The 66,686-nt window shown below is 39.9% G+C and overlaps 2 protein-coding genes and 1 non-coding gene across 3 annotated transcripts; all 3 read right to left on the bottom strand.

The window, feature by feature from the left end:
- Positions 1 to 15,487: 15,487 nt before the first annotated feature.
- On the bottom strand, positions 15,488 to 15,793 carry LOC149011454 (signal recognition particle RNA). Its single transcript, XR_016174920.1, has one exon.
- A 136-nt stretch (positions 15,794 to 15,929) lies between these two features.
- Positions 15,930 to 18,966, bottom strand: LOC149011453 (uncharacterized). The gene is made up of 5 exons (XM_089162665.1): positions 18,862 to 18,966; positions 18,536 to 18,643; positions 17,812 to 17,979; positions 16,163 to 16,252; positions 15,930 to 16,001 (listed from the first exon to the last, which is right to left on the bottom strand). Exons 1-5 carry the CDS (start codon positions 18,964 to 18,966, stop codon positions 15,930 to 15,932), a joined length of 543 nt encoding a protein of 180 aa, XP_089018791.1.
- A 44,493-nt stretch (positions 18,967 to 63,459) lies between these two features.
- LOC149011452 (uncharacterized) lies at positions 63,460 to 64,107 on the bottom strand. Its single transcript, XM_089162664.1, has one exon. The coding sequence runs from the start codon at positions 64,105 to 64,107 to the stop codon at positions 63,460 to 63,462; it is 648 nt and encodes a 215-aa protein (XP_089018790.1).
- Between the last annotated feature and the right edge of the window lie 2,579 nt (positions 64,108 to 66,686).

The raw sequence follows: 66,686 nt of genomic DNA, 5'->3' as shown, positions 1-66,686 counted from the left end.
ATTTGGGATTGGGGAGTGTCCTATTGACGCTTCTGTCCTTGGACATTAGAGGGAATAGTATGGGATGTTCTCCGAAGATGCCCATCGACACTTTCTCGGGTTATTGGATGACATACATAGGACTTATCTAGTGGTGTTTGGCTAGGATGTCTCTGGTGTGTTAGATTTGAATTGGAAGGGTATTAAGACTGAACGACCCGTGGTAGCAGTGGGGATTTGTGGGCACTCAAGACCGGTGAAATGATCCTTGAGAGGTCACGAATCACATTGTGGGAGCCATTTATTGGTAGGGTTGCAAATGGCTAGACTTGGGCTCACGGGCACTTAAAACCGGTGAAATGATCCAGGAGGGGACGCGAGAGCTTCCCGTCTACTATTTGTTGATAACCAATAGGGTTGATGAGTTTGGTGAGTAATATCCGTGACTCTAGTGTAAAGGATACCGGAAAGGATCTCAAGATATCTTAAATGGTTGAGGAAGAATGGAAGTATCCGGATCTGAGTTGACATGACTGAGTAGATGACTTGCATTGGGCTAGGCTTTACCGTGACATATGCCAATACTTATATCAAATGGTGATGTGAGAGAATGGTGACTAAATCCCCATCCAAGGAATGTCCGAGACGGATGCAGGACCCATTACCAACCGGCTGCCCAAGATATCTTAAATGGTTGAGGGAACTCAAGATATCTTAAATGGTTGAGGGTGTGAGCGGACCTACCCAAAGAAGTATGGTGCTATGACTTAAAGCATGTCTACCTTAGAGACTAGCATTCATAGAGTTAGAATCATACTTGCATCATGTGTTTCATATCATACTGCATCATGTTATGGCTTGTATCATATGGCTTATGTTTTATGGAATAACTGCCTTGCTGAGTTCTTTTGAACTTACTCCTTTTGCAACACATTCTATTAGACTTTTTTGCAGGTACTACTACTGTTGACTATAATGGCCAAACACTCTGAAGACCAAGTTGGTGACTCACACAATACTGATTATGGCGACTAAGTTGATGAAGACTATCAGTACGAGATTGGTACTTATCTGAAGCAGTCCGGCTTTTACACTTGTGTGATAGCGATGGGATATCGTTCTATTCTCTTTCGACCTTTTATTTGATTCGTTGAGACTATAGTTTAGTTGTTCCCCTTTTTATTTTGGGAACCGGTTGTAACCTTTACTTTTATTCGATCTACCTTCCGCTGTTATTGTGAAGTGGGGTTCCCCCTTCATTCTGCTTTTTGACTATGTATTTTATTGGTATCTTTTCCGCACTCTAATGTTCTTTTGTGATCCTTCTGAGGTTCTTTCTTGACTTTTATTATTAAAGTAATTGAATACAAATATTTGTTCTTGCTTTTGATTATATTATTGTGCTAAGTGGCTATGATTGTTCCTAAACTTGATAGGCGGGACTTTGGATCACTCCCTTGAGTAATCCATATAGAGTATACCCTAGGTGGACTTTAGGGTGGATGTGACACCGGGTGTCGTGAGGAGTCATGAGAGCATCCGCCCCAATAATATGTGGATGACCATAGGGTTAGGGAGTGGAGTCCAACAGTGATATCCAGTCCGTGAGGGTTCTCATTCCTAAGTTGTGAATGATACATAACCAAGTTGATTGGTGCCATAGGGGAAGTATCTGGACTTCATGTAGTGTGTTACCAGTATGACTTGCATTGGATTAGTAACCCCGACATGCGCCAGTACTCTTTGCCAATGGTCGTGGTAAGAGAGTGTTGACTTAATCCCCAACCATGGATTGTCTAGTGTGGACTTTACCCCTTTACCCAGGATCCCAACAGAGGTAACTAGTCCATGAGGGATCAGAGTGACTAGACCTACCCAGAGGAGGGCTGGTGTTATATCTTAAAGCATGTCAACTGTCTAGAGACTTGCATAGTTAGATCTTAGTAGCATTCATACTTTTGCATATCATTCATATCATATATGCATTGCTGATTGTGTTGACATATGGATGAGAAACGTGTTATCCTTACTGAGTTTGTCATAACTCATTCCTTTTCTTTTGTATGTTATACTAACTTTGCAGATGGTTTCACAACGTCCGAAGTCGGAGATAATCCGCATGACTGAACATTCTCGTATGAAGACGATGTAGCACCGTTAGTGGGAGATGGAGATAGCGTGCACGAAGTGTCCTGCGGATGCTTGGCGTGCGCTTATAGCACCCATTGATGGCAGAGGGAGACAGATTGCCAGACATTTTGCTGACTGTCTGGAAAGAACTGGAGAACCCCCTTTCTTGACAAGCATGAACAATTTATCTTAGCTTTAACAAAAGAATTTGAAATGAAACTTATTTAGTTTATTTTGATTGCTTCCTCTGAACTCATTATTCTTTTAGAAACATTGATTATTTCTTTGATTATTTTATTGGAGTATTTGGACTCCTGTAATCATTTTTATTAATTATTGAACTTGCTCTTGCTCTTGATTATCTATACTTGCATTTATTATTATTGATGGGCAAGACCGTGGATCCTGTGACGGATTGCACCCACGGGTTGTCGGGTAGGTAACCGAGACCAGCAGGTGGGTGTGACAACTGAAGCTCGGGGTTTTTCACCCTCCTGGGAGTTGTAGGATTTAGGTCTTTGGCTTTACTTCACCATCAATATTCCTTATTGGGCTTACGATCTATCTCTTCTATTTTTTTAAACTACTTGTGGCTTTCTACATAGGGATTCACAACTTCTTATTGTGTGTTTGTTTTGTTTTCACCTAGGATTTCCTTCTCCACCTAACACTTTGTTTAGTCATTGGTTTGTGTGTTGTTTTATGGTTTGGTTATTGAATTTGTAAGGTTCTATGGAGACCCCACCGATGGCTCCTTCTTCAAGTGAAGAACTAGTGTTTTCTATGGATATTGTGTTGCCTGAGGAAGATCTGTCGGACTTCAATTCATTAGTAAATGTAACTATTGGAGAAGGTCACACCATCTTGATTGGGAGAGTCATTACCCGCAAACGAAGTTTAGAGTCACCTTGGTCTATGGTCACCCCATGGTGGAGAATAAAGATCGGATCTGGTATGAATTATTATCCTTGAAAAGCTCTACAAGTACTTAATGGCTTGTTCTTATTGATTTTAATGAGATTTTTTGCAATAAAGAAAAGGTGTCGGGGGGGGGGGGGATCTAAGCCCCAAGCTCAAATGGATGCATTTAAAAATGTTATTGAGGCTTGCAATCTTTTTGAGGTTAAATGTACAAGATCCAAATTCTCCTGGTTAAATAGAAGATATGGTAAGGATTTGGTTAAGGAATGTCTTGATAGAGCATTTGTAAATGTTGAATTCCTTGATCTTTATGGGAGTGTTCAGGGTCATAGGTATGCGACAGTGGGCTCAGATCACACTCCCCTTGAGGTGACCCTTCACCTGAAAAATAAAAGACCCATGAGGTTTTATGAGACCAAATGGGAAGACCACCCTAACCTCTCTAACCAAGTCCATATTAGTTGGAAGGCTGCCAATTTGGGATCCCCCACAAACCAACTTCACCATAAAATCAAAAGTTGCACCAAATCCCTTAGTCCATATTAGTTGGAAGGCTTAAGGCCACTTTTTAAAATGCTTCTTCTAAGATTGCTAAGCTTTCCCAATTGTTGGAGGTTTTCCAACAACAACCCCCGCTAATGAGGGAGGAATTGGAGCTGAAACATGACCTTGAAAAATATATCTTGGCGGAGGAGAAATTTTGGAGCCAAAGATCTAGAGTCCAATGGCTTAAAGAGGATGATAGGAGTACCAAAATTAATTTTTTCATGTTTCCACAACCCAGCATTGGTAGAAGAAATCCATCACCAAACTCAAAGACAATCATGGCAACAGTTTAATCGAGGAATCCTAGATTCACTCCGAAATTTGCTTTCATTTCTCATCACTTTTCTCTTCTTCCTCTCCTATTCCACCCCCATGATTTTCTCTGTAGCTCTCCCACATGCATAACTGCTTGAGATAATTCATCTCTTTGTTCTCCCTTCTCACTTGAGGAAATAAATAAGTTAAAAAAAAAAAAAAAAAAAAAACTCTTTCAGATAAAAGGTACCAAAACCCCTAGCTTTGATAGTCTTCTAGCTCGCTTTTATCAAAGGCATTGGGAAACTATTGACCATGATCTTGTCAATGGTGTGCTGCACTTCTTCAATAGGGGTTACATGCTTAAAAGTTAGAACAAAACCATCATCTGTGTAGTACCTAAGAGAAGTCATCCCTATGATGTTTCACATTTTTGAATGATCAGTCTTTGTACTACTCCTTATAAAGTGATAACAAAATATTTGGCTAATCATTTAAAACCCATTCTAAGGTCCCCCTTTAGCAAAATCCAGAGTGCTTTCGTTCCAAGTCAAGCCATATCTGATAACATTTATTTATCCCACGAGTATCTCCACTTCATTAAGAAGTCTAAAGTTACTCCTAGTTATATGACCCTTAAGCTTGACCTGTGAAACCCAGCCCTATCCTACCCTGACCCTGACCCGGATCCCTTGATGTTTGTAGGTCCGAAGACCCGGAGTGGTGGAAGAAGAGACTTGTGGCCCTTGTAGTTGAAGACTTGGTGTATGATTCAGAGCCCATGGACATTGAGAGTGATGCCCCTTACTTGGATGCATTGTCAGTGTTCAGTGAGAAACTACACCTAGAAGAGGGGAAGCTTAGTTGAAGTGTTTGATGCGCTTCCGGTCTTGTTTCGATAGTATTTCTCTACTCTAGACTTGTTTGACTTGTAGGAGAAAACCCAACTCAATTCGGATCAATTTAGCCTTTCATTTCCCTGGATCAAACATGTTGTCCATGCTTGGTCGACTGATTGGTCGACTAGACCAGTCGACCAAGCTGGTTGACCAAAGGTTGCCCAAATCCGAGAAAAAGATGCTTTTTGGATATTCCCTTCTCTACTTAAGTGCTTCTCGTGTTTTGAACCCTATTTCACATTCCTAATTTGCTGAGAACGTGGGGAAAGCTTCCCAAAGCACCTCCTTGGTAGTGGTGAAGATTATTCCATTCAAATCATTGCTTCTTGTCTCCATTAACACCTACAAGGTATGATTCATCACTCTTACTCTCTATTCTACTCTTTTATTTTATTTTCTTGCTGTTGCAACCTTGGAGTTGATGCTGCAACCTTGCAACCATCACTCCAAGTGTTCACTTTTAGCTAATGTATGATCTTATTCCATTTCTATTGATGCTATGCTCTCATTTCAATTCTTGCATATGCATTGCTATGATTCTCTTCTTAACTTCATGCCTTCTTGTCCTAAACTGAGGTATGAAGTGTGCTAAGTCTATGTTCTATGCTAGCATATGATTCTAATCCCTTTCTTATCAGTTCCCCTAGCTAATTCCTTCATTTCCATTGCAATTTCAATTGATTTCAATTCATGCTATGATTCTTGTATTTAGAACATAGGGTTTCGATTTGGGAATTTCCAATTAGACCATTAGATTGTGTTAATTACTTGATTAATATTGTTCTTATACTATTACAATGAATCCCTCCAAGTTTCGAATCGATCCGAGCCTCGGAAGATCGATTTCGGGCCAAAAAGCACTATTCAGCCCCGACATTGTTCACTTGGTCGACTGGGTCAGTTGACCAAGTTAGTCAACCAAGTAGTTGCTGAATTGTGTACTTCGCCGATTTGATTCGTTCAACCTCTAGGAAACTCGAGTCCCTCATCTACTTGCTTTTCAATACTCTAGCCTAAATAGAGTTAGGTTTCGTGAGAAGCCTCTATTCTTGTTTTGCCAACAGGGCTTTGTTAATGGAATGAAGGTCTCTAAAGCCTAAACCACCTTGTTTTTTTTTTTTTTGAATTACAAGTATCTCCCATTTAATCCAATTAATTCATTTGTTCCCCTTGTTCTTCCACCAAAATTCCTTATTAAGCTAGAAAGTTTTGTGCACCTCTCTTTTAGGATAAAAAAAATTCAACATAGTGTATGTGGGTAATGTTGTTGCAGCTACCTTGATGATGATTTATTTCCTAGCTTGAAATAGACGTTTTTCTTTCCAACCATCTAGCTTCGTTTATAGCCTTCATATAGGTATGAGAAAACTTAGGTTTTTGATTTTCCAACGTTTGAAGGCAAACCCAAGTAAACTCCATGAGAGGATACTTTAGCTATATTAAGGAAGCTTGAAATTTGTTCTTTTGTTTGGTTTGAGGTTCCTTTGCTAAAGAAGATTGAGGACTTTGAAATATTTATATGTTGACCAGAGGCTTCATTGTTGATAGGTCGTTTAATTGCATTAATATTATATCAATTCCTTTATATTTTAATGAGATTAATTGGTTGTTTATTTGAATTTTTATTATATGGACAAATTAGAGCGTTTGAATTTCAAGTCCAGAAAAAAAAAGTGGTTTAAAACCGCATTACCACATTTTAAAATCAAACGAATACTGAACCAAATCAAAGAACCATGCCCAAAGGTGGAGGATTTGATTATGTCCAAATCTAGAGGATTTTCACAAAATGTTTCAATTCAACAATCAAATATTTCATCCCCTCTAGCGAGCGTACATTAAGGAAAAAGCTAAATTGGAAAGTAACTAAAATGGAAACCATTGTATGGGCGGGAAGGAGAATGAAAACAACTAAAAAAAAAAAAATTAGAATAAAAAAAAAAAAAAAAAAAAAAAAAAAAAAAAAAATAAAAAATTTAAATATAATTTTATATTTATTTTTTTTATTTTTTTTAATTATATTTTTTTTTTTTTTTTTTTTTTATTTATTTTTTTTTTTTTTTTATTTTTGAATAGAAAATAAAAAAAATATATTTTTATTTTTTTTTTGTCACCTCTTCCCCTTGACCCCTTAATCCCTATTTCTTTCTTCCCTAAATTTAACAAAAAAAATAAATATAAAATATAACATAAAACCCGAGCCAGAGTTTTTGTAAGTTTTTTTTATTTTTTTTTTTTTTTTTTTTTTTGGTTTTTTTTTTTTTTTTTGAGACCCGAGGGAGCCTTGGTTTTTCCCCTTTTTTTTTTTTTTTTTTTGTTTTGTTTCTTTCTTTTTGGGCCCCTCCCTTGGTTGGTTGTGTTTTTTTTTTTTTTGGTAAACCAACATTCATTTCAAAGAACAGGGAAATGACAAGGTGTCGGAATTACAAAGATCCAACAACCAAGTAGTGGAATTTGGCCGTTAGTCCTCCCTCGTTAAGGTAATCGCCTTCCCAGCTAGAGAATGAGCAACAGTGTTGCATCCCCTAGGAACAAAGTGAAAACTACAATCCATAAAATAAGAAGAAAGGTGGATGATATCCTCTACAATATTCAAAATATCAACAGAAGTAGGGACTTTAGAATTAAGAGCATTGATCAACTGTTGACAATCACTTTCCACCATTATATGATCAAACCCCTTCGCAGCTGCATCTAGAAGAGCCTCACGAATTCCTAAAGCTTCTCCCTCAAGAGGTGTAGAAAAGGAGTAAGGGACAGAGACCGCACATGAAGAAACTCCCTTGTGATCTCTCAAAATATAACCCAAACCTCCTCTCGTTGTCTTTGAGGGCAGCATCTGAATTTAGCTTCATAACTCCTTTAGGGGGAGGCTTCCAAGATAGGTTTGAGTTACTTACAGCAGCAGCAAGGTTAGCCTTCACCTCAACCACTCGAATAGCCTCTATATGAGCCTTGACTTCTTTTAAAGCTTGCTGAACTATACGGCCAGGAAATGATTTGTCTCCTTCAAAAATTAGTCTATTTCGGGCTTGCCATAACTCCCAACAAATGAAGGTTGCAATACAAGAGATTCTGTGAACTTCTTGTTTATCCTTCCCAACTTTACTCCAATCTTGAATAAAACCTGAGAGAGAGACATTAGAGTGAGGAACTTTATACCCAAGAGGGGAGGAGTGCCAAACAGCTTTAGCTATGGAACAATGAAAGAGAATATGTTCAACAGTTTCCTCAGCCACACCACATCTAGGACAGCTAGCATCATTCAGCAATTGCTTGTTTCTTAAAGCTACAGCAGTAGCTAAACCACCTGAGAGAGCCCTCCAAATGAAAGTTTGGAGTTTGGGAGGAACTTTACATTGCCAAACTGACTTCCATACTTCCTTAGGAACTTGCATCTGTTGAAGCTCAGCAACACTAAAGTGTGAAATTTCCTTATCTCTCAAATCACATAACATATGATATGCTGATTTTATTGAGAAAGCACCATTATTGGTATATCCCCAAATCATCTTGTCTTCCCCAGGAAACAAAGCAAGCTTTATGTGGAGTATAGCTACAACATCATCAGGATGAAAATAACTCCTGATCAAATCCTCTCTCCAAACTCGGTTATTTTGATCAATCAAATCAGCCACCCATATAAGTTGATTAGATCTAACTGCAGGATGAAGAAGCTTGAAACCTGGATTTTTTGGTAACCACTTATCCTCCCAAATATTTACTTTGTTCCCTACTCCAATCCTCCACAAGATGCCATCATTTAGGACTTTCCTTCCTTCAATGATCCCCCTCCAAGCCCAAGAGGGATTAGAGGTCAATTTAGCTTCAAAGAAACTACAGTGAGGATAATAGATTTGTTTAAAGAAAGCAGCCCAGTGAGAAGAAGGTTGAGACCATAATCTCCATGCAAGCTTGCCTAAGAAAGCTTTGTTTTGAAGTTCTGGGTCTCTAAACCCCAACCCACCTCTTTCTTTGGATCTACTCATTCTTCTCCATGAAACCCAACAAATCTTCCGATCCTGTTCATTATTGCCCCAATAAAACTGAGTGATGGCACTTTTTAGTCTATTGTGATAAGAAATTGGCAGCTTGAAATGTGATGCAGCATAATTTAAACTACTCAAGGCAACTGATTTCACCATTACTTCTTTACCAGCATGAGAAAGAAGCTTGCTCTTCCACCCTTGGATTCTACCCTGAGTCTTTTCCTCCACCTCTCTAAACAAATCCTTCTTAACCAATCCAAATTCCACAGGTAACCCCAAATATTTTTTTGGGCCATCTCCATAGCTTGTGGGTTGAGATGCCATTGCAAGAGTTATTATTTGTGCATTAAAAAAAAACTTATCAATATTTTCCTTTATTATAGTTTTCCTTGTCTCTTGTTTGACCATGATTATTCTAGCCCTGTCCAATTAAGTTCAATTATCCCAAAATTTGAGATTCCATTTCTAAATTCCTCCATTCCCCTTCCCAAAATAAATAAATAAATAAATAATTCATCATTGCTCCAAAGTTCATTAAATTCTCCTAAGATAACCCAAGGGGTGGTTATAGTTCTTCCTAATTGGGATAGCTCCTGCCAATTTCTATATCTATTTTCAGCTTTTGAATCACCATACACCAAAGTTAATCAAACTTCAAAACTCATGGAATGCACATATACAATAATATCTACAAATGGAAAGAACATGAGAGGAGAGTTTGCACAGTCCCCACTTGAAGAACCAATTGGATTCACAAGAAAACTATTAGAAAAGCCTAGTGATGAAGTAATCATGTTCATAACTGAATAGGAGCATCACTAAGCAGGGTCCAGAGGATTTGCATAAAATATGCAAATATTGCTTAGTCGGTTTTGACCACACCCTGAATGCTAGCATATCAGCCACATTAATCACTTGGGAGATGATTAAGGGTAGCCTTCTTCACCCTGTTTGTTGTTTCTTCAGTTGCATTTTTTTTTGTCACAATTGATTGAGTGTTTGCTAGAATCACCCATTGATATCATTTCTCTTGGCCTGTTGTTTTTAACTTCCTGTTGTGAGATGAATTTTAAAGCTCCAAAAATGCACAATTTTCTGAACTGGGGAGTTATCTGAAGGTCTTCCTCTAATTTCCTCTTGTTACCCAGGTTGTCATGTTCAGTGCTGATCTCAATTGAAGGTGTCTCCTCAATAGTGACCAAGGAAGAGGGAATAAAAGGGTTACCTTGTTCAACTATGAAGATCACAAATTTTTTGAGCCACTGTTAGAGCATTACTTAGCCTAGAGTACTTAAGATTTCTATCTTTCCCTTCTCCTTGTTCAACACAATTTCTTGATCCCACTCCCATTTGAGAAACATTTAAATCCTAATGTTCAACCAGTCTGCTGGGGCTCTTACCCTCTTTACTGACCTAAGGTTCCCTTTGAAAAGTTGAGAAATAAAAATTCTACTCAATGGTTTGTTCATCCTGAGAGGGGACTGGTAGAAGTTTTGGAATTTTTTTTTTTTTTGGTAATCAAACTCTTTATTTAAAGAGACGGACTAGCCAAGGGAGCGAGAGAGCATAACTCTCGCAACCAAGGAGAGGAAATAAGCCAAGCAGTATTAGTTTCTAGTTTTCCTTTATTCCCGTAGAGTATATCCATAAGAATTTCTCTGTTGCAACTTGCATGGTATTAGATCTATTAGGTTTGAGGGCCCAATATGGCCCAACAGCAAAGAATTTGGTCCACAGGAAGAATGGGCTGGACTAATGGGCCTCTTACATCCTTGGGGGCCTAAATCCTTCCCTAGAGAATTATCCAACATACTTAGCTAATGATTTGGCAGTGACTCATCCATTAGGGCATTTGTGTTACCATGGTCATAGATCTGATGTGGAAGAGAAAACGGAGCAAGAAAGGCATCATTGTTGAGTGGTGCCGGAAGAAAGTTCTCGATCACTTGAAGCACTCCCAGTTCTGGTTGCTTCGGTGGATTAGGGCCTGTCAGATCTTCCACGACTCTGTGAATCTTTTTCAGTTAGAATAATTTTCCAGTCCTCTCTTGATACAAGAGTGATTAGATTTGCTTCAATCAAATATGGTTTTGGCCAACAACAGTTTGAGTTGTTCTCTAGGTCTCCTTGATCAACTTTCTTTTATTTTATTTTATTTTATTTTTTTCTGATAGTAAAAGAAGTTTTATAAAAACTTAAGCAGTACAATTACAACATACATGCATATTGCAGTTTGTATGTGCTAAAGTAGCTATGAAAGAAAATGTTTTTTGGAGGGTTGGGGAATTGAACATGGTAATAAGAGTCTTAATACAATCTTTTAGATTAAGCAACAAGGGTATAAGATTTAAAGGCCAATTAAAGTTCTTCATTCTAGGATATATAGACTGACTAAGTTCTCTTCATTGCACCAAATTTCTTGCGTTGCAACTTTTTGTTGATCTGCGAACTTGAGTCCTTTTTGAATTCCATGAATTATAGCTTGTGGTTTTGTCCTTTTGTTGATGATACCTTTATGTAGATGTTGTATTTTTCCATTCCATATGAACCCAACGCTCCACGCTGCTCTGTCTAGTCTCGAAGTATAAATGCCTGCGCACAATAACATGGGTAAGTGGCTATTATTAATATTATCACATATGCAAATTGTTGTACTTTCATCAGGCATCTCTGAAATCTGTTGAGTTTGGGTGTGCCCTGACATCTGTGGTGGTTTAAGTTGAAGGTCCCCGACCCATCTCAAGGTGGCTTGAAGTATCATTTCAAAATTTGGCACTTTATCTGAGAAAGTGGCATTATTCCTTTCCTTCTAAACAAGGTGGCAGGTAATGATGAAGATGAACACTGTCCATTTCGTAGTTGCAGTATGCATTCCCCATGCTCGAATCATGGCCTCACATAGGTCGATAATTGATTCTGATTGTGTTGTAATGTTTTCCGTTATGAGTCCCAGGAGTCCTGTAGCCCAAATTCTTTTGGTCCATTCACATGAGATAAACAAATGCCAATAAGTTTCATTGGTGTAATTGCACAATCTACAGAGTGGTGAGGTATTGATCCAAGGTGTTAATGGTGTGGCCAGAGATAACCCTTTATTTAGTAACCTTTATAAGAAGATCTTAAACTTCGGGTGTATCGGAAGCTTCCATAGAAGTTTCCACCAACTTCTGCTCCCAAAATATTTGTAGTTGGACTCATTTTCTGTAGTGCTCCTCTAGCAAGTTTTGTTGTTAGGACACCATTAGACGCGACAAGTGAAGTCCATGTATCTTGTCCTATGGTCAACAATAATGAGGGGGTAAGGAAAGATGGTGAGAGTACTACCTGTTTCTAAACGCTGGTGAATTGACTACATGCTCTACCATCGAGTTGGTCGGCCATGGCCATAACTGTGGATCCCCTACTAGATTATTTGTGGTGGAGGTTATCCATGGGTCGAACTAGAATGAAGTGTTTTTCCCGTTGTTCACCTGTTTCATCACCAACTGTTGTAGGGTTGGCAAGATGGCACATATGCATTTCAAGTCCAAGATCCTTTCTTCTTTTTTGTTTTTGGATCAAAGGGGGATGTTTTTGGAAAGTATTTTGCCTTCAGGACTCGGGCCCACAGAGACTCCTCTTCTACTAGCATTCTCCAGCCTTGTTTGAGCAGTAATGCTTCATTCATGTTGGCAATTTTTTTGAACCCAACTCCTCCTTCCTCCTTTGGTCTACAACATCGGTTCCACGAGATCAAAGTCAAGTGCTTTCTTTTTGCTGGATTTCCTAGCCAGAAGCGTTGGCAGATAGAGTCAATTTGAGAACATAGACTTTGTGAAAATTTAAGGCATTGCATGTGGTAAATGGATTGTGGTTGAATAACTGATTTGATTAGGACTTCCCTCCCTGCAAAAGAGAGATTAAACTATTTCCACATGGATAGTTTTCTCATCATTCTATCAAGGATGAAATGGAGATTCTTTACTTTTGCTCTTCTATAGAATAAGTTTGTGCCAAGATACCCAACATCTTTTTTCATTTCACTTATTCCAATGATCCCCAGAAGCACTCTTTTCTTCTTCGTTGGCACATTTTACTAAAATAAGCTCCACTTTTTTGCAAGTTGATTTCTTGCCCTGTGAGATTTGAAAAAAGTTCCATTGTAGCCTTAATTGCAAGCACATCTTTTTTTCCAGCTCGATAGAAAAGAAAAGTATCATCTGCAAAAAATAGATGAGAGATTTCTGGTGCCCTTTTGGCTACTTTTATTCCTAAAACAAATTTAGTTGCCTATATTCAGCTAGAAGTCTTGAGAATACTTCCATGATAATTAAGAACATGTATGGGCTGAGAGGACACCCATGTTGCAATCCCCTTGATGCCGAAAACCAGTGGTAGGGAGTTCGGTTAAGCTTAATTGAGAAGGAGGCTTAGGGATTTGATCATCTAAATCCAGTGGGAGTCAAATCCCCAGAAGGACATGAGCTTTGTTATGACTCCCCACTCTGCTTGATCACTTCCATATCGCATCCAATCTCCGAATTCCATGTTGCAAATCCAGATAGCTATTGTTTTAGGACGTGAGTTGAAGATGGGAAAACCTCTCCTATCAATTTGGTCATTGATGAAACAATTTCAGACTTCATGCCCTAAAAATCCACAGTAAGAATTGGGCCATTATGAGAGAGAGTAATTGAAACCTATTTGAGATACTTAACCACAATTACGAAGAACCAATTTGGGTTTATGCCCGGAAGATCTACAAAAGAGACTATTTACCTAATTAGGAGACTTATGGAAAGGTATAGAGAGTGTAGGAAAGACCTTTATATGGTATTTATAGACCTAGAAAATGCTTATGATAGAATTCCTAGAGTGTTAATTGGCAAGTACTAAAGAAAAGAAGTGTTGTAAGTAAATATGTAGACATAGTTAATGATATGTATGATGGTTCAATGACAAGTGTAAGAGCAGGGGGGGGGGGGGGGGGACAAAGTAATAAATTTCCGATTACAATTAGGCTACATCAATGATCAACTTTAAGCCCATATTTATTTGCATTTGTAATGGATGAATTAATCAAAGACATTCAAGACGATCTCCCTTGGTGTTATGCTTTTTGCTGATAATATTGTGTTGATAGATGAAACTCAAGTGAGAATTAATACCAAGTTAGAATCATAGAGAGAAGCTTTAGAATCAAGATGCTTTAAATTAGGTAGAACGAAGACAAAATATCTAGTTTGCAACTTTAGTCATGATCGGCCAGATGATGAGGTGGTGAAACTTGAAATAAGGAGATTCCTTAGAGTGATCCTTTTAAATACCTAGGTTTAATCATAAATAAAAAAGGTGGTATAGAGGACGACATTTCCCAAATAATTAAAATAGGGTGGATGAAGAGGAGAGGTGCATCTGGGGTCTTTTATGATCGATGTATTCCATTAAAGCTTAAAAGAAAATTCTATAGAATCGTTGTTCAACCAACTATGGTGTATCGTGCAGAGTGTTGGGGTGTTAAAAGAATCACATAGATAAACTCGTTGTAGCAAAAATGAGGATGCTAAAATGCATGAGTGGCAAAATTAAGAAGGACAAGATAATGAATGATCATATAAGAGTTGGTTTGGGAGTTGCTCCCATAAGTGATAAGTTTTGGGAAAATCATTTAAGGTGGCATGACCATGTTCAACAGAGATCTATAAATGCCCCTATACGGAGAAGTGATATAATCCAGATTGAAAGAACTAGAAGAGCTAGGGGTAGACTTAAAATAACTTTAAGAGAAATGGTGAGAAATGATAATGCATAGCTTAGGCTTTGTATCTAGCATGACCTCAAACAGAACTAATTGGAAGACAAGAATCCATGTAGCCTACCCCATTTAGTTGGGACAAGGCTTATTATTGTTGTTGTTGAAAATCCACCCAGTATCTTTCACCTACTTCATTGCTCACTCTAAATCCTGGCTTGAAAGGTTGCCTAATACTTCTATCAATCTTCATCTTCACCAGTTTACCCATGTCCCTTTTTAGGCAATTTGACATCATCACTTCTTTAACCATTTCCATTTTCTTGGGTAACGGTGCTAGTATCAGATCTGGCATCAAGGAATCCTCTAGACCTAATGGTAACGACACTTCCGTTGTTGAGACTCATTGACCTCTGCTAATCAGCACAAAACAAACAAAAAAATGGTTTAAAGTAGGCGTGAATAACAAAGTGCCATAACTAAGCTGTTTTTTTAAAATTTTCAGCCACAATCTGTTGGAGATGACTCTATGGGATCAAGAGCCAAAGAATAATTCCAGAAAGAAAGTTGAAGATAAAGAGAAGAAGAAAGGTTACACCACTTTAAGGGTTTGATGAAACTAGAAGTAATAGCCCTTCATGGGAGGGACTAGAAACTCACAGCTAGCGTGGCTGGAGTTAAACCTGGAAACCTTAACTGTCGATTTTTCACTATAATCTCCTGCATCATGTACTGCTCAGGTGCTAGAATCGTTCATCAACAATAAGAGTTTCAACATGAATGGATTTGTTTTAATTTAATTTTACAAGGGGTAGGTTAGTGATTTTGTGCGTTCTTGTACTTTTGATTTTTGAATAGGAGCCACGCAATGAAGCAACATTCTTTTTGTGTTACATGTAACATCTCATATATAAGAAAATAAAATATTCTACGTACTTCCAAACTAATTAATTCTCCAGTTTGAAGTATTCTCAGTTCAGCACAATGCATGAAAAAAGTGACCGAACTGGGGGAAAGAATGAAGAAAGACGAATGGAAAAAGTGACCGTCCGATTAGGGACATCTCGTGGGGTTACAATGGGTTCAAGGTGCACCAGCCTGTTATCCTTCCACTGCTGGGAGTGGGAGGTTATCGCTGCTCTGTGAAACCAGCCTGGCGCATTACCCTCCACTATAAGAACCATGAAGTGTAAGCCTTCGCCTAAACCACATGATTCAACTCCCCACTTGGAATGGGCAGACTAGCAAAGCTACACCGTTAAATCCAACCCAACTAGAGCTGAGCCAGCGTTCAATCACCTTAATGCCCCGCTTGGTTACAAGCTCTTGCTATGGAGCTCGGCATTAAACTTGTACAATACGTGCTTACATAAAAAATATGGCTTTTTAGAAAACTCCCAATGTGGGACTATTAAGATGGCATCTTGGCAATGTAAGATTGGGAGTGAAAGACCAAAAGAGGGCTTTGTGTTTCAGTCACTACTGCAATGCATAGTTTTCCAACTGTATTGTCAATTTGTCAATTTTTGTTGAAATCCAGTCATAATGTTTCTGCATGATATGCAAACCTTAACCCTCAAATTCAAAACAAATACAATCCTCCCAGAAAGTCTTTACTCTTTACTTGAGAAATGCGTCTTTTCCATGCCAAAGATGCACTAATAAAAAAATCTTCCTTTCACCCTCTCAAACTTAGCTCGCGGGTTAATTACCTTAATTGGGAACTTTTCATCTTCATCATAGCTTGAGTAGTCCTCCCCTTTAGTCAAGCTTCTAATACTGTACGATTTTGTTCCATCTCTCTGAAAAAATGAGATTCATGTGTACCTTTAATTAGGAAAAATACATTTAACAAGGGAATTGAAAACATACTAAGCTTTAGTGAAATGAAGTGTACTAGAGATTTAATATGTACCAAAAAAACAGGACAAAAAAATAAAATAAAATAAAAAAAAGGTTTAATAACCCCCAACCCCAATTTCGTACCCCATTTGGTTATATATTGGCAAGAAAATTAATAGCTTTTCAATTTTGTACTTTTGATTCTATTTTTTATTATTACATATATACCCTCCAAATTTATAACCCATTATAAATTTCTCTTTGTGCCTAATATCGTTAATTTTAAATACCCTTAGTTTCGAATTATTGTCAAAAGCTTTTTTTATTTATAACTTAATAAATTTATAAATATACACGATACAAGAAGAGGGATAGACATTGTAAACTAGCATGAAGCATTGATTTCTCTTGGTTCCTTGTGTAATTTCAAAAGGAGAGAGAGAGACACAATATGCTTTAACTAGAGTGCATTAATGTTGTGCTCAACCTTTTCACAGAAACAATTAAATGAAAATATCAATTACTAAATATGCACATACAATGCATCATTAAGAATTCCTAATGCATGCTTTAAAACCATGAGTATGCAAAACGAAAAAAGGAGATTTTTTGGGTAAAAAAGGAAGCTAGTTTTTCTTTTCCTTTTCTTAACTAAAAATGGATTCACATTTTTGGCAGCACCCAGTTTAGCGGCAATTCATTGGTTAGCTACCAATGAGCACCATGTGTCCCCTAAGAATTTCTAACCATTGGATTATGACGTTCTTAAGCCGGTGATCTCTTTGAACTGTTCCCTCCGGTGATCTCTTCTGATTTTCTCTACTTAATGTTCTTTACGAGAGTATCAATAATTTAAACTACATTTTAAGAAATAATAATATTAGTTATGATACTCTCGTAAAGAACATTAAGTAGAGAACATCCCAGCAAAAATAATGAAAATCAATAAACATAGAACGGAAACAGACTTAAAAGATATTCATTTTCTGAAAAGAAACAAAAAGAACTTAAATTGCAAAAAACAGTTGCTTGAATTTTCATAATCATAATAAGTAAAAATGTATCCTCATCTTCTAGGACTACCTCATGGATTAAGTAACTAAATGAAATAAATAACAATACTAATGCAAATAAGAGACAAGATAGGTCTATCCAAGGATTTGCAGTCTCTAGACGTATTTGACTGTTCTTCTTGTAGGAAATCTTTCAATGAAGGTCAAATAAATTACAGCATTTAGATTTAATCATGTGTAATATTTGAATATAAAAATACTTATGAATTTAATCTATTCAATTAGAATATTAAATTACTAAATCCTGTGACTCACTAGCACTCATTAGGAAAACCTTCCCAAAAAGAGGATCCAAAATTCTCATAAATGAGAACAAATTGAGCTAATTATAATGGCAAATTTCTTGATTAAGAATAATATCAATGATGAGTTAATTAGTTCAGTCACTATTATGCCGAGGGCTGCAGGAATTATCAAATTATATATCGGATAGAATATGAACTTACAGATTCTGCTTTCCATCCACGTCCAAAAACGAAATTCTCAGGGGAAAGTCCATTGCAATGAAATAACATCAGCGGAGAGTATCCATCAAATCGACCGTTTACATGGCTCATAGGGCGACCACGGCCAGGGATCATTGTCAAAGTTCCTTGTCTCCCACAGTTCTTGCACTGGCAAAAAGCACAAAAATGAAATTGATGTAATTAAACCTCAAAAATAAATTCCTACAAGAAGAAAACCCCTTAAAGATAAATGCAGAGGCTAAAAATAGGTTTGCGTCGAACACAAGGAAGCAAAGCGAAATGAAGAAAAGGTTCACTGTTATGGATATGTACTGGCCGTGCCAGACACAGCCGCAGGCAAGGACAGCGCCAGCCATGCATTGATACTTCGGTACGGGAAAAGATTTCATTGGCACTCCTGTCTGCAAACCCAGACGGCGATGCTTTCGCACGAGAACAACACACTCAAAAGTAAAATATCAATGGCGATAAGGAGAAGAAAGTTCTCCGGTTTGCAAAATACGTAGCACACAAATAAATGGATATTCTCAAAGATCAAGATCAAGATCAAGAGTGATTTTCTGAAAGAAAGTTTACGATATTCAACTAAAGGAACTAAGTAGAGAAATAATGATTATCAGTCGCAAGAAGAAAACGGCAATGCCGAACGAGAGTGGAAGGTTTCTAACAACATAGAAGACAAAAGCTAGTGAAAGAGAGAGACCTTCTGAACCAGATTAGTGGTGTCCCTGCGATTGGGAGTTGGAACAGTTACATTCAAGGTCACCCAAGATTCCTTTTCACTAAGCAGTCCACATCCCTCGCATTTCATCTAAAAGGAATAAAAAACAAACAACAAACAAGAGTTCAGAAGCCACGACCAGATCGATCAAGAAAAAGAAGTTTCAGAGTTGGTCTGAAACAAACAAATAGATCGAAAGAACACATGAAAAATACTAAAACAAAATCAAGAAGACCTAGAATATATTTAAGAGCAACAGATCTTGATCTGAATAAGAAAGAAGCATTTGAGGATTGAGAGAAGAAGACCTTGAAGCGGTACCGGAAGTTTGGATCATCACATCCACCTGCTGGTTGAAGATTGGTGAGGTTTTCGAGCTTAGCGGTTATCTGCAACATCGTGTTGTAGCCCATATTGTTTTGCTTTGCAAACCTGAGATGTTAGATGATGAACTACTCTTACTCCTCTCTCTCGTCTTATATTGCAGATGGAATTGCTCTCCGGTACTCTTTAACCTATTTCATATTTTTTCTCTTTATCTCCAAGACTCCAACTCTGCTAGGGTGGCCCCACCCCGGGTAGTAAGTAGCAACACAATGTTCCGTTAGAAGTACACGTGGCGATATTACAAAATAAGAGTACTTAATGGGTCCCACTAGAAAGGGAAATGCAAAATGCATGCGGCGTGACCTAGCCTTGACTCAGTGTGACTGCAAGTCCGATTATGAATCTCTCTGTTGTGAGGATCATCGAAGCCATTGATCTGATCAGACGGTAACGGTTCATCTGATCTATTTCAATTTTATGCTTAGGCTATAGCACTGTCAATGGTCAGGCAAAGAATGCGAGACACAATGTCAGCGATATGTGGTTGAAGCTGCGCGATGTAACACAACCAATTGATACTGGTGATATATTGCCGAAAGTTTCAGAATTTGTGAAATATTGGCAAAAGTCGCCGTTTTTCTATATTTTCCAATGACTTTCTCTATATTATCCATTTCATGAGTTTGAGACAGGTATCAAGGTCAATGGATTTGTGGTCTTTGTGGAGACGACGAAGAAATGTTGCATCAGCATAGACTTCTGCAAAATTTTCAAATCTTCGAGTCCTCTAGCAAGCCCTGTTGAACATCTGATTTTTGCAATGATTTATGAAACAATTTTTTTTTTGGAGAAGATTGGATTCTCTAAGAGTACAACGGTCCACTTTGGCTAAGTCCTCTTGTAATAGAAGAAGAGAAACATCGTCCAAGTCGCTTGAGTATGAGGAGCGGAAATCGTTGGGACCATTGCCGGAAGAGAGGTAAAATGTAACGAATCACCAATACCGCCTCTGAAAATATTTGCAAAATGTTGCCAACATTTTAGGGTGTTGGTGTCAACAACCATCAACACCTGAAATGTCTACGACATTTTGAACCTTGGATTTTAGGAGCTTGCATCATGTTATTTTACAGGAGGAATCCGGATCATGTCCATGTGGTCCCTCCCAACATTTTTCAATCACAAAATAAGGTGGAGCTTATAAATTAAAAAATAATAATAAATAAATAAATTTAAGAGGGATGAAACCCTTAATAGTACCTATGGTTTTTCTATATCTGTGGTCAAAAGTGTTTGGGGAACACAAATTGCTCCACGTTAGGGTCACTGATTAGGACTCGTATAGGACACATTAGATGCTTGCTATATACTTGTTTCGGTAATTTTCATTTGCAAACCTATAAAATTGACTAAGTTATTATTAGTCAAAAGGTGTGGCTTATAAATTAAAAAAAAATAAAAATAAAAATTTAAGGGATGAAACGACAGTGGTACTCTGTGGCCCCCAATATTTGTGGTCAACAAGCTTTCGAGGAGCACAAGCTGCTTACCGTTAGGATCACTGATTATGACTCGTACAGGAGACGTTAAAGACTTACTATATACTTGTTTATGGGTAATTTTCATTTGCGTATAGCATTGATCAAGTCATTATTAGTAAAAAAACGTCATATTTTACATTTTTCTGTCCGACATATTAAGAAAAATCGATTGAAGACGCCTCATCATCTTATGATCAAAGTACACTTATATATACTAATAAAACCTCACGTGCAAATGCGGGTGAAATTTTCGTGATTATTATGATCAATCTGACTAATATGACATGTAGATTTATTTTGGTAATTCAATATTTTGACAAAATCATCTTTTTAAGAAAAAATAATTTAGCAAGCTTTTGAAAGAAAGTGAAGGATGAGATTTAGCCATGGAGAGAAAAAGAGAGACGTAAGAATTGTCTCTACTTTGATTTGCAATGAGAGAGAGAGGTAGAACTATTGGAAAACATAGTATATTCACTTCCATTGTATAAAAATGGACGTATACATACCATCGAAGTAGTTGCACGATGTTCATGCCTCATATTTTTTAAGTGAAATAAGGTCTAATAAGCATGATTAGTTTGGGATAAGAGAACTTCTAAAAGGGATTGGTGAGATATGTTGTTCTACTAAAAGGCATATAATGAGTATCAAGAGCATCACTAAGATTGAGAAACAACCGCAAAGGTTCACTGCAAAGATTCAGTTTTGAGAATGAAACTCACGAGAAGAAAAGGAAAAGGTGTTTGCAAGAGAGGTTGAACAGAGAAGAAGTGATAGGTTTTAGCCGGTCTTCACTCCATTCGATTTGGCTTGTCTAATTGTCTTTCATATTGAACCAAACCCAACAGTCCATTGATATACCTGTAACACATATGAACAAACATCCATAATGCATTGCTTTCTTTCAAACATTTAAAAATATTAGAAGCAATGAGAGATCCTATCACACAAACAATCTTTTAACCTTTCATGACCACCATTTAACACAAATATACCATGACCATTTGAGTTGGTTCTTGAGAGATCCTAATATTGGCACTTGAGCGGAGCCCTCCAACTGAAGGCTACATCAACACTTACTCTTCTATTAGAACATCATACCAAGCCTTATTTTCTTACCAAAAGAATATATGCAAATGGTATTTTTGGCAGAATAAGTTTTGGAACCTCGCAGGCTTTAACTCCACTAAACTAATTGGCATGATGTAAAGGAAGATAAACTTCAATAATTAAATCTAAATCAGGGTGCCAGTATAACATATTAGCCACTTCTTACTGTTCTTACATCCCATATTACAGGAAAGACAGAGGAGTATGACTTATGCTTTAACTCTTCCAAAGACTATAAACAATGAATTACTATGAAAAAGTACAAACTTGAACCAAGTATTGTGCATGCTCTAGTACGTTCTCTCACATGCAGACTGAGATTTAGTTCACTAACTCACACAATTAACAATGAGGCCAACGATTTAGAAGAAGAATAAACAACCTAGCTTGACAACTAAGAGACCACAGCCCTCCGACATAACTTTCTGGCTAACCTTGTGTGACCATTCTCAGGATAGCAAGCAAGAATGATCCACATTTAACGTTATAACTTGCTTCTTCATACATTAAATGCTTAAAAATGTATACAAATAATCAAAATTCTGAGAGACTAAGAATATTTCACATTTATTTCACATTCTGTCAATAGCCACGCATATAGAGTAATCCCATGCCTTGAAGCTGCGTATGTGAGACAGTACAACCATAATGAAATAGAAAGGATTTCTCCTCGTGGGCTTTTTTTCCCTATCAGAAATATCTATTGCGCATCAAGGCATGGCTAAGTTCCTTCTTTAAGCAGGTGTCTCCAGTTACCACATCTCACTGTTAACTTCAAGTTGACAATTGGTCTAATGATAGGTTCCAGATAATAGATATTTTCAGACATTAAATACAAGTATACAACAATAGCTAATTAGGTAAGTACGCGAAGTTATATGCCTAGATTTCTCTCTTTTAGTCCTTATGTTCAGACATGAGTGAAAAGCTAAAGAGACAAACCAGGGGCTTCGCCTTGATGAAAAGATTGAAGATCTGCTGAGAAGGTTCAGCAGGCCACTTGGGAGCAAAGAAGTTGTTGATGAAGTATCATAACACCGCAATTCTTAATATTCTTGTAAGCTCGAATCCTTCGGTTTGCCGCCGTTGTTGAACTTGGAAATTTGGGTTTGCCCATTATTTTCTTTACGCCATGCGTCGTACCGGCCTCAAATTTATTTTTTTCCCCGTCGTCTTTGGCTGACATCTTAATTTCTATTTTCTGCTTCTTCTTCGCAATTATTATACTTCAAATAATGGAAATCACTCTACTAACGTCATAAACGGGCAGATTGGCTTCACGAAAATATTAAATATGTGAATTGGCAGTAAATAGGTCCGTTTGATCCTGCCGGCTATGTTTCAAGAACTCCAAGTGAATTTGTCCAATTTGAGAGAGATAGAAATTGAGTGAGACGGAGAACAGAGACTGTTGCAACCTTTTGCTGAGATAGCGAAACGGTTGCACGAGGGAATTTTGAGTTGCTTTGAAGATTCATTCTTATATGCTCTAATCGGTGGAAACTATAGGAACAAACGAAGAGACCACAGTACGAGCATTCCTTGTTCTCTTGGTTTCTCTTTTCTTCTTCGTCAGCAATACACTTCAAGGAACGAAAATAACTCTGCTAAGATCATGAATGGCCGGATGGATTGCCTTTTTTTTTTAAGGGCTTGGGTTGGAACTGGCGTCTTCTGCATTTTCTTTTTTAAGAGGCATTCTTGGTGGGCGTTCGATCGAATAGGTGGAGGTGGACAAGTACATCTTTTGGTCATGCTGCCCCTGTTGATTAGGCGCCTTGGTTTGGAGGGTTGGGAATGGGTTGTTCGGAGTTTTATGAGCATGCACCTTTCTATTCAAATGGGTAGTTTGGTCAAGTAAAATACGTGCCACAAGTGTTGGAGGTTTTCCTTTTATATAGTAGTATAATATAATAGTATGATTCTTTTGATTTCTTTTCTCCAACTAAATCGAATGTTGAACAGAGGTACAAGATACTAATAATTTGGTATTGGAGTAAACTTCCAATTGATTTTGTTGCCAATTGAAGAATCAAAATTGAAAAAATAACCATTAAAAGGTTGCTCAATGGATATTGATCAATTCAAACTTGATCGGCAAAGCCACACGATTTCTACTCATACCTGAAAACCAATTCCGCACGTCCACATAATGCTACAAAATATGCAGTTTTTTTTTTCGAATTAAAAGTAAAAAGTTCAAGATTAATGGGAATTTTTAGTGCTACCGGTTGAGTTATTCACTTTACCAATCAAATGCCCTATAAGATGAAAATAAATCAAAGATATCATCTTCCATTAGGAAAATCACAACTAAGTACTGATGTAAGTAAAATACTTCAAAAGAAAAATAATAACCTTGAACAAAAAACCCTATGCACGACTTATTTTTTTCACCTCCCTCTACCGTCTATCACTTCTTTCTCTCCCAATCATAAATCCTCGTACACTTTGGGACGATATGATTCATGGATGAATTTCTTTTTCTTTCTAATTTAAGATGTGAGGTAATATTGGAAAAGGATAAATAAAAACAAATTGAAACTAATGGTATTAGTAATAGGGGTCTAACTAATAAATTGAAAAACTTAGAGAATCGCATTAGTATTAAAGGTAACTCCATCAATACAATTGAAAATTTCCATGGATTAATTCTCACAAGAGTATGATTATAACCAAGGAATAACAGTTACAACTTGAAACATCTGATTTTTTTGGGGTAGTCGCTTGGAACGACTAATTAAGATACTGTTTTTCCAACCTAAGGGTGTCAATTGCGTGTACCAAAATCGTTTAACCATACCGAACCGCGCCGTCTAAAACCGCACTGTTCAAAATTTGGAATGGTACGTACCGAAACCAAATTTCTTCGGTACGATTCCAGTTTTAGGTACTCATACAGTCAGTATGTACCGAAACTGTACCGAATTGGTACCGTACCAAATTAAGAAATATAAATGTAATTTTACAGTGAAAATATTTTGCCTTTACCCTATCCATAATTCCCTATTTTGGTTTTTCATTTTGTCCTTCACTCTTCTTCTTAGATTTACTTGTTTTTGTCTCTATTAATTAGATTTACTTGCTTTGTCTTTGTAAATATCAAATTCTATCGAGTGTTTGCTTTGTCTTTGTAAATAAAAAAAGTGGCATGGGTTTGTTCGTACCAAAAGTGTATCGCATTAGACACCGTGTTTAAACCGTTTTTCCATATCGATTTAATACCAAAATCGTATCGAACCGTTTTTGAAAATACCGAAACCGTACTGTACTGGTTTACTCTAACCGAATAATTTTTTATTTTCGATTATCCGATTACAGATTACTGATTTCTGAATCCGATTATCATCCATTTTCAGAGAAAAATATTAAATAATTTTCTCTATCCAGATATTATCCGATCCGACAAGCAATTATCCGAATCCAATTGCTTAATGGATAGATACGGATATTTTCCGGTAAGAAAAATTTCAGATATGGAGATGCTTTCTCTTAGATTATGTTTTATGAAATTTCAATGATCTACTAGTAATTAATCTCTTTCTTGAATTTACTAATATGTTCAATAAGCATGAATGTGTCTTTAGATTTGTGTTTTATTGGGTTATTTATTTTTGGATTACGTATTGATTTGATAATCGACTATATCAAAAATTCATCTTTTCCATATGATCTTGCATTGTTTGTATATGATTCATCAATACATGCCATGATTATATTAGCATTATGTGTGATATTGAGTTAGTAGCTGTCTTGGATTAGAATCTATGTTAAGGATTTGTAATGTGTACAGGCCATGTAACAACACAGAATATACATTGATTCCAAAACATTTGGTTAGGGTTAATGGATGTTGGGCTGTATAACGCGCGCAGACCATGTAATGGCATGGGACATCCTATTGACCTTAGACCATATATGCATATAGGTTGATAGTTGTGTTTTTGAATGAGAATGTATGTTAGGGCTATGTAACGCATGCAGACCACATAACGACATGAAAAATCCATTGAGTTAGGAAACATTTGGGTTAGGGTAGATGGATGTTGGGCTGTGTAACTGTGCAGCCATGTAATGGCATGGGGCATCCTATCAACCCTAGACCAGCGATGATGTACTTTATTTATATATTCTTCACATCATTGAGTCTCATCCATATCATTGGGCATATCATGACTGTAAAATCCAGCTTTTACCTAACCTTGACCCGACCCGGTCATTGTTATGTTTGTAGGTCCAAAGACCCGAAGTGGTGGTAGGAGGGACTTATGGGCCCTACTGGTTGATGACGTAATGTCGGGATTCCAGTTTATGGACATTGATGATGCTGCTCCTTCCTTGAGCACATTACCAGTGCTAAGTTAGAATCTGCGCACTGATGAAGAGCGAGACAGTTGAAATAGCAAACGGACTCCTGTGCATAATCCGAAGGTACTCCCTGAAACTAGACCTCTTGAGTGAACTGTAGGAGAAAACCCCATGCAATTTGACCTTGTATAGCCCTCCAAGTCCGCACCTAAAGTTGCTGAACTATTCTGTAAAATTTCTGTAGAGATTGTTTTGGTCGATACTATTGGTCGATACCATCGACCAAAGGTATCGACCAACAAGTCTGCTGAGCCCAGATTTAAAGATTCTTGGAATATTCTTTTCTATTTATTTATTCCTCGAGACTGGAGCCCTATTCTCGCGTTTTTAACATCTGGGAACATGAGAGAGCCTCCCAAGAACTCCTCCTTGGTAGTGGTGAAGCATCTTCTTCATCAATCATTGCCAACCACTCATTCCTACTTTCTTGTTCCACTTTAAAGGTATGATTCTCTCTCCTAATCACTTTCTCACTCATCTTTTCTCTATTTTACTGTTGGGACCATGGCCAAGGTGCTGCAACCTTGCATACACTTTGCCATGAACCTTCTAAACCCCATACAATGATGTTTTCATTGATATGACTATGATTGATTCACCTCATAATCATTGACTACACATTTCCATGATTTATTGCTTACCAACTTGCTTTATTTACCAAAACTGAGATGAAGCTCATGATTAACCTAATCTATACCTTGCATATGTGTTCCATGTTACTTCTAAACGATTCCCTACCTAATCCCCCATGTTTTCCCCTAATTTGCATTGAGATATAGCCAATACCATGATCTACAACTCTTAACCTTAATATGTCAATTTGGGGATTTCCAAATGGACCATTGGATTATGAAAGTTTCTTGATAATTAGTGTCCCCATGTTGTGCTTAGACTATCCTCCAAGTTTCATGTCAATCCGAGACCCGGAAGACCAAATCTGGGCAAGAATCCGAAAAGCCGACTTGTCACTGGAATTGATTTGGTCGATACTATTGGTCGATACTATCGACCAAATGTATCGACCAATAGAGTTGCTGTCAGCAACTTTTGCCCAGTTCTGATTCGTTTGATCTCCGATTGTTCTGATTTCTTCTCTAACCTTTCATATATGCTTGTTTAGGACTTTAAGACTATTTGAGCCACTGCTTGTGATCTTAGACCATTCTCTTCTCCGATTCAAGGTAAGGATAGTTATCGATGTAATTACCTAGGATATGGAAATCTTGACTTGGTATTCCTAACCTAGTAAATATAGTTTCTATTTCATATTCTTATCGTGTTAGACTTGCTACATATGTCTTTTAACAGTAGCTTTGTGTTTACATTATATTACTTCAATGTTTTATCATGTTTATCAATTTCAATATATGATGACTTATGTCAATGTCATGAATTGAATGTTTATTATGACGTTGTATCTTGTGAACTGATATGATGAACTTGGGCATGTGATTGCTTAAGTATAACTTGGGATTGAGGGGTACCCTACTGGTGCTTTTGTCCTTGGACATCGGAGGGAATAGTATGGGATGTTCTCCGAAGGTGTCCATTGACGCTTTCCCGAGTTATTGAATGACATGCATAGGATTTGTCTAGATGTATGGCTAGGATGTCCCTATCATATCAGACCCGATTCGGAAGGGCATTGAGACCGAACAACCCGTGGTAGTAGTGTGGATTTGTGGGCGCTCAAGACCGGTATCCACTCCGTGAGAGGACATAAATTGCATTACGGTTACCCGAAAGGGGCCATTTATTGGTAGGGTTACAAATGGCTAGACTTGGGCTCACGGGCACTCAAGACCTGTGAAATGATCCGTGAGAAGGACGTGAGAGCTTCCCGTTTACCATTTGTGGATGACCAATAGGGTTGATGAGTCCGGTGAGTAATATCCGTGACTCTAGTGTGAAGGATACCGGAAAGGATCCCGAGAGGGGAGGAATGGAAGTATCTGGAACTGGCATAATATGATTAAGTAGATGACTTGCATTGGGCTAGGCTATACCCTGACATGCGCCAATACTTAGACCAAACGGTGATGTGAGAGAGCGGTGACCGAAACCCCAACCATGGATTTGTCCGAGAGGGATGCGGGACCCAATTCCCCCGGTGATGAGTGACCGAGACTACCTAAAGAAGTATGGTGCTATGACTTAAAGCATGTCTACCATAGATGACCAGCATACTTAGAATAAAGTCATATTGCATTATATGCCTCATATCATCTGCATCATTTTATGATTATCTTGTGGTTTATGTGTGGTGGGATAACTTCCTTGCTGAGTTCTTTTGAACTCATTCCTTTCTGTTGCAATATTTTGTTAGGCTATTCTACAGGTGATTACTCTGATGGCACCCTCCCTGAGGCGGACCCAGATACCTCATACTACCATCCGGAGGCTGGCTACGTTGAAGACTTTGGTGACCATACCGAAGAAGATTACCAGGCGTACCAGGGTTAGCCCCGGAGTTGTATGGGAGCAGTCATGTTGGGTCTCCATGGTCCTCAACTTTGAAGAAGATATATTTATTATGGAGGAGACTTATGAGTAGTTACCCCTTCTTTTGTGACAGTATACTTAGAAGAATTGTAATAACTTTAACTTACCTTTATAACTTGAGACTTGTACTTAACTAAATTTTGACCTCACTTCCGTTTGGTGAAGGAGTGGATTCCGCCTACTGCCTTCTTAATTTATCTGATTTGATATTTATTTCCGCACTCTGATTATGTCTGACACCTTATTTCTGAATTCCATGATCATTCATTGTTAGTTTATGATTATTATCTGTTCATGATTGTTTTATCGTCAATGTGGATTATGTGGTCCCTGAACTATGGATCTTCGGGGCTGTGGATCACATCTCGGGTATGCCAGATAGGGTACCGGCTGGGTGGATGTGACAATGACTTTCTTCTTCTCTTTTATACGTGTTAGTTAATTTTATTTGTATAAGATTGTTGTTTAGTTAAATAGCAAGTATAAAAGGAAAGGAAACTGTTGATATGTGTTAGGTTGTACTTGCTAAGTTTCTTCCCAAAACTTACTCCTTACTCCTACAGATGATGGACTTGATCAGAGGGATGATGGATATTTAGAGGATGAAGATCAAGGTCATGTCTATTGCATTCTTTGATTACTGACGATGATGGATATTCAGAGGATGAAGATCAAGGTCATGTCTACTACATTTGTTGATCAATGGCGACTTTTTCCTTATAGGGAGATTGGGGTTTACAGAGTAGTATCAAAGCCGAAAGACTTAGTTATAATGAACTTAGAAGTCACTAAGAGAATAGGCATTTAACTAGTTTAGAAAACCTTCTTGATTTTGACTTGAGGTCAAGTAGGGCAGTACTTGATAACACACTTGGATTTGGAGAGACTTTAGATTTTAGAAATTATTGAGGTTCCCCCTTAGTAATTTTGTTCAAATTAGAGTTGTTTAAGCTTACTAGAAAAATCAACAACATTTGGTGTTGTTCCAATGGTACTGCAACCCGTAAGTAATAAAACATTTAAAAGTACTTCTATGTTTAAATGGACCATAAAAAAATTTATTCAGGGCTAAAAATTGTCTTATCATGATCTCCATATAATTTCAATGAATTTTAAGCTGAAATGATAGGTTAGAAAATCCATAACCCATAAGCTATCATTTCTGAAATTTTTGCATACCTTGAGAAATAATTGACTAGTAAAGTGACCAAGAATTCAAATTCTGATCCACAAAAGTTGCTGTAAGCAAAACTAAGTGTCTTATAACTCTCAGATAAAATAGGGACAAAATTGAAAAAGAAAAACTAATGTTTAATATCTTTTAAAATTAGATGGACAAAATCTGTTGCAATAAAAACACAACAATGTATAGCATGAAAAACCAATTATAGAAGCTTACTTCTTTCTTTCTTTCTTTCTTTTTATTTTTTTATTTTAAGGATTGAGAATAACTTTTATATTTTTATATAAATTAATTTGAATGTTTTTGAAATTCATAAAGATTTATTATGTATTTTACACTAAACATGTCAGAAAACAAGAAAATAGAAATTTTAACCTTTCAAAATAATCTCACAAATTTATTTATTTGTTAATATTTTGAGCTTGGATAATTATGTTAGGTGCCAATTATATTACATAATTAAAAAAAAAATCACTTGGCTTTAAATGTGAGGATTACCTGTTTATTCCTTTAATTGTTTACTTCTTTCTAGTTTAGGTTTGTGTTTTATGCTAAGGGGCAAAAAAGAAAAAAAAGGAAAGATCGAAGATTTGTGATTATATTTGTATTCTTGGTTATATTGGTACCCATGAATACTAGGAACACCATCCATAACACGAGAGTACTTAGATAAGTTTGTACTAGTTTTTATCAATGAAATCCTAGTTTATTCTAGAAGTAGAGAAGAAAACGAGGATCATTCAAGGATTGTACTACAGAAACTTCGAGAGAAGTAGTTATATGGCAAATTTAGCAAGTGTGATTTTTGGCTTAATCATGTCATATTCTCGGGTCATGTTGTTTCATATCAAGGGATCTATGTAGATCCTGCAAAGGTTAAGGCAGTGACCGAATGGGCTAGGTCGAGCTCTGCAGCCGATGTTTGAAGTTTCTTGGGATTAGTGGGGTACTATCGGAGATTTATAGAAGGTTTTTCCAGTTTATCTTCACCCTTGACAGCCTAACAAGGAAGGGAACAAAGTTTGTGTGGTTGGGAGAGTGCCAGAAGAGTTTTCAAGAATTAAAATTAGGTTAGTAACCACCCTAGTACTAGTCCTACCTTCAACCATCGGAGGAATGACAATCTACATCGATGTATCATTGAAAGGCTTAGGTTGTGTTTTGATGCAAAATGGAAGAGTTATAGCTTATGCCACTCGAAAACTAAAGGATTATACAAAGAACTACCTGACGAATGATCTTGAGTTGGTAGTAGTAATTTTTGCCCTTAAAATTTTGAGAAATTACTTGTACGACAAAAAATGTGAAATTTACATTGACCATAAGAGCTTGAAGTATTTCTTTACTCAGAAAGAGTTAAACATGAGGCAACGCAAATGGTTAGAGTTGATAAAAGATTACGACTGTGATATTCTGTATCACCCAGGCAAGGAAAATGTTGTTGCAGGACGCCTAAGTCAAAAATCACAGGGCTTGTTTGTAGCAATGTTTACTACTCAAATTAAGTTGAAAGAGGAGATTTAAAGTCTACACCTGGGCCTGAATGTTGAAAAGCCAGCTGCTTTGCTCTGTAGTCTATCGATATGTGCATGGGCATTAAAGGATTCAATCAAGGAAAGGCAAAAGAAGGATGGAAAATTGATGAGTAAGGTTGGCAAGGCACTACAAGAAGGGAATGGGTCAATGTCAACATCAACAATGATGGGATGTTGTGATATGGCATGAGACTCTGTGTGCCTAATGATGATAAGGTAAAGGAGAAAATCTTAGAGGAAGCTCATACTACTCCATATTCTGTATACCCCGGAAGTACCAAGATGTACCATGATCTAAAGGAGTACTATTGGTGGGAGAATATGAAGAGGGACATTGCCAACTGTGTAGAGAGGTGCTTGATTTTCCAACAGGTAAAGGCTGAGCATCAAAGACCACCCAGTCTATTGCAGCCATTGGAAATTCTACAATGGAAATGGGACTCTGTGAGCATGGATTTTGCTTTACCCAAGACTCAAAAGGGTCAAGATGCTATATGGGTTGTAGTCAATCGCCTGACAAAGACGACCCACTTTTTTCCCTACTCCATGGCATATTTTGTTGATCATATGGCACAAGTGTTTGTTGACCAGATTCTTCGATTACATGGTGTACCTTTGACATTAGTGTCAAACAAAGACTCCAGGTTTACCTCTAGATTATGGAGGGGCATCCAAGAAGCAATGGGCACCAAGTTGAACTTCAATACTGCTTTCCACCCTCCATCATATGGGCAGATAGGAATGTGAAATCCCCCGAATTTCTACCCCTTTAACCCATGGTTTCAAGACTGAGAACCTGTCACATCCTCCCAACCGGTACCCTATCTGGCATACCCAAGAGTGTGATCCACAGCCCGAAGATCAGGTATCGAGTAATCAACCTCCCACATAAACAATAACATAATCATGAACAGTAATAATAAAAGTGCGGAAGATAAACCATAGATCCAAATAAGGAAAGAATGAATCATATATAAATCAGAGTACTAGATATAATCAGAGTGTCTAAAACAGATAAGTAAAGTGAGGCAAAATCCCACTCTACAACCAGCAGAAAAGTAGTTCTAAAAGAGAATAAGCAAGACAAAATCTAATCCCAGTAGCAAGTACAATGGGTAACTAAATTGTTCTCCACTTTATAGACAACATCCCTATAAGTATAAATCTCATAAACAGCACAAGGGCGCTTCCACTCAATGGTCGGACTAAGCATCGTACGGAGCATAACCACTCGCAGGATCTTCGGTGTAATTGTTGTAACCGCAATCACCTTCCCGGAGATATGCCTCTTCTCCTTGCGCTTCTTCATAGGGGCCATCATAATATTCGATACTGCAGAATAGTCTAACAAACATTGTACAATAAAGGAATGAGTTTCAAAGAAACTCAGTAAGGCAGTTAAATCCATAATAACATAAATGGCAGGATTTCAGAACAAACATAAATGCAATATGGAATGAGACAAGCAATGAATGAATGAATCTAACTCTACATATGCTGGTCTCTATTGGCAGACATGCTTTAAGTCATAGCACCGTACTTCTTTAGGAAGGTCTCAATCACTCATCATCAGTTGGTAATGGGTCCGGCATCCCTCGGGACATTCCATGGCTGGGGGTATAGGTCACCACTCTCTCACATCACCATTGGTCTAAGTACCGGCGCATGTCAGGGTTAAAGCCTAGCCAAATGCAAGTCTTCTACTCAGTTACATCAAGTCAGATCCAGATACGTCCATTCCTCGTCCCTGATGATCCTTTCCGGTATCCTTCACACTAGAGTCCTCATAGTCCCTGACTACGGACTCATCAACCCTATTGATCATCCACATATGGTAAACGAGAAGCTCTCACGTCCTCTCACGGGTTGGTTACCGGTCTTGAGCGCCCGTGAGCCCAAGTCTATCCATATGCAACCCTACCAATAAATGGCCCCCACAATGTGATTCCTGTCCTCTCACGGGTTGGTTACCGGTCTTGAGCGCCCATGAATCCCCATTGCTACCACGGGTCGTTCGGTCTCAATACCCCTCCGATTAGGGTCCGACATAACGGGACATCCTAGCCAAACACTACTAGACAGTCCTAGATATGTCATCCAACAGTTTAGGAAGGTGTCCAGAGGGCATCTCCGGAAACATCCCATAATATTCCCGTATTAGTCCAAGGATAGAAGTGTCAAAAGGACACCTCTCCTTTCCAAACCATACTTAAGCATACACATGCATCAATTCATATCATCACATATATGGTAACTTCATATATGGAAAGAAATCAATAATTACAATCACTTTGTATATAATTGATAAGTAAATCATACATGAGTCAATTCAATATGAATAAGTAATGCTACTGATATCAAGATAGTACCACAGTAGTATAACATTATAAGAATCTAATTAAAGAAATAAATTAACAAGATTCAAATATAGAAACTAAGATATGCAATTTATGTTGTTAAAGAAGTAACCATCCTTACCTTTTATAACTCGCAAAGGAATCCTAAGAAATCAAGTAAGATCTTGGCAAACTTGAGAAGAAGGTTCTAAACAAGTGTATACAACATATTAGGAAAGATCCCTAACAGAAAAGATACCAAAACATCCAACACAGACCAATTATGGAGTTGCTGTACTCATTGGTCGAGTGGATTGGTCGACTGGTCCAGTCGACCAATCAGTCGACCAATGCAGACAGTAGCCTAAAAATCGGAGTTTTAAGATATAAAATCCGAATTTGGTGGTTCAAAAGGGTACTAATCAAGGGGTAACCTACATCAATAATATCCTAACATATAGGGGGTCTCAAAACTCTAATCAAATCAAGCCATCAAGATCCAAATTAGGAAACAAAAAGTTACCATAATTAGATCAACCATGGATCTTGAAGAATTCAAGATAGAAATCAAAGACAAGAACAATAGGAGAATGGATCATTGCTTCAGGTAAAGGTATCATGAAAAGCATACTTAGATCTTCAAGAAAATAGACCTAAGAGCATAAATCTAAATAAGGAAACAAAACCTACCATATATGTAACTATCATGATTCATGAAGAAAACATGGTATGGTAGAAGAGAAACAACTAGAGATTGATAGATCATGGATCATGAAAAGAAAACACAGCAATTGACTACTAACATGATCAATAAAGAAGATCCAAGGAGATCAGAATTCAAATCAGAAGTTAAACAAAGACTAGATCATGGTTTGATCATGATTCCTTCAAAAGCTTGCAATGATCATGGTTAAGATCATTGTTTTAGCCATTAATCCTTAGGATGATCATGAGAGACAAGTCCAGAGATGTTTGCAACAGAGAATGCAGCATCTCCTCTACTGTCTTAACTCAAAAAGGAAAGAAAAACAGAGATGGAGGAGAAGAAGATAGTGTAGACATACCTTTGATGCAAAAGGAAGAGTTTTGACGAAGATCCGTCAAGAAAATCACCAAGGATGCAAGGGAGATGACTTGCAGAGGTCTTTGGTTCGTTCCAAAGAGTTTGGAGGCAGCAAATACGAAGTAGACTCGAGATTGGACTTAAATAGAGCAAGCAAGACCTAATTGCCAAAGACAACACCCATTGGTCGAGTGGATTGGTCGACTGGTCCAGTCAACCAATTAGTCGACCAATGCAGACAGCAATTCCAAAACAGGGAATTGAAGGCCCAGATCAAATCCAATCCTAAAGGGGTTTTGCACACATATCAAGTGACTTACCTAATACGTAGAAATGCCTTCAAACCAAGATAGAGAGCACTCCAAGTCCATCAACTAATCCGATCTTCATCAAGATTCAGTTTCCATAAATAGAACTTCATCATCAACTCTCATGGATTCAAAGCCAGACACCAAGTCCTCCACTGGGATGGCCCAAAGCTGACTTCTTACTTTACTTCGGGTCACTGGACCTACAAATAACAAGGTTTCCGGGTCAAGGTTAGGGCTGGGTTTTACATTCTCCCCCCTTAAAGAAATTTCGTCCTCGAAATTGAAAGCGTACCTGTGCTTCCAAAGAGGTAAGGAAACTTCTCCTTCATGTCTTCTTCCTTCTCCCAAGAAGCTTCTTCAGGGGTATGGTTCTTCCACCAAATCTTCACCAAAGGGATGGTGCGATTCCGCAGCTGCTTGTCCTTCCTATTCAAGATTTCGGCCGGTTCTTCATCGTAGGTCAAATCAGCACTAAGTCCTTCAGGTGCTTGCTGCAAAATGTGTTCCGGATTCTCTATGTATTTTCGGAGCATCGAAATATGAAACACATTGTGAACACCAGCAAGAGGCGGAGGTAATGCTAATCGATACGCAACAGGTCCAACCTTTTCCAAAATCTCGAAAGGTCCAATGAAACGAGGGCTAAGCTTTCCCTTAACATTGAATCTCATCACACCCTTCATTGGTGAAACCTTCAGAAAGACTTTCTCTCCAACTTGAAATTCCAAATCGGTCCTTCTCTTATCAGCATAAGATTTCTGTCTTGACTGGGCAGACTTAATCCTTTCTCTTATCATATCTACCATAGCACTCGTAGCTTCAATCATTTCAGGACCTAAGACTTTTCTTTCACCTGTCTCACCCAAGACACAAAGGTGTCCTACAAGTACTGCCATACAAAGCCTTGAATGGAGCCATGCCTATTGTTGCTTGATAACCTGTTGTTATAGGCAAACTCAACCAAAGCTAGGTGTTCATCCCAATTACCACCCATATCCACCACACAAGATCCGAGCATGTCTTCCAATGTCTGAATTGTCCGCTCAGATTGTCCATCAAACTGTGGATGATGAGCTGTACTCAAGTTCAATTGGGTTCCCAAGGCCTTCTGCAAACTATTCCAAAACCTTGAGGTGAACCTAGGATCACGATCCGAAACAATACTCAATGGCACACCATGCAGACGAACCACATTATCCACGTAAAGCCTTGCTAGCTTATCCAGAGTATGAGTGATCTTCATAGGAATGAAGTGGGCTGATTTGGTCAACCTATCAACAATCACCCACACAGTGTCATTGCCTTTACTTGTCCGAGGCAAGCTAGTCACAAAGTCCATAGAGATATCCTCCCACTTCCAACTAGGAATAGGAAGAGGTTGAAGTAATCCAGATGGGGGTTGTCGAACGGCTTTCACACGTTGGCAAGTCTCACACTTGGCAACAAAATCATCAACATCAGCCTTCAGACCAATCCACCAAAAATGTTCCTTCAAGTCCTTGTACATCTTGGTGCTTCCCGGGTGTATAGTAAAGACTGACTGGTGTGCTTCCTTCAATATTTCTTTCTTAACTTCTTCGTTTGCAGGCACGCACAGTCTTCCTCTAAACAATAAAGCACCATCCATGGATATACCAAAGTCGGGGTCCGACTCAGGATTCGAAGAAATCTTCTCAACTTTGATCAAAAGCTCTTGATCGGAACTCTGCAGAGCAACAATCTTATCTCTAAGACCAGATCTTGCCGTCATGGCAGAAAGAATAAAATCAGAATTCTCAGGGACAATTTCCAAATCAAAACTCTCAATAGAAGACCACAATGGTAAACTCAAAGCATTCAAATCCAAAGTCTTCTTCTGGTTCTTCCTACTAAGAGCATCAGCAACAACGTTTGCTTTCCCAGGGTGATACTGAATATCACAATCATAATCGGAGACTAGTTCCAACCATCTCCTTTGTCTCATGTTCAACTCCTTTTGGGTGAAGAAGTATTTCAAACTCTTATGATCCGTGAAAATGGCAATCTTCTCACCGTAGAGGTAATGTCTCCAAATCTTCAAAGCAAAGACAACAGCGGCAAGTTCTAGATCGTGAGTGGGGTAATTCCGCTCATAATCTTTCAATTGCCGAGAAGCATAGGCTACGACCTTGCCATGTTGCATCAGTACGCAACCCAATCCAATCTTTGACGCATCGGTATAAACTGTCATACCACCGGAACTATCAGGTATAGTCAAAACCGGGGCACTTGTCAATCTATCTTTCAACTCTTGGAAATTCTTCTCACAGGCGTCAGACCAAACAAACTTTTCTTCTTTCCTGGTCAACTTAGTCATAGGAGCAGCCAACCGAGAAAAATTCTCAATAAACCTTCTGTAGTAACCCGCCAATCCAAGAAAACTTCTTATTTCCGTTACCGACTTCGGTCTTTCCCAATCAGCCACAGCTTGAACCTTTTCAGGATCGACACGAATACCTTCGGCTGAAACCACATGGCCAAGGAATACTACTCTCTTAAGCCAGAAATCACACTTGCTAAACTTAGCGAACAACTTCTTTTCTCGCAACCTTTGCAAAGTGAAACTTAGATGACTCGCATGCTCTTCTTCGCTCTTCGAATAGATCAAGATGTCATCAATGAAAACAATCACAAACTTATCAAGCACATCGTGAAATACTCGGTTCATGAGGTCCATGAACACCGCAGGAGCATTGGTCAATCCGAAGGGCATGACTCTAAACTCGTAGTGACCATACCGCGTTCGGAAAGCTGTCTTGAAGATATCACTAGACTTCACTTTCAATTGGTGATATCCGGATCTTAAGTCAATCTTTGAGAACACAACTGCACCCTTCAACTGATCGAAGAGATCATCAATTCTGGGCAGCGGGTATCTATTCTTGATAGTCAGCTTATTCAACTCACGGTAGTCGATGCACAAGCGCATACTACCGTCTTTCTTCTTGACAAACAAGACCGGAGCTCCCCAAGGTGACACACTAGGCTGTACGAAACCTCTATCAATGAGCTCATTCAACTGATTTTGCAACTCTTTCAACTCAGTAGGAGCCATCCTATACGGAGCTTTAGATACCGGAGCGGCACCAGGGACGAGATCAATAGAAAACTCGACATCCCTGTCTGGAGGCACTCCCGATAGATCATCAGGGAAGACATCAACAAAGTCGCAGACAACCCTGACTTCATCGACTCTTTTCTCCACTTTACCCTTGCCTTCAGATGAAGCATCATCCACTAGGGCATAGACTTGCATCAGTGCGGACAACACCTTCTTACAAACCCTTCTCTTTTCCCCCTGAAATTCTAAGACCGGACTTCCACAAATATGGAACTGAATTTTCTTTGAGGAACAAAGGAACACAGCTTTGTGGGCTGTTAACCAATCAATTCCCAAAATAATATCGAAGTCCTTCATATCAAGAATTACAAAATTGGCTTCCAAGTTCTTCTCACCAATCAACACAGGACATTTAGATAACCCCTTATCTAGTTTCACAACAGACCAGTAGGTAGGTGTACTAATCAATAAACAACTAGACAACTTCTCAGGGATTAGGTTAGTCTTCTTGATGAATGCAGATGACATGAACGAATGAGATGCACCCGTATCAAATAAGACAAATGCAGAAATAGAAGCAACTAACAATGTACCTGTAATCACTTCATGGCTTGGATCCTGCTCAGCACTGGAAATACTGAAAACTCTACCAGAGGGAGGAGCAGGAGCACTCTTCACCACTGGAGCAGGCTGCTGGACAGGCCGCTTGGGACAGGCACGAGCGAAATGACCAGCTTGCTTGCAGTAGAAGCAAACAGATTGCCGGGTCCAACAGGGGTGGCTGCAACAGAGGGCTTCCGAACAAAAGGCCTAGCACTTGCACTTGCTCGGTGGTCGGTTTCCGCCATCCTGTCTAAACTGGCCGGGCTGCTGAAAACCCGAGTTCTGACCTACACTCTTAGGCTGAAAGGTAGGAGTGGGGTAGGGTGTAGGTCTCACAAAACGCCGATCATTACGATCCACCAAACCAGGGTTCCTTGGCTGCCAGGGCTTTTGCACACGTGCACTTTCCTTCTCTGTTTCTTCCAATTTCTTCGAGTTCTGCACCACTTGAGCATAGCTCACTATAGGCTGGACTGTGAGGTAAGCTTTAATGGCAGGCGCACTCCTTTGAAGAACTTCTTCGCTTTGGCGAGGTCATCCTTCAGAGAATCTGGAGCAAAGAAATGAAGCTCCTCGAACTTCTGTTGGTACTCCAACACAGACAGAGATCCTTGTGTAAGAACCATGAACTCAGCTTCCTTCGCATCTTTCACCGCCTCGGGAAAGTAATTCATACAAAAAGCCTCTTTGAACAACTCCCAAGTTACAACTCCTGCATGCAAACCTTCCAAAACAGGCCGAGTGGAGATCCACCATGCATCAGCTTCTTGTTGCAACTTCTGTTCAAAGAACAGAATCTTCCGAGCTTCCGAGCATTGCGGATGTCGGAAAGCCTTCTCCAACTCACGAAGCCACTTGTTAGGAAACAAGGGGTCCTTGGTAACTCCAAAGAAAGTGGGTACTTGCATCTTCGGAAAACTCTCCATCAAAGTAGTATGAGGAGTTCCAACTAAACCTCCCGCATTCAGGATCGCGGCATGAGGATTCACATTAGCACCAGCTCGAGTCTCATTATGCAGAGTCATGAAACCCACCAACATCTCGGTTGAACCGAGCTGCTTGTCGCTGCATCATATTGCCCATAATGTTGGCAATATCTCGAAAACTTCCAACATTCGGGGCACCGGTATCTCATGGGTACCCTGATCAACATTAGGTATCTCACCACCTCCATGAGGTATTTCACCACCTCCCTGAGGTATTTCACCACCTCCTTGACCACTGGATTCACCACGCCCACTTCTCAGAGTAACCATTCTGCAAAACTGAGAACATCAAAATACCGAATTTCAAGTTTCAACATAAACCACAAGTCCAAATGATTTGAAAACTTAAATCATGCTCAAATATATCCATATAGTCATCAAACAATAATCCATAAGGCAAAAATCACATTTTCCAAAAAATTCAACAGCAAATGAGGTCTCGTGACCATTGGTCGAGTGATTGGTCGATCGACCCAGCCGACCAATGAGTCGACCAATGCAGCAGAATGCGAAAATTCGCATTATAAGCCTCATTTCCACATTCCAACTTCATTCTATCTTCTTCCAAAGGTGATAGAGCTCAAGGGAAAGTCTCCAAAGGTTCTCACAAGTGTTCTTGAGGTGTTTTGGTGCTTCAACAACAACACAACAACACACAATCATCACAAACAAGGTAAATCTCTCATTCTTTCTTCCATTTTCATCTTCTCATGCTTGCATTTCAATCAAAACCATGCTTTGCTTGTATCCAATCTAGAAATCATGCTTAGGAATGCTTAGAAACATATTCCTTAGGTTTCAAACACAATGCCATGCATAGACAAAAAGTTCTAACATATTGGTGTTCATCTCGCAACGTTTTCATACCGAAATCGTTATCTTTAGAAAAATTTCGTTTTCTCACAAACCGCTTGAAATTTTCGCTCGAAATCAAATGCTACATGCTCAAGATGATATTGTAGATAGGTCCATCAAATTTGATTAAACCAATTTCAACTTTTCAAAAATCCAATTTTAACCTAAATTGCAAAATCCCCAAATTTCCTTCTTGCTGAATTTTTCGCTTAAATCCAAGTTTTCGATCGATTTTCTTCAAACAAACATCATAGACATGAAATTCCAAGTATTGCGCACATGCTAGTATGTTCAAATCAAATTTCCCCCAAATTTGAAATTTTCCAAAAAATTACGAAAATACCCTTTTGGCTCAAATCTTAAGGTAGCACTAACTGGAATTGTCTCTTGTCTCTTTCACAGATACACACTATGCAGAGGGGAGGGCGAGGACGAGGTAGAGGTCGTGGTCGCATTGTAGGGGCACTTAGGGGCAGAGGTCAGGTTCCTTCAGAGCCTAGACAGGAGGTTAGGAGACCAGACATGTTCGACACACCTCAGGCCGAGTTCCTGTACGAGGCCTACTTTAGTTACTGCAATATCGAGATGGGACGTCTACTTCACCTACGCCAGCTCAGAGTCTTTAGGATTCGGCAGAGATTCGACACGTTGCAGTGGACTCATCTCTTCACCGAGGATCTGCCGGTATACCCGGAGCTAGTGAGGTTGTTCTTCAAAGAACCTTACCTACACAGAGGAGGCTCGAGGTCAAGGACATCCACTTAGACTTGTCCTAAGGAGCAGGGTCTTCCGGACTCAGATTCGCTTCTCCACCCGAGCACTGGCTGAGATCTTGCAGGTTCCTTACTATCCACAGCAGGTGTGTGGATACCCGCAGGAGCAGATCCGGGACAGCCATCCGATGCCGTACGAGCTTCGCGAGATATGCTCTACGCTATGGGATAGCCGTCGATGCTTCACTCCGTGGACCAGCGGACGGATGACGGATTCTGCACGGATTATCGGTCGCATAGTCGGCCGAAACATTATGCCGAAGGCCGGACATCACCATCGGGTCAAAGTGATGGAGGCCTTAGTCATCTATCGCATCTACATGGGCTTCGAGATCGATCTCTCCTACATCATTCAGCAGGTCATGCTTGGACTTGGTTCTGCGGCCTAGCATGCGGAACCTTTGCTATGGGAGGCTACCGACCTTGATCTTCGGGCATTTCGGGGTGAGTTTCGAGGATACACCGGTGGACACCGGTTCACGGGGATACTCAATCGGGACTCGGACCATTCGTCGATGAGATTGCAGCAGCTCGAGAGATCTCCTGGTCCGGAGGGTGAGGATGATGAGGAGTCGGAGGATGAGGATCAGGAGTCGGAGGATGGAGGAGAGGATATCGGTCCTGATAGTGATGATCAGGCCGGAGATGATGCAGATATGCATGAGGCTGAGCCAGTGCATCATGAGTTTCCTTCATCACACTTCGAGGCAGGTGGCCCTTCACATGCGGTTCCGGAGACTTCAGATCTTGGGGCACAGATGAGATCGATGACTTCCATGCTAGAGAGGATGGAGGTCGACAGAGAGCAGATGTACGAGAGGATAGAGTCACGACAGGATAGGATAGAGCATCGGGTGACTCAGCTAGCGGAGGAGTTCGAGCATACGAGAGATCGGAGAAGATCACCTAGATAGACTCGTACCCTAGGATTTTCATTTATGCATTTCGGATGTAATCGTTGTAAAAGCTTTTGAAATTAATGAAGTTCATTTTGTTTCACTTAATTATTGTATATTATGCACCTTTCTTTTCTTTGCATTAGTGACATTTGTTTAAGTATAATTATGGTATGTTATTCGGAAATGTTCTGTTATGCTTCATAGGTTAAGTTTCTAATCCAAGTTTTCTATTACTCACTTCTAAGAGTAGAAGAGTCATTTCAGATCCATGACTCAGGAATGTTCAGTTATTGTCTTTTGTGGTTAGGATTTCCTCGAACCTTGGGCTCTGATACCAAGTTGTCACATCCTCCCAGCCGGTACCCTATCTGGCATACCTGAGAGTGTGATCCACAGCCCGAAGATCAGGTATCGAGTAATCAACCTCCCACATAAACAATAACATAATCATGAACCTCATAGTCCCTGACTACGGACTACGGACTCATCAACCCTATTGATCATCCACATATGGTAAACGGGAAGCTCTCACGTCCTCTCACGGGTTGGTTACCGGTCTTGAGCGCCTGTGAGCCCAAGTCTAACCATATGCAACCCTACCAATAAATGGCCCCCACAATGTGATTCCTGTCCTCTCACGGGTTGGTTACTGGTCTTGAGCGCCCATGAATCCCCATTGCTACCACGGGTCGTTCAGTCTCAATACCCCTCCAATTAGGGTCTGACATAACAGGACATCCTAGCCAAACACTACTAGACAATCCTAGATATGTCATCCAACAGTTTAGGAAGGTGTCCAGAGGGCATCTCCGGAAACATCCCATAATATTCCCGTAGTAGTCCAAGGACAGAAGTTGTAAAACCCAGCCCTAACCTTGACCCGGAAACCTTGTTATTTGTAGGTCCGATGACCCGAAGTAAAGTAAGAAGTCAGCTTTGGGCCATCCCAGTAGAGGACTTGGTGTCTGGCTTTGAATCCATGAAAGTTGATGATGAGGTTCTATTTATGGAAACCGAATCCTGATGAAGATCTAATTAGTTGATGGACTTGGAGTGCTCTCTATCTTGGTTTGAAGGCATTTCTACCTATTAGGTAAGTCACTTGACTTGTGTGCAAAACCCCTTTAAGATTGGATTTGATCTGGACCTTCAATTCCCTGTTTTGGTCTTGCTGTTAGCATTGGTCGACTGATTGGTCGACTGGGCCAGTCGACCAATCCACTCGACCAATGAGTGCTGTCTTTGGCAATTAGGTTGTTCTTGCTCTATTTAAGTCCAATCTCGAGTCCACTTCGTATTTGCTGCCTCCAAACTCTCTGGAACGAACCAAAGACCTCTGCAAGTCATCTCTCTTGCATCCTTGGTGTTTTCTTGACGGATCTTCGTCAAAACTCTTCTTTTTGCATCGAAAGGTATGTCTACTCTCTTTTCTTCTCCTCCACCTTTGTTTTTCTTTCCTTTTTGAGTTGAGACAGTAGAAGAGATGCTGCATTCTCTGTTGCAAACATCTCTGAACATGTTCTCATGATCATCCTAAGGATTTGAGGCTAGAACAATGATCTTAACCAAGATCATTGCAAGCTTTTGAAGGAATCATGATCAAACCATGATCTAATCTCTGTTAAACTTCTAATCTGAATTCTGATCTCTTTGGATCTTCTATGTTGATCATGTTAGTAGTTAATTACTGTGTTTTCTTTCCATGATCCATAATCTATAGATTTTTAGTTGTTCTCTTCTACCATACTATGTGTTTTTCATGATGCATGGTAGTTACATATATGGTAGGTTTTATTTCCTTATTTAGATTTATACTTCTAAGCCTTATTCCATGAAGATCTATGTATGTTTTCATGATACCATTACCGAAAGCAATGATCCATCCTCCTATTGTTCTTGTCTTTGTTTTCTATTTCAAATTCATCAAGATCCATGGTTGATTTAATTATGGTAACTTTTTGTTTCCTAATTTGGATCTTGATATCTTGATTTGATTGGTGGTTTGAGGTCCCCTATATGTTAGAATACTACTGATGTAGTCTACCCCTTGATTAGTACCCTTTTGAACCACCAAATTTGGATTTCATATCTTAAAACTCTGATTTTATAGGCTACTGTCTGCATTGGTCGACTGATTGGTCGACTGGACCACTCGACCAATCCACTCGACCAATGAGTACAGCAACTCCAGATTTGGTCCGTGTTGGATGTTTTGGTATCTTTTCTGTTAGGGATCTTACCTAATATGTTGTATATACTTGTTTAGGACCTTCTTCTCAAGTTTGCCGAGATCTTACTTGATTTCTTAGGATTCCTTTGCGAGTTATAAAAGGTAAGGATGGTTATTTCCTTAATTACATAGATAGCATGAATCTAGTTTCTATATTTGAATATCATAGATATGATTCCTAAATTAGATTCTTACAATGATATTCTACTGTTGCATAACTTTGATTACAGTAGCATTACTTATTCATATTAAATTGATTCATGTATGATTTACTTACCAATGTTATACAAGTGATTGTAATTATCGATTTCTTTCCATATATGAAGTTACCATATATGTGATGATATGAATTGATGCATGTGTATGCTTAAGTATGGTTTGGAAAGGAGAGGTGTCCTTTCGACACTTCTGTCCTTGGACTACTACGGGAATATTATGGGATGTTTCCGGAGATGCCCTCTGGACACCTTCCTAAACTGTTGGATGACATATCTAGGATTGTCTAGTAGTGTTTGGCTAGGATGTCCTGTTATGTCGACCCTAATCGGAGGGGTATTGAGACCGAACGACCCGTGGTAGCAATGGGGATTCATGGGCGCTCAAGACCGGTAACCAACCCGTGAGAGGACAGGAATCACATTGTGGGGGCCATTTATTGGTAGGGTTGCATATGATTAGACTTGGGCTCACGGGCGCTTAAGACCGGTAACCAACCCGTGAGAGGACGTGAGAGCTTCCCGTTTACCATATGTGGATGATCAATAGGGTTGATGAGTCCGTAGTCCGAGTTGGTCGGTGCCATAGGATACGCCGACTCTAGTGTGAAGGATACCGGAAAGGATCGTCGGGGACGAGGAATGGAAGTATCTGGATCCGACTTGATGTAACTAAGTAGAAGACTTGCATTTGGCTAGGTTTTACCCTGACATGCGCCAGTACTTATACCAAATGGTTGTGAGAGAGTGTGTTGACTTAACCCCCTGCCATGGTTTGTCCTGAGGGATGAAGGACCCATTACCAATCGGCTGCTCAAGACCGGTGAAATGATCCGTGAGAGAATCCAAGATATCTTAAATGGTTGAGGATGTGAGTGGACTTTCCTAAAGAAGTACGGTGCTATGACTTAAAGCATGTCTGCCAATAGAGACCAGCATACATAGAGTTAGATTCATTCATTCATTGCTTGTCTCATATCATATTGCATTTATGTTTGTTCTGGAATCCTGCCATTTATGTTATTATGGATTTTTAATCGCCTTACTTGAGTTTCTTTGAAACTCATTCCTTTATTGTACAATGTTGTTAGACTATCCTGCAGTACTTGAGTACTATGACGGTCCCTATGAAGAAGCGCAAGGCGAAGAGGCATATCTCCAGGAAGGTGATTGCGGTTACCACAATTACTCTGAAGATTCCGCGAGTGGTTATGCTCCGTACGATGCTTAGTCCGACCATTGAGTGGAAGCGTCCTTGTGCTATTTATGAGATTTACACTTACAAGGATGTTGTCTATAAAGTGGAGAACAATTTAGTTACCCAATGTACTTGTTACTGGGATTAGGTTTTGTCTAGTTTATTCTTTTAGAGCTACTTTTCCGCTGGTTGTAAAGTGGGATTTTTGCCTCGCTTTACTTATCTGTTTGATACTCTGATTATATTTAGTATTCTGATTCATTTATGATTCATTCTTTCTTTATTGGATCTATGATTTATCTTCCGCACTCATGTTATGATTGTTCATGATTATGTTATTGTTTATGTGGGAGGTTGATCACTCGATACCTGATCTTCGGGCTGTGGATCACACTCTCGGGTATGCCAGATAGGGTACCGGCTGGGAGGGCGTGATGATTGGTATCGAGCCCAAGGTTCGAGGAGATCCTAACCACAAAAGACAACAACTGAACATTCTCGAGTCATTGATCCGAAATGACTCTTCTACTCTTAGAAGTGAATAATAGAACACCTTGAATTAGAAACTTGACCTTTGAGGCATAACGAACATTTCCGAATAACATACCATAATTATACTTGAACAAATGTCACTAATGCAAGGAAAAGAAAGTTGCATAACATACAATAATTAAAGAGGAACAAAATGAACTTCATTAATTTCAAAAGTTTTTACAACGATTACATCTGAAATGCATAAATGGAAATCCTAAGGTACAGTCTATCTAGGTGATCTGCTCGATCTCTCGTATGCTCCGAACTCCTCTCGCTAGCTGAGTCACCCGATGCTCTATCCTATCCCGTCGTGACTCCATCCTCTCGTACATCTGCTCTCGTCCGACCTCCATTCTCTCTAGCATGGAAGTCATCGATCTCATCTGTGCACCAAGATCCGAAGTCTCCGGAACCGCATGCGAAGGGCCACCTACCTCGAAGTGTGATGAAGGAAACTCGTGATGCACAGGCTCAGCCTCGCGCATATCTGCATCATCTCCGGCCTGATCATCACTATCGGGACCGATATCCTCTCCTCCATCCTCCCGATCCCTGATCCTCATCCTCCGATTCATCATCATCCTCACCCTCCGGACCAGGAGATCTCTCTCGATCGCTGTAGTCTCATCCGACGAATGGTCCGAGTCCCAATAGGGTATCCCCGTGATCTAGTGTCCACCGGTGTATCCTCGAAACTCACCCCGAAATGCCCGAAGATCAAAGTCGGTAGCCTCCCATAGCAAAGGTTCCGCATGCTAGGCCGCAGAACTAAGTCCAGGCATGACCTGCTGAATGATGTAGGAGAGATCGATCTCGAAGCCCATGTAGATGCGGTAGATGACTAAGGCCTCCATCACCGTGACCCGATGGTGATGTCCGGCTTTCGGCATGATGTTTCGGCCGACTATGCGACCGATAATACGTGCAGAACCCGTCATCCGTCCGCTAGTCCACGGAGTTAAGCATCGACGGCTATCCCATAGCGTAGAGCATATCTCGCGAAGCTCATACGGCATCGGATGGCTGTCCGGATCTGCTCCTGCAGGTATCCACACACACCTTGCTGTGGATAGTAAGGAACCCGCAAGATCTCAGCCGGTGTCCGGGTAGAGAAGCGAATCCGAGTCCGGAAGACCACCGCTCCCGAGGACAAGTCTAAGTGGATGTCCTTGGCCTCGAGCCTCCTCTCGTGTAAGTAAGGTTGCTGAAGAACAACCTCACTAGTTCCGGGTATACCGGCGGATCCTCGGTGAAGAGATGAGTCCACCGCAATGTGTCGAACCTCTGCCGAATCCTAAAGGCTCGAGCTGGCGTAAGTGAAGTAGACGTCCCATCTCGATGTTGCGATGGCTGAAGTAGGCCTCGTACGGGAACTCGGCCCGAGGTGTGTCAAACATGTCCGGTCTCCTAACCTCCCGTCTAGGCTCGAAAGGAACCCGACCTCTGCCCCTAAGAGCACCTACGATGCGACCACGGCCTCTACCTCGTCCTCGCCCTCGCCCTCCCCTTTGCATAGTGTATCTGTGAAAGAGACAAGAGACAATTCCAATTAGTGCTATTTTAAGATTTGAGCCAAAAGGGTATTTTCGTAATTTTTCGGAAAATTTCAAATTTGGGGGAAATTTGATTTGAACATACTAGCATGTGCGCAATACTTGGAATTTCATGTCTATGATGTTAGTTTGATGAAAATCGATCGAAAACTTGGGTTAAAGCGAAAAATTCAGCAAGAAGGAAATTTGGGGATTTTGCAATTTAGGTCAAAATTGGATTTTTGAAAAGTTGAAATTGGTTAAATCAAATTGTATGGACCTATCTACATTGTCATCTTGAGCATGTAGCATTTGATCTCGTGCGAAAATTTCAAGCGGTTTGAGAGAAAACGAAATTTTTCTAAAGATATCGATTTCGGTATAAAACTTTGCGAGATGAGCACCAATGTGTTAAAACTTGTTGTCTATGCATGGCATTGTGTTTAAAACCTAGGGAATATGTTTCTAAGCATTCCTAAGCATGATTTCTAGCATTGGATACAAGTAAAGCATGGTTTTATTGAAATGCAAGCATGAGAAGATGAAAATGGAAGGAAGATTGAGAGGCTTACCTTGTTTGTGAAGATGGTGTGTTGTGGTGTTGTTGTTGAAGCACTAAATCACCTCAAGAACACTTGTGGGAACTCTTGGAGATTTTCCCTAGAACTCTCTCACCTTTGGAAGAAGTTAGAATGAGGTTGGAATGTGAAAATGAGGCTTATAATGCGAATTTTCGCATTGCTCATCGCATTGGTCGACTCATTGGTCGACTGGGTCACTCGACCAATCACTCGACCAATGGTCACAGTGACCTCATTTGCTGTTGAATTTTTGGAAAATGTGATTTTTGCCTTATGGAATATTGTTTGATGACTATATGGATATATTTGAGCATGATTTAAGATTTCCAATCATTTGGTCAAGTGGATTTTTGATGATTTTAAGTAAAGAGTGGAAGCAAGTTGTTGATGATGTTCTTGGATATCTTGCTTATGATTTGGAAACCAAGGTGACACACTAGGTGGGAAAAGTTAAAGAAGAGAAGGGAGTTTCACCTTGGGGAGCTCCGGTCTTGTTCGTCAAGAAGAAAGACGGTAGTATGCGCTTGTGCATCGACTACCGTGAGTTGAATAAGTTGACTATCAAGAATAGATATCCGCTGCCCGTAATCGATGATCTCTTCGATCAGTTGAAGGGTGCAGTTGTGTTCTCAAAGATTGACTTAAGGTCCGGATATCACCAATTGAAAGTGAAGTCTAGTGATATCTTCAAGACAGCTTTCCGAACGCGGTATGGTCACTACGAGTTTAGAGTCATGCCCTTCGGATTGACCAATGCTCCTGCGGTGTTCATGGACCTCATGAACCGAGTATTTCATGATGTGCTTGATAAGTTTGTGATTGTTTTCATTGATGACATCTTGATCTATTCGAAGAGCGAAGAAGAGCATGCGAGTCATCTAAGCTTCACTTTGCAAAGGTTGCGAGAAAAGAAGTTGTTCGCTAAGTTTAGCAAGTGTGATTTCTGGCTTAAGAGAGTGGTATTCCTTGGTCATGTAGTTTCAGCCGAAGGTATTCGTGTCGATCCTGAAAAGGTCCAAGCTGTGGCTGATTGGGAGAGACCGAAGTCAGTAACGGAAATAAGAAGTTTTCTTGGATTGGCGGGTTACTACCGAAGGTTTATTGAGAACTTTTCTCGGTTGGCTGCTCCTATGACTAAGTTGACCAGGAAAGAAGAAAAGTTTGTTTGGTCCGACGCTTTGTGAGAAGAATTTCCAAGAGTTGAAAGATAGATTGACAAGTGCCCCGGTTTTGACTATACCGATAGTTCCGGTGGTATGACAGTTTATACCGATGCGTCAAAGATTGGTTTGGGTTGTGTACTGATGCAACATGGCAAGGTCGTAGCCTATGCTTCTCGGCAATTGAAGGATTATGAGCGGAATTACCCCACTCACGATCTAGAACTTGCCGCCGTTGTCTTTGCTTTGAAGATTTGGAGACATTATCTTTACGGTGAGAAGATTGCCATTTTCACGGATCATAAGAGTTTGAAATACTTCTTTACCCAAAAGGAGTTGAACATGAGACAAAGGAGATGGTTGGAACTAGTCTCCGATTATGATTGTGATATTCAAGTATCACCCTGGGAAAGCAAATGTTGTTGCTGATGCTCTTAGTAGGAAGAACCAGAAGAAGACTTTGGATTTGAATGCTTTGAGTTTACCATTGTGGTCTTCTATTGAGAGTTTTGATTTGGAAATCGTTCTCGAGAATTCTGAATTTATTCTTTTCGCCATGACGGCAAGATCTGGTCTTAGAGATAAGATTGTTGCTCTGCGAGAGTTCCGATCAAGAGTTTTTGATCAAAGTTGAGAAGATTTCTTCAAATCTCGAGTCGGACCCCGACTTTGGTATATCCATGGATGGTGCTTTGTTGTTTAGAGGAAGACTGTGTGTGCACATAAACGAAGAAGTTAAGAAAGAAATATTGAAGGAAGCACACTAGTCGGTCTTTCTTTGTACACCGGGAAGCACCAAAATGTACAAGGACTTGAAGGAACATTTTTGGTGGATTGGTCTAAAGGCGGATGTTGATGATTTTGTTGCCAAGTGTGAGACTTGCCAACGTGTGAAAGCCGTTCGACAACCTCCATCCGGATTACTTCAGCCTCTTCCTATTCCTAGTTGGAAGTGGGAGGATATCTCCATGGACTTTGTAACTAGCTTGCCTCGGACAAGTAAAGGCAATGACATTGTGTGGGTGATTGTTGATAGGTTGACCAAATCAGCCCATTTCATTCCTATGAAGATCACTCATACTTTGGATAAGCTAGCAAGGCTTTATGTGGATAATGTGGTTCGTCCGCATGGTGTGCCATTGAGTATTGTTTCGGATCGTGATCCTAGGTTCACCTCAAGGTTTTGGAATAGTTTGCAGAAGGCCTTGGGAACCCAATTGAACTTGAGTACAGCTCATCATCCACACGTCGATGGACAATCCGAGCGGACAATTCAGACATTGGAAGACATGCTCGAGATCTTGTGTGGTGGATATGGGTGGTAATTGGGATGAACACCTAGCTTTGGTTGAGTTTGCCTATAACAACAGTTATCAAGCCACAATAGGCATGGCTCCATTCAAGGCTTTGTATGGCACTTGTAGGACACCTTTGTCTTTGGAGCGAGACAGGTGAAAGAAAAGTCTTAGGTCCTGAGATGATTGAAGCTACAAGTGCTATGGTAGATATGATAAGAGAAAGGATTAAGTCTCGCTTGATCGAGACAGAAATCTTATGCTGATAAGAGAAGGACCGATTTGGAATTTCAAGTTGGAGAGAAAGTCTTTCCGAAGGTCTCACCAATGAAGGGTGTGATGAGATTCAATGTTAAGGGAAAGCTTAGCCCTCGTTACATTGGACCTTTCGAGATTTTGGAAAAGGTTGGACCTGTTGCGTATCGATTAGCATTACCTCCGCCTCTTGCTGGTGTGCACAATGTGTTTCATATTTCGATGCTCCGAAAATACATAGAGAATCCGGAACACATTTTGCAGCAAGCACTGAAGGACTTAGTGCTGATTTGACCTATGATGAAGAACCGGCCGAAATCTTGGATAGGAAGGACAAGCAGCTGCGGAATCGCACCATTCCTTTGGTGAAGATTCGGTGGAAGAACCATACCCCTGAAGAAGCTTCTTGGGAGAATGAAGAAGATATGAAGGAGAAGTTTCCTTACCTCTTTGGAAGCACAGTACGCTTTCAATTTCGGGGATGAAATTTCTTTAAGGGGGGGAGAATGTAAAACCCAGCCCTAACCTTGACCCGGAAACCTTGTTATTTGTAGGTCCGATGACCCGAAGTAAAGTAAGAAGTCAGCTTTGGGCCATCCCAGTAGAGGACTTGGTGTCTGGCTTTGAATCCATGAAAGTTGATGATGAGGTTCTATTTATGGAAACTGAATCCTGATGAAGATCTAATTAGTTGATGGACTTGGAGTGCTCTCTATCTTGGTTTGAAGGCATTTCTACCTATTAGGTAAGTCACTTGACTTGTGTGCAAAACCCCTTTAAGATTGGATTTGATCTGGACCTTCAATTCCCTGTTTTGGTCTTGCTGTCAGCATTGGTCGACTGATTGGTCGACTGGGCCAGTCGACCAATCCACTCGACCAATGAGTGCTGTCTTTGGCAATTAGGTTGTTCTTGCTCTATTTAAGTCCAATCTCGAGTCCACTTCGTATTTGCTGCCTCCAAACTCTCTGGAACGAACCAAAGACCTCTGCAAGTCATCTCTCTTGCATCCTTGGTGTTTTCTTGACGGATCTTCGTCAAAACTCTTCTTTTTGCATCGAAAGGTATGTCTACTCTCTTTTCTTCTCCTCCACCTTTGTTTTTCTTTCCTTTTTGAGTTGAGACAGTAGAAGAGATGCTGCATTCTCTGTTGCAAACATCTCTGAACATGTTCTCATGATCATCCTAAGGATTTGAGGCTAGAACAATGATCTTAACCAAGATCATTGCAAGCTTTTGAAGGAATCATGATCAAACCATGATCTAATCTCTGTTAAACTTCTAATCTGAATTCTGATCTCTTTGGATCTTCTATGTTGATCATGTTAGTAGTTAATTACTGTGTTTTCTTTCCATGATCCATAATCTATAGATTTTTAGTTGTTCTCTTCTACCATACTATGTGTTTTTCATGATGCATGGTAGTTACATATATGGTAGGTTTTATTTCCTTATTTAGATTTATACTTCTAAGCCTTATTCCATGAAGATCTATGTATGTTTTCATGATACCATTACCGAAAGCAATGATCCATCCTCCTATTGTTCTTGTCTTTGTTTTCTATTTCAAATTCATCAAGATCCATGGTTGATTTAATTATGGTAACTTTTTGTTTCCTAATTTGGATCTTGATATCTTGATTTGATTGGTGGTTTGAGGTCCCCTATATGTTAGAATACTACTGATGTAGTCTACCCCTTGATTAGTACCCTTTTGAACCACCAAATTCGGATTTCATATCTTAAAACTCTGATTTTATAGGCTACTGTCTGCATTGGTCGACTGATTGGTCGACTGGACCACTCGACCAATCCACTCGACCAATGAGTACAGCAACTCCAGAATTGGTCTGTGTTGGATGTTTTGGTATCTTTTCTGTTAGGGATCTTACCTAATATGTTGTATATACTTGTTTAGGACCTTCTTCTCAAGTTTGCCGAGATCTTACTTGATTTCTTAGGATTCCTTTGCGAGTTATAAAAGGTAAGGATGGTTATTTCCTTAATTACATAGATAGCATGAATCTAGTTTCTATATTTGAATATCATAGATATGATTCCTAAATTAGATTCTTACAATGATATTCTACTTTGTTGCATAACTTTGATTACAGTAGCATTACTTATTCATATTAAATTGATTCATGTATGATTTACTTACCAATGTTATACAAGTGATTGTAATTACTGATTTCTTTCCATATATGAAGTTACCATATATGTGATGATATGAATTGATGCATGTGTATGCTTAAGTATGGTTTGGAAAGGAGAGGTGTCCTTTCGACACTTCTGTCCTTGGACTACTACGGGAATATTATGGGATGTTTCCGGAGATGCCCTCTGGACACCTTCCTAAACTGTTGGATGACATATCTAGGATTGTCTAGTAGTGTTTGGCTAGGATGTCCTGTTATGTCAGACCCTAATCGGAGGGGTATTGAGACCGAACGACCCGTGGTAGCAATGGGGATTCATGGGCGCTCAAGACCGGTAACCAACGAGTGAGAGGACAGGAATCACATTGTGGGGGCCATTTATTGGTAGGGTTGCATATGATTAGACTTGGGCTCACGGGCGCTTAAGACCGGTAACCAACCCGTGAGAGGACGTGAGAGCTTCCCGTTTACCATATGTGGATGATCAATAGGGTTGATGAGTCCGTAGTCCGAGTTGGTCGGTGCCATAGGATACGCCGACTCTAGTGTGAAGGATACCGGAAAGGATCGTCGGGGACGAGGAATGGAAGTATCTGGATCTGACTTGATGTAACTAAGTAGAAGACTTGCATTTGGCTAGGTTTTACCCTGACAAGCGCCAGTACTTATACCAAATGGTTGTGAGAGAGTGTGTTGACTTAACCCCCGCCATGGTTTGTCCTGAGGGATGAAGGACCCATTACCAATCAGCTGCTCAAGACCGGTGAAATGATCCGTGAGAGAATCCAAGATATCTTAAATGGTTGAGGATGTGAGTGGACTTTCCTAAAGAAGTACGGTGCTATGACTTAAAGCATGTCTGCCAATAGAGACCAGCATACATAGAGTTAGATTCATTCATTCATTGCTTGTCTCATATCATATTGCATTTATGTTTGTTCTGGAATCCTGCCATTTATGTTATTATGGATTTTTAATCGCCTTCTTGAGTTTCTTTGAAACTCATTCCTTTATTGTACAATGTTGTTAGACTATCCTGCAGTACTAAGTACTATGACGGTCCCTATGAAGAAGCGCAAGGCGAAGAGGCATATCTCCGGGAAGGTGATTGCGGTTACCACAATTACTCTGAAGATTCCGCGAGTGGTTATGCTCCGTACGATGCTTAGTCCGACCATTGAGTGGAAGCGTCCTTGTGCTATTTATGAGATTTACACTTACAAGGATGTTGTCTATAAAGTGGAGAACAATTTAGTTACCCAATGTACTTGTTACTGGGATTAGGTTTTGTCTAGTTTATTCTTTTAGAGCTACTTTTCCGCTGGTTGTAAAGTGGGATTTTTGCCTCGCTTTACTTATCTGTTTGATACTCTGATTATATTTAGTATTCTGATTCATTTATGATTCATTCTTTCTTTATTGGATCTATGATTTATCTTCCGCACTCATGTTATGATTGTTCATGATTATGTTATTGTTTATGTGGGAGGTTGATCACTCGATACCTGATCTTCGGGCTGTGGATCACACTCTCGGGTATGCCAGATAGGGTACCGGCTGGGAGGGCGTGACAGAAGTGTCAAAAGGACACCTCTCCTTTCCAAACCATACTTAAGCATACACATGCATCAATTCATATCATCACATATATGGTAACTTCATATATGGAAAGAAATCAATAATTACAATCACTTTGTATATAATTGGTAAGTAAATCATACATGAGTCAATTCAATATGATTAAGTAATGCTACTGATATCAAGATAGTACCACAGTAGTATAACATCATAAAAATCTAATTAAAGAAATAACTTAACAAGATTCTAATATAGAAACTAAGATATGCAATTTATGTTGTTATAGAAGTAACCATCCTTACCTTTTATAACTCGCAAAGGAATCCTAAGAAATCAAGTAAGATCTTGGCAAACTTGAGAAGAAGGTCCTAAACAAGTGTATACAACATATTAGGAAAGATCCCTAACAGAAAAGATACCAAAACATCCAACATAGACCAATTATGGAGTTGCTGTACTCATTGGTCGAGTGGATTGGTCGACTGGTCCAGTCGACCAATCAGTCGACCAATGCAGACAGTAGCCTAAAAAAAACAGAGATTTAAGATATAAAATCCGAATTTGGTGGTTTAAAAAGGGTACTAATCAAGGGGTAAACTACATCAGTAGTATCCTAACATATAGGGGACCTCAAAACACTAATCCAATCAAGCCATCAAGATCCAAATTAGGAAACAAAAAGTTACCATAATTAGATCAACCATGGATCTTGAAGAATTCAAGATAGAAATCAAAGACAAGAACAATAGGAGAATGGATCATTGCTTCAGGTAAAGGTATCATGAAAAGCAAACTTAGATCTTCAAGGAAATAGGCTTAAAAGCATAAATCTAAATAAGGAAACAAAACCTACCATATATGTAACTATCATGATTCATGAAGAAAACATGGTATGGTAGAAGAGAAACAACTAGAGATTGATAGATCATGGATCATGAAAAGAAAACACAGCAATTGACTACTAACATGATCAATATAGAAGATCCAAGGAGATCAGAATTCAAATCAGAAGTTAAACAAAGACTAGATCATGGTTTGATCATGATTCCTTCAAAAGCTTGCAATGATCATGGTTAAGATCATTGTTCTAGCCATTAATCCTTAGGATGATCATGAGAGACAAGTCCAGAGATGTTTGCAACAGAGAATGCATCATCTCCTCTACTGTCTCAACTCAAAAAGGAAAGAAAAACAGAGATGGAGGAGAAGAAGAGAGTGTAGACATACCTTTGATGCAAAAGGAAGAGTTTTGACGATGATCCGTCAAGAAAATCACCAAGGATGCAAGGGAGATGACTTGCAGAGGTCTTTGGTTCGTTCCAAAGAGTTTGGAGGCAGCAAATACGAAGTAGACTCGAGATTGGACTTAAATAGAGCAAGCAAGACCTAATTGCTAAAGACAGCACCCATTGGTCGAGTGGATTGGTCGACTGGTCTAGTCGACCAATCAGTCGACCAATGCAGACAGCAATTCCAAAACAGGGAATTGAAGACCCAGATCAAATCCAATCCTAAAGGGGTTTTGCACACATAACAAGTGACTTACCTAATAGGTAGAAATGCCTTCAAACCATGATAGAGAGCACTCCAAGTCCATCAACTAATCCGATCTTCATCAAGATTCAGTTTCCATAAATAGAACTTCATCATCAACTCTCATGGATTCAAAGCCAGACACCAAGTCCTCCACTGGGATGGCCCAAAGCTGACTTCTTACTTTACTTCGGGTCATTGGACCTACAAATAACAAGGTTTCCGGGTCAAGGTTAGGGCTGGGTTTTACACAGCCGGTATCCTATCTGGCATACCTGGGAATGTGATCCACAGCCAGAGGATCAAGGATCGAGTGGCCATGCCTCTCACATACACGATAACATAATCACAAACAATATAATCAATGTTTTAAGCAAGTAATAACCAGATCAAATGGATAAGAAAAGATGATCAACCAGAGTGTGGGAAATTATCAAGTATCAAGTACATATCAAGAAAACTCTTAAAAGAGAGAGAGAGAGAGTGATCAGAAGTCACTCCTTCTCAAAAGCAGCGGAAAAATGGTTGATTAGTTAAGTTACAATCCCAATATCAAGAGTAAATTCAAAGAACTTAATACAACATATCCATGTTCCAAAATGACAAAAAGGACCTAAACTAGGGTCTCCTCTGTCTTGTATAAAGTGTCCTCGTATGTGTACACAAAGGAGACCAAGCATGGCCTCTCCCAAATCAAGGTCGGACTAACTCTAGTACGGAGGGTAATCACCCTCAGCACCTTCACCACAATCTTCGTAATAGCCAGAACCTTCACCGTAGTATGAGGGATCCTGCACCACCTCATAGAAGGAGCCATTAATGTCTTCGGTACTTGCAGATATGTCTAACAAAACAATTGCAAAAAGGAAATGAGTTCAAAGAACTCAGCAAGGCGAGTTGTTCCACAATACACAAATCATACGATACAAGTCACAATATGATGGAAGATGATATGAGACAATAATGCAATATGATTCTAACTGTGAGTATGCTAGTCTCTAAGGTAGACATGCTTTAAGCCATAGCACCATACTTCTTTAGGTCATCTGTCACTCCCCCTCAATTATACATGATATCTTGGGTCTGCCGGGGTAATTGGGTAAAGTCCTCATCAGAAACCATGGTTGAGGATTAGGTCACCACTCTCTCACATCACCATTGGTATAAGTATTGGCGCCTGTCACAGCAAAGCCTAGCCCAATGCAAGTCATCTACTAAGTCGTATCAAGTCAGATCCGGATACTTCCCCTATGGCACAGACCAACTCGGTTTCGTATCCTTCACACTAAAGTCAGCGTATCCTATGGCTACAACCAACTCGGACTACGGACTCATCAACCCTATTGGTCATCCACAAATGGTAAACGAGAAGCTCTCACGTCCTCTCACGGATTGGTTACTGGTCTTAAGCACCCGTGAGCCCAAGTCTATCCATTTGAAACCCTACCAATAAATGGCCCCTTCCGGGTATCCGCAGTATGGTTTATGTCCTCTCACGGGGTGGTTACTGGTCTTGAGCGCCCATCAAAGCATACCCTACCACGGGTCGTTTGGTTTCACTACCCTTCCGATTCGGATTTGATACATCAAGGATAGTCCTAGCCATACATCTAGACAATCCTATGTAAGTCATCCAATAACCCGGGATAGTGTCGATGGACACCTTCGGAGAACATCCCATACTATTCCCTCCGATGTCCAAGGACAGAAGTGTCGGTAGGATACTTCCCAATCCCAAGTCATACTTAGTCATTCACAAGCTCAATCTCATCATATCATACATGGTCAATAATTCATTATATAAACAAAGGCATAATATAACATGATTAATCATAAAGAATAATTAAGCATGATATTCCGAATGACATGTAACATACTATTACTAATATAAAATGCACACAACAGTCATACATAGCTAAGGAATAAACATATGAAGTATATCTACTAAGTTTCCAAAGTAGATTAGATTTGCATAATCAACGTACTTGAGGTAACGACCGTCCTTACCTTAATCGAGTCGGAAATAAAATCAATAGTCACCAAGAATAGCCCAAAAGTCAATGTTTGTACCATAGACAACATATAATCAACATTAGAGAAGAAAGCAATCGAATCGGAGGTCAAACGAAGCAATCCGGCCAAAGACAGAGTTGCTGTCATATCTTGGTCGATCGGTCGGTCAACCAATCGACCAAAGCAAATAGTAACGCAAAAGCAAGAATTGGGGATTTGGCCCGAAACTGATCTTCCGGTGCTCCGATCGACATGAAACTTGGAGGGCATGATTCTGGCAATATGGGGACACTACACACCAAATATTATCATGATCCAACGGTCCAATTGTGAATACCCAAATTGAAACCCTATGTTCTATATGCTAAACATCAAGTATTGAATTGGAATTGATTGCATTAGCAAGAATTGATGGGGAATCAATTAAGGGGATGATAAGAACTAAATTTGAATCATGAATCAATAGTAATTCAAACCTAGCATACATGTATACCTCAGTTTGAATTAAAGAATACGTTGAAATGAAAGGAATCATGGGATTGTAATGTAGGTGAACATAATCATAGCAAGAATGAATTGAGGTTGGTGGAAATGAAAGGGGAGCTCATGGCCAAGTGTTTGTAAGGTTGCAGCACTTCAACCATGGTCCAAAGATTATAAATTAATAAGAGATTAAGTAGATTAGAAGAAGAATAAGAAAATTCATACCTTGAAGTGATGATTGAGATGGAAAACCAATGATTGGAGCCAAAGATCTTCACAAACACCAAGAGATGGCCTAGGGAATGTCACTCCTCGTTCTCTAGAGTGCCAATGATCAGGGTAGACCTTCATTCATGAGTTCCAAAAAGGTAGGGTCAAAATGGTAAGTATTTTTGTGATTTTCGAATTTCATAATGCTGGTCAATTGGTCAGTCGACCAAGGCTGACAACAAGCTTAGAACATGGATTTGGAAGGCCAGACTGATCCGAATTGAGTTGGGTTTTCTCCTACAAGTCAATCAACAAGTCTAGTTTCAAGAAATACCTTCGGATTGAGCATGGAGGTTCAATAGGTGCTTCAGCTAATTCAATCTTCTTCAATGCGCAAATTTTCACTTAACACTGACAATGTGCTCAAGTAAGGGGCATCACTGTCAATGTCCATAGGTTTTGGATCAAGCATCGAATCTTCAACCAAGAGGGCCCACAAGTCTCTTCTACTTCCACTTTGGGTCTTCGGACCTACAACAGTACAAAATCCGGCCCGGGTCAGGGTTAGGATAAGGCCGGATTTTACATCCTCCCCTCCCCCTTAAAAGAAATTTCATCCTCAAAATTGAAAGCGTACTTGTGCTTCCAAAAAGATGAGGAAACTTCTCCTTCATGTCTTCTTCTTTCTCCCATGAAGCTTCTTCCGGGGTGTGGTTCTTCCATTGAATTTTCACCAAAGGGATGGTGCAATTCCGCAACTGCTTGTTCTTTTTGTCTAGGATTTCGGATGGTTCTTCATCGTAAGAAAGATCGGAACCAAGTCCTTCGGGTGCTTGCTGTAATGTGTTCCGTGTTCTTTATGTACTTTCAGAGCATAGAAACATGAAACACTTTGTGAACTCCAGCAAGAGATGGGGGCAAGGCCAAGCGGTATGCAACAGGTCCAACCTTCTCTAAAATCTCATAAGGTCCAATGAAGCGAGGGCTAAGCTTTCCTTTCACATTGAATCTTGTCACCTCTTTCATAGGTGATACCTTAAGGAAAACTTTCTCTCCAATTGGAAATTCCAAATCAGTTCTTCTCTTGTCGGCATAAGATTTCTGTCTAGACTGAGCAGACTTGATCCTTTCTCTAATCATGTCAACCATTGCACTTGTAGCTTCAATCATTTCCGGACCTAAGACTCTTCTTTCACCTGTCTCGAGTCCAATACAAAGGTGTCCTACAAGTGTTACCATACAAAGCTTTAAATGGAGCCATGCCTATCGTTGCTTGATAACTGTTGTTATAGGAAAACTCAACCAAAGCTAAGTGTTCATCCAAATTTTCACCCATGTCCACCACACAAGATCTATGCATATCCTCCAAGATTTGAATTGTCCACTCAAATTGTCCATCAAACTATGGATGATGAGCTGTACTCAGATTCAATTGGGTTCCCAAGGCTTTTTGCAAACCATTCCAAAACCTTAAGGTGAACCTAGGATCACGATCAGAAACAATACTCACAGGCACTCTATGCAGACGAACCACATTGTCCACATAAAGCCTAGGTAGCTTGTCCAAAGTGTAAGTGATCTTCATAGGAATAAAATGCGCTAATTTGGTCAACCTATCAACAATCACCCACATAGTGTCATTTCCTTTACTTGTCCGAGGCAAGCTAGTCACGAAGTCCATGGAGATATCTTCCCACTCCCAACTAGGAATAGGAAGGGGCTGAAGCAATCCAGACGGAGGTTGACGAACGGTTTTCACACGTTGGCAAGTCTCACACTTGGCAACAAAATCTTCAACATCCGCTTTCAAACCATTCCACCAAAAATGTTCCCTCAAGTCCTTGTACATTTTGGTACATCCAGGGTGTATTGTAAAGATTGATTGGTGCGCTTCTTTCCATATTTCCTTCTTGATTTCTTCAATAGCTAGCACACAAAGTCTACCTCTAAACAATAAAGTACCATCTAAGGATGTACTAAAAGCAGGGTCCATTTCTGAATTCGAGGCAATCGTCTCAATCTTCTCTTTCAACTCTTGATCAGAACTCTGCAAAGCAACAATCTGGTCTCTAAGGGTGGATCTTGCCGTCATGCCATAAAGAACACAATCCGAACCCTCAGGGACCACTTCGAAACTAAACCTTTCCATCGATGACAACAAAGGCCGACTTAAAGCATACAAGTTCAATTCCTTCCTTTGACCTTTCCTACTAAGAGCATCCGCAACTACATTTGCTTTACCTGGGTGATACTGGATGTCACAATCATAGTCAGAAACCAACTCCAACCACATTCTTTGTCTCATGTTCAGCTCCTTTTGGGTGAAGAAGTATTTCAAACTCTTATGATCTGTGAAGATAGCAATCTTCTCACCGTACAGGTAATGTCTCCAAATCTTTAAATCAAAAACAACGGCGGCAAGCCCTAAATCATGAGTGGGGTAGTTCTGCTCATAATCCTTCAATTGCCGAGAGGCATAAGCCACTACCTTACCATGTTGCATCAACACGCAACCCAAACCGATCTTGGAAGCATCAGTGTAGATTGTCAACCCACCGGAACTATCAGGTATAGTCAAAACCAGAGCACTTGTGAATCTAACTATCAGCTCTTCAAAATTCTTCTCGCAAGCTTTGGTCCACACAAATTTCTCTTCTTTTCTAGTTAGCTTAGTCATAGGAGCAGCCAACCCAGAAAAGTTCTCAATAAATCTCCGATAGTATCCCGCCAATCCAAGGAAACTTCTTATCTTAGTCACGGTCTTCGGTCTTTCCCAATCGATAACAATTTGCATTTTCTCCTGGTCAACATGGATACCTTTGACTGAAACAACATGACCAAGAAACACCACCCTTGAGAGCCAAAAGTCACACTTGCTAAACTTAGCATAGAGTTTCTTTTCTCTCAACCTTTGCAATGTGAAATTCAGGTGTTTCACATGCTCTTCCTCATTCTTCAAGTAGATCAAGATGTCATCAATGAAAACGATTACAAACTTATCGAGCACATCATGAAATACCCGGTTCATGAGGTCCATGAACACGGCAAGAGCATTAGTTAAACCAAAAGGCATAACTCTAAATTCATAATGTCCATACCTTGTTCTGAACGCTGTCTTAAAGATATCACTTGCCTTCACTTTCAACTGATGATACCCAGACCTTAAGTCAATCTTTGAGAACACAACCGCGCCTCTCAACTGATCGAACAGATCATCAATCCGGGGCAGCAGGTATCTATTCTTGATTGTCAGCTTGTTCAACTCCCGGTAGTCAATGCATAGGCGCATACTGCCATCCTTCTTCTTCACAAACAAGACCAGAGCTCCCCAGAATGATACACTTGGCTGCACAAAACCTCTATCCAGGAGCTCATTTAGTTTTGTTTGCAACTCTTCTAGCTCGGTAGGCACCATCCTATATGGAGCCTTAGACACCAGAGACGCTCCAGGAGTCAAGTCTATGGAGAACTCAACCTCTCTATCATGGGGTAGTCCTGATAGATCGTCTGGAAACACATCAGCAAAGTTACAAGCAACTCTGACATCTTCAAGTCTCTTCCCTTCTTTGACCTTGCTTCCAGATGAAGCATCTTCCACCAAGGTGTGGACTTGCATTAAAGTGGTCAAAGTCTTCTTGCTCACTCTTCCCTTCTTGCCTTGGAACTCAAAAACTGAATTCCCTTCCATTCGAAACTGAATTTTCTTCGAAGAGCACAAGATCACAGCATTGTAGGATGTCAACCAATCAACTCCCAAGATCACATCGAAATCCCTCATATCAAACAACACTAGATTTGCCTTCAAGTTCAATCCACAAACAAAAATATGACATTCCTCTAACACTTTATCTAGTTTAACAGCAGACCCAACAGGGGTACAAATTGACAAACAACTAGATAAACATCTGGGTGTTAGGTTAGTCTTCATAGCAAATGTAGAAGAAATGAATGAATGAGATGCACCTGTATCAAACAACACAAATGCTGGAAAGGAAGCGACTAATAATGTACCTGTGACGACCTCATGACAAGGGTCCTGTTTAGCACCAGATATGCTGAATACTCTGCCAGAAGGAGGGGCAGGGGCAGGGGCAGGAACAGGAGTGCTTCTCATGACAGGAGCAGAAACACCAGGCTGGGCAGGCTTCTTTGGACAAAAGCGAGCAAAATGTCCGGGTTGCTTACAAAGGAAGCACAGAAGGTCCTGTCCCACAGAAGTAGTTGCCACTGGTGGTCTCTGGAATGCATGCCGAGGGTATACCATGCCAGGCCGTGGGGGCTGCACAAATCCCGTAGGTCGAGCTCCACTAGGTTGACCACGAGGACCTACATAAGTAGCTCTAGAACTCTGACCCACACTCCTTGGCTGGAAGGCAGGAGTGAGATATGGTGTAGGCCTCACAAAATGACGCTCGGTGCAATCCACAAGACCAGGGTGTCTAGGCTGCCAAGGCCTCTACACATGCGCATTTTCTCTTTCCGCTTCTTCCAACTTCTTAGCATTTTGAACCACCTGGGCATAGCTCTTAAGATGGATGAGGGTGAGGTATGTCTTTAAAGATGGTCGCAGTCCTTTGAAGATTTTCTTTGCCTTCACAATGTCAGGCTTTATCGAATCAGGGGCTAAAAAGAATAACTCTTCAAAGTTTTGCTGGTAGTCCAACACTGATAAGGAACCTTGAGCTAATGCCATAAACTCTATCTCTTTGGCATCCTTCACTGCCTCAAGGAAGTAGTTCTTACAGAAGGTTTCTTTAAATACCTGCCAAGAGACAACTCCAGCATGGAGGGCTTCTAGAATAGGGCGAGATGAAGTCCACCATGCATTCGCTTCCTGTTGAAGCTTCTGCTTGGCGAAGAGTACATTCTGTACATCAGTACACTGTAAGTGCCAAAAGGCCTTTTCTAGTTCCCTTAGCCATCTGTTAGGGAACAAAACATCCTTTGATATGCCAGTAAAGGATGGCACTTGCAGTTTTAAGAAGCTCTCCATTAGCCTGGTATGCGGGGTTCCAGCGAACCTCTCCACATACGGGGTTGCCACACCGGGGTTACCATGCACACTTGCGCGATTCTCTTCCCAAAGAGTCACAAAACCAGCCATCATCTGATTGAACTGGGCTTGCTGTTGCTGCATCATATTTGTCATGACGCTAGCAATGTCCTTGAAGCTTCCAATTTCAAGGGCATTGGGGATGCCATTAGTAGTATGGCTGTCCTCTTGGGTCTGTTGGTCAGATCCCCCAGCAGGTGTCTCTTCATTTCCGGTACTACCGGAACCGATAAGACGATTTCTCAAAAGAACCATTCTGCAAAAGAAAGTCAACCACATCTGGACACGAAGATTCATCAAAACTCACTTGACCATATGATTAGAATGCTTAAATCGTACATAGGTTCATCAATATAACAAGGAATTAATCAAACATTGGTCACAAATCCAAAATTTCACAAAAAACCAAATTTTCACAATTTATAGTCTGCTGGTTGACTGGCTGGTCGACTATCAGTCAACCAAGCTCAACAGTAACGAAAAAATCAGGTTTTTAACTTCATTTCCACTTCATTTCTCATTTCTAACTCATTTTTCTTGTGGAGGGGCTTTGGAGATCGAACTTGCAATCATTTCTAAGGAGATTCCAAGTGGTTTGAGGCTTCTACAACATCAACACATCAAATATTACTCAACCAAGTAAGGAAAACATTATTCATCATCTTCTCAATTGATTTCTTCACTTAGATTTCTCAAAACCATGTTAAACTTGTTGTTCTAGGTTAGAAACATGTTCATGCATGCTTAGAAACATAATTCCATAGTTTTCATGCAAAAGCAACCCTTAAACATCAAGTAAACACAAAATCCCAACTTGCTTTCGTTAATGTGGCCAAAAATTCCCAAATATAGTAAAACTTCGATTTCTCCCAAACCGCTAGGAGTTTTAACACCAAATTTGATGCTACACATTCCAAATGACATGCTACACATTACCATGCAATTCGTTTCATCCAATTTCAACAATTTAAAAAATCCCCAAATTTGACCTAAACGTCGAAATTCCTCTTTTCTAATTTGCTGAATTTTCAACTTTAGGACGCAATTTCAACCGGTTTTCTTCCAAAAAACTTCACAATCAAGCAATTCTAAGTATTGTGCATATGTCAGTATACTCGATTTGAATTTTTTCCCAAATTTCAAAATTTCCAAAAATTACGAAAATGCCGTTCATGTCCAATTTTGGGTAATCTTCTAATATTGACTTGTTGATCTTTTCTACAAGTATTTATACACTATGGAGAGACGAGGACGAGGAGGTTGAGGCTGAGGTAGAGTAGTGGGAGCCAGGAGAGGTAGAGGTCAGGTGCCTTTGCTACCACGAGCGGAGGTGATCGACCGACACCGCTTCGTTACACCATTGGCCGAGTTCCTCTACGAGGTATACTTTGGGCATTACCACATAGAGTATGGCCAACCATTTTGGACTGGAGAGTTGACGACATTTCGGATCGAGGAGAGATTCGACACTTTGGGATGGACACACCTAGTCACTGAGGATTTATCGGTGTACCTAGAGTTAGTTCGGCTGTTTTACAACAATTTGACATCTTTTGAGGAGGGTCTAGTTGATCAGATGGAGTTAGTGATAGCGAGTCAGGTCAGAGAGACTCAGATCAGATTTACTACTCGCACACTAGCTGAGATTCTTGGGGTTCCACATTGCCCACATGCATGTGTGTGGATATTAGTAGGGGAGGAGTTCAGCAGACATATACTTCCTTACAAGTTGTACGAGATATGTATGACACTTTGGAATGATGATAGATGTTATCAGCCTAGGAACAGTGGCGAGATGATTCCATCGGCTAGAGTCATTGGGCGGATTGTAGGGAGGAACATCATACGAGAGCGGGACATCACCATGTGGTTACAGTGATGGATGCCTTGCTCATCTATCGGATCTATATGGGGTTCGAGATCGATCTGGCTTACATTATACAGAGTGTTATGATCGAGGTTGTCATGCATCCGGGTGTTAGGAACCTTTGCTTTGGGATCCTATTGACACGCATCTTCAGATATTTTGGGGTAGACATGGATGATGAGGAGAGGGTTGTTGGAGGTGCAGGGTATTCCATCGGCACGAGGACTATTGGACTGATGTAGTTAGATCAGGTTGATAGATCTCCCAGTCTAGGGGACGAGTCGGAGTCCGAGGATGGTGATGAGGATGTTCCAAACAGAGGAGGGACAGTGGGGATGATATAGGGATGCAGGATGTTGGTCCCGATGATCAGGGGATTCCTGCACCATAGTTCGAGGTTGGGGGTCCATCACAAGCCGCACCGCAGACACTGGATCTATATGCTCAGATGCTGTCTATGACTTCCATGATGGAGAGGATGGGGGTCAGACAGGAGCAGTTGTTCAAGATTTTAGGGGCCAGGCAGACTCAGATGTACAAGAGGATGGAGGCAAGTTAGACACAGATGTATGAGAGGCTAGAGGTGAGGCTTGCACAGATAGAGTCTAGGCAGGATCAGATGCAGTCTCAGCTCACCCAAATTTCCAAGGATGTTAGGGCAACCAGAGATCAATGGCGGTCTCCTAGATAGATAGATCGTACTAGGATTTCAGTTTATGCTTTCCATATGTAATCCGTTGTAAAACTTATTCAAGTTAATGAA

The sequence above is a fragment of the Hakea prostrata genome, chromosome 7 (genome assembly GCF_041222555.1).
Source record: "Hakea prostrata isolate BN-2017 chromosome 7, UWA_Hpros_2, whole genome shotgun sequence".
NCBI lineage: Eukaryota > Viridiplantae > Streptophyta > Magnoliopsida > Proteales > Proteaceae > Hakea > Hakea prostrata.
The sequence above is the reverse complement of the archived record's forward strand: the minus strand, read 5'-3'. Positions and strand labels throughout refer to the sequence as shown.

Excerpts from the sequence above, each read along its gene's own strand:
- LOC149011453 (XM_089162665.1), bottom strand. The coding sequence starts at position 18,966 with ATGGGCTACAACACGATGTTGCAGATAACCGCTAAGCTCGAAAACCTC. Across the intron at positions 17,980-18,535 it reads CCACTAATCTGGTTCAGAAG|TGCAAGAACTGTGGGAGACA; the intron begins GTCTCTCTCTTT and ends GCTTTTTGCCAG. Across the intron at positions 16,002-16,162 it reads ATGAAAAGTTCCCAATTAAG|AAACATTATGACTGGATTTC; the intron begins GTAATTAACCCG and ends CATATCATGCAG.
- LOC149011452 (XM_089162664.1), bottom strand. The coding sequence starts at position 64,107 with ATGGCTGGTTTTGTGACTCTTTGGGAAGAGAATCGCGCAAGTGTGCAT.